Source organism: Mauremys reevesii, linkage group 2 (assembly GCF_016161935.1).
Source record: "Mauremys reevesii isolate NIE-2019 linkage group 2, ASM1616193v1, whole genome shotgun sequence".
Lineage (NCBI taxonomy): Eukaryota > Metazoa > Chordata > Testudines > Geoemydidae > Mauremys > Mauremys reevesii.
In genome coordinates this window covers 191,948,081-192,020,169 of record NC_052624.1, presented here as the reverse complement: position 1 = coordinate 192,020,169, position 72,089 = coordinate 191,948,081, and the positions used below count along the sequence as shown (strand labels likewise).

The window sequence follows — 72,089 nt, the reverse complement described above, 5'->3', positions numbered from 1 at the left end:
TTACTATTTCTAGCATTTGAAATAACCTTAACTTAGGTGCCTCCAATAAGCATTTAATTTAGATTTAGGAAGACAGTTACTCTGCTAATTAGATACCAATGGATTGTTAAAAGTGCAGCTATTGAACATTAGGATAGTACTTATAAGCGAAAAGCCCAACTGTAATGTAATTAGCTCAAAGTTACATAAGCAGTAAAGGTAAATGATCATACCCTTAGGGCTTTAGTCTAGTTTTTGTGTTTATGTACTTCTCTCTTCCCCAGAAGGGCTTTCGTGAGGCTTGAAGGATACACACTCCACTAGGTATTCCGATTGCTAAAAGTTGGAAGCACCTGGAAAGTATCAGTTTACCTCACCACCTTCACACCTGCCGCAGCTTGACCTGAGCCAGCACGATATGTGATAGATGACAGAAATGTAGAACACCTGTTTGCATACCCCTGTGACTAATCTCTCCTTGTTTTCCACCCAATTTCATGCCCCATTGTCTCCCACCCACTGCTGTTTGTTTGTTCCCTTCATTGGGTTCCACCATTGTTTTCTCCCTGTTCCCGCCCTTTCTCTCTCACTTGCAGACTTGCTGTGGGACGTGGCACAGGAGCACCAGGCTTCATCAGGCTGAAGGTGGCAGCATAGCAAGGGGGTGGTAACAGCTCAACTTGGACATTGGCAAGTGCCTGCTGGCTTTTGTTCAACGCAGCCCAGATGTGTAAGATCATCTCAGAAGGCAGAAATGCATGACAGAGAGCTTCAAAGCATGTGAAGTGCTGTACAGTTGAGGGGTCTGAGTATAGAAACATCTAGGCAGAATTTACACCCAGATGAATGGAGGATTTTCTGCAGCATGGGTAAGGAATGGAAAGAGCAATGTGCATATAGAATATAATAATACTATCTGCAAGTGTCTTTCATGCAAGGATTTCAAAGTGCTTTACAAAGAAGAATTGATTAAGCTTCACAACACCCTGTTCACATGGCTGTAGTCAGATGTACCTCCCACTCTCAGAGCTCTAACGGGCATATCCATACTGAACTGTTCACTGTTCAGCAAAGCTTGGGCAGAGCCTTTTATGAGGAAAAACATGTTTTAGCTCCTGCCCCCATAGAAGAACAGCCATTAGGTGTCCAGAAGCCTTTGTTCTCCACACAGGACATGGGGAGTAGGACAAACATCAATATCTATGGACAGGCTACATTTGATTCTGTGGTTTGTATATCAAGGTATCATTGGCTCCTCTCAGTGTTCTCAGGAAGAGTCTACCGGGTCACGATTACTCTGGGCCACCTACAGACAGTTGTGCATGTGCGTGTGCTGCTGCCCCATCTCACAGCTTTCTGACACACTATGACCCTGTTTTCTCCACCTGAAACGTGCTGCTGACCACCCTGACTTTTCTCATCACATACCTTGCTTTGACAGTGCTTTGTGTGGTTTAGCATTGTTGAGGTACCCACTTATTGGAGATTGGAGGAACACTTCATCTGCCAACATATCAAACAAGTTTCCTGGGTTTGATCACTGCAGGCATCAAGGAAAGGAATCATATGTCCTTGATTTTGTCCTTTGCTGCTTTTTACCTGGTGCTGTAACTTTCCCCCACCCCCGGGTGCTATTGCTGGTTGCCTGTATGGACCAGTGTAGACAGCCCATAGGAGTCTGTAACATCCCTATTAGTATCTGCAGCTTCACTAGAATTAGTAAAGGATGATCTGCATTCAGAAAAATTACCCTGCATACTAAATTGTTTTCTATTTAATATTTTTCAATGGTAAAAGCACTACTAACATTACATCAGCTAGTTTGCTGTGGCTGGCATTCAGGGACAAGCGTGATGCGCTGTCTCTCCTAGGAGGCATGAACTTGACATTTACAAGAATCATCTTCTTCAAGGCCAAAGCTTTGCCTTAAATAACAGTTTCATTTCTCTGCACACAACCGCATGTCACCATGGCTAGTTGCTCACTCTAGGTGCTGATCTTCCTGCAGAACTCTGTCAGTGTTGCTCCAGGTTAGGTGGCAAAAGTGCTGTTGTGGTGAGGCTAGCGAGGCAGGTTGTTCCTAGCAGGATAGATCTCTATTGTTTTTGGAGGGTTGCTGAAGGTAAGTGTGGAGTATGGCAGGGGCTGCCAGGCAGATTGCGGGAGATCTGTGGGTTTACAGTGCCAGTTTTACAGGCTTTCTGATGACTTCCCAGCCCAATGGAATCCCTAGTGGTATAGAGCTGCATGGTCAGGGAAAGGGGGAAATGAGAGGGAAACCTTTGTGACCTGGTGATCCCCTCTTAGTGTCACAAACTTCCAGGAACAACAGACAGTAACAATGAGACTGCTCTGAGTTATGTGATATCAAGTCTGCTTTCTGACTACTGTCGGTGCACCCATTGGGTTGGGTTTCTGTTCTGAGGGGGAACTTTATTTTGACAAGGCTATACCCATGGGCTGTTCGATATCTTGTGCAACTTCTGAGAAATTCAGTACAGTGCTGCACTGGGCAGTGGTGCAGTCAGCGTGACTAAACCAAGTAGTGCATTATTTGGATGATTTTTTGTTCGCAGGGTGAGTCGGGACAGATGAGTGTGTTCACCTGTTGGACACATTTCAGGCCCTGACTAAAAAGCTGAGGGTACCCCTAGCAGAGGAGAAAACAGAAGGGCCTTCCACTACATTGAGCTGGACACCAGGGAGGGCATTTGTCGGCTCCCTCAGGATAAGCTTCAGGAGCTATTGGAGTTGCTCCAGAGAGCAGTAGGGGCTAAAAAAACTCATGCTGCAGGAACTGCAATCTATTCTGGGGAAGCAGAACTTTGATTGCAGGGGTGGGCATTTTGTGCCTGGCTGGCAGCAGCAATGGCCAGCATAGCCAGGCCACACCATTACATACAAGTCACTAGAGAGATGAAGGAAGACTTGAGGGTGTGGGAAAGTTTTCTGAGTCGATTTAATGGGGTATCATTGTGGAGGGAGGAATGGTTATTACGGGGGAGGGCATTAAAATCCACTCAGGTATGGCAAGGAGCACAGGTTTTGGGGTGTTTTATCAAGGCAAATGGTATGTACAAAAATGGCCCGCCATCTGGACACAAAATGGGGTTTTGCGTGACATGACCTTCTTGGAATTTCCCCCCATTTTAGTTGCAGTGGTGATTTGGGGATTGGAGCTGACTAATAAAAGGGTGTGCTTCTGGTACGACAAGATGGCAGGGGTACAGGTTATCAGTTGCCAAACTTCCAGATTGCACAGGATTATGAAGTTGGTAAGCGCATTTGTTCTACAATGTTTAACCTTCAACATCTGTTTTTCTTCCAAGCACGTGCCGGGCATGGATGATGGCATAGCAAATGCCTTGTCTCATTTCCAGTTTCACAGATTTCGTGAGCTTTCACCAGGGGCTAGCAGTGAACCCAAGCAGATGCCGCTGGCTCTCTGATACCTTGGAATATGATATGGTCAGCGGAATGGAGATTTTTGGCTCCAGCTTACAAATTGTTTATTTTGTTTTGTCTTATGGAGTCTTGTCAATTCCAGGATCCAGAGAGCGGGTTGCCTATGCGGCCCTCCGTGAAGGGCAGTTGTTGTAGTACTGGGTCAGGGACAATGCAACTGCTGTTGCCCCTTGACGATCACATATGGGACAATGGGTTCTTTCTCCCCAGTAGGGCTGCTAGGCAACAGGCCATTTGGAGATGTCTGAGAACCTGGTTGGGTTGCAGGGGAGTCAGCTAAGCAAATTGCCTCCTTGTGGCAGATTTTCAGCGCAGGTGCTCCATAGGAAGGGCAGCCAGTGACCAGATAAATGGCCTGGTAAAGGACTTAAAAGGAGGTACTGGATAATGGAACAGAACGGGGAGGGGATTGCGGACTCCTGTGATTGGTACAGCTGGGAGCCAATCACCACCACCACCACCCTCCCATTCTCATAGCCTCCTTAACCCTCTTATGGAGGTGGTGGATAGTAAGGTCCAAGCCATGGGTTGGCTGGGGGACCTGGATGGAAACAAAGGGGGGGCTGGTGGAAGCCCCGGAGAATTGATTTGAATAAGCATGGATTTGCCTGACTGTACACTTTAGCTGCTGGGTAGTCCCAGACATCTATATAATAAAGTTGCGGCCTGATTAAAATCCATAACAAGTGTCTTCTGTCCTTCTTGTGGTGTACCCAGACAATAAGCTGTTCGAGGACAAGGTCTGGCACAGCTTACTTCCCCCAAGGAGCAAGGGGGGAAAGCAGGAACAAGCTCCCTGCAGTTCGTTACAGTGCCCTGGGAGCAGTGTAACTATGTGCTCTCCTGTACTCAGGACAGATTATAAGATTGTTTTATCTCTTTGGAATTTATTGTTAGAGTTAGTTGAAATTTTTTGTTAAAAAAATTGTTTTTGGATAAAAAATGACCTTTTTTTCCCCAAACAAAATTTTTCTGATACTATTATCTGACCAGCTGTACTTGTTATCACCTTTCACCCAAAATAGTCCAAACCAGGGCATGAGGCAAGACCAATGTATTTACCCAAGTTTTGGGGGGAGGCGACCATTTGGGTGAGGTGGAGTATAGGTTAGCCCTATGCTTTTTATAGATTGCCATCTCCTCCCTCCAAACCAGAAAATAACCAAAGTGGCTGCAGCTTGGAATACATGATTATCAGAAAGCTATGTTATATAAATGGAAATAAATAAGTACAAATAAGTAAATTGTGCCTAATTCTGTGTGTGTGTAGAATGCAAGGCAGAGTTAGGCTTCTTACCTGTTTTACACCTTAGCACACTCCCATCGGCCAGCCAGTCTAGCCTTAAGGTATTAGAACTAATCACTGCATTTTTCTTATAACAATTTGTGAATACTAAAGCAACTGAGCAGCGTTCTGATATCTCCCCAAGGAACACCAAATGGTGGCTTATGAATGTCATTAATATAATATGCAAATAATCTGTTTGACTTCTGTGCCTCTACTTGGGGTAACCTTGTCAATCAGTCAGATGTAACTAATGAGAGAGTTGATGAAAGCTTACCCAGCTGCTGATAAGGTCAGTGAAATGATAGCCCTCTCTCTCTCTCTACACTTGGCCTACATCTACATTATTGGATGTAGGAAAAAGCTTTGATTAATCTTTAACTGAAGTCACCTGTGTGTTAATTAGGGAATATGATGTGGTCCTGTTGGAACATTTCCTAAAACACAATATAGTACACTCAAGTATTGCAAATAAGTTAAAGCTATTGTGTATGTGGCTTTTGGGTATTCTCAGTATAAAAACAAGATCTGTCAGACTATGCAGGATTTTTGCTAATTGAAAATATATTTAACCCTAAATGAGGAATTTCATTCCAGACAGAAATTGACATGATAGTAGTCAGTATATGGCAGCTGTGTTGTTGTTTTTTTTCTAATCCTCTTTTTCAGTTGTTCAAAACTTTCTCCAACTATTCCTTTTTCCAGCAATTTTTTTCATGCTAAGCCCAATGGAACTGAAGGGAATTTTTAATTTTGGAAAACTTGTGCCTTTTTTCAAATAATAAATGTTTTTTTAAAAGAATACATATGTTTACTTATTCCATACATTCTAATTATAAATTTCATATATGGTTAGTGGGGAAAAAAAAGAGCTAGCAAGATCAAACCGGAATTGCTTTTAGGTCTTTTAGTTATCTAACATGACTTTGAAGAGAATTGGTTTAATAGTTTTAAAACTAGAAGACCTTAACATGGGAAATGTGCATGCACAATGCATTTTTACATTTGTTTTTTGATTGGTCTAAAATGCTAGTCCATAAATAAAATACTTCACAGTGCCTCTTGTATCAGGAGCTGCACTAAGGTATATTTTCAGGAAGATGTTATTTAAACTGGACTCAGACAATTGAACTATACAGGGGTCTCATTGTAAATAAGATGGCTAGATTTGGGAGGCTTTGGTCAATGTCAGCTTGATTGAAGAAATGTATGAGTTGAGGATAGCTCAACCAAGGGTAGCAGAATTCAGGAGATAGCAAGCCAAATATTTTTCTCCCTTTCATAAGTGCTCCCACTGGCCGCAGTTCGCTGCTCCAGGCTGCGGCCAGTACGTTCCTCAGCCTGCGCTACTTCCAGCAGCTCCCATTGGCCTGGAACAGTGAGCTGCGGCCAGTGGGAGCTGCGATCGGCCGGATCTGCAGACAGGGCAGGTAAACAAACCGGCCCAGCCTGCCAGGGGCTTTCCCTACACAAGTGGCAACCCCAGCTTGAGAAACACTCTTCTTACCAATTTCTGTTGTAGATTTCTATGACTCGGCTCCATGAAAGAAGACAGTTGCCAATCATGCAACTTTTCTAAATCTTTTCAAGTTTATGAAAGTTGTTTGCTGCTTTTGATATTCATTGGCTGACATCTAACATGGTGTCACTATCATTGCACATCTCACTCCCTATATAAGTAAAATGTCTTACTTTTTAGTGTTTCTTTATCCATTCCAATGGTCAGTTGTAGGTCATTGATTGCCATATATTTTCTCTTCCTTTTGTTGACCAAACAAAATAACTTGTTTTGCTTTATCTGCAAAAAGCTGCCTCTTCTTTTCCATGTGTGGAGCTAAGCAGGACAATGTCATCAGCAAAAACAAGGTCATCCAATTGTGCTTTATCATTTTTCCCTAAAGTTCCTTTGTTGCTTTCTGATAGTTACTTTCCTTGTGACATACTCAATGATCAGTGCAAACAATAGTGGCGACATAATACACCCTTGCCTAACTCCAGTTGTCACTGCAAACCATTGGCTGAAGTTATCACCATCTCTGACTGCACATTTGGTATTATTATATAGAGCCTTAGTTATTCTAATTATTTTTGTTGGTATTCCATAATATCCCATAATTCTGCAGAGACTGTCTCTGAATCTGCTGTCAAAAGCCTGTTGAAATCTATAAAATTTATCACAAGAGATACTTGCCATGCCACGTTTTTTTCTTTAATATGCCTGAGAACAAACAAGATGGTCTGCACATGGTCTCAATGGTCTAAATCCTGCTTGTTCCTCTCTAAGTTTGTTTCTTGATGATCTTTCTTCAGCATCATGTTACACATGATTTTCCCAGGTACTGGAAGTAATGTGATTCCTCTCCAGTTATTGAAGTTGATAAGCAATCTCTACAGGCTCAAACAAAGAGGGTCAAAAAACCTGGACCAAATGCAGACTTGATCCTGCTTCAATTTTGTTAACCACAAGGTGGGAAAAATAATGATTTATATGTTTACTGCTGTCCTGTATACAGCTCTGTCTCTAATAAGCATTTGTTTTATCATTCTTATGCATGTATTTGACAATTAGGGAAAATAAAATAAATATATTATGCCAGGTCTTTCCTTATTGTACCCCATGAAATAATTTGAAGGCTGTTCATATTTTTAAGCAATACTTATTTCAATAATGAAGCAATTGTTTTTTTTAAATTGCTTTGATGCATAAATTGAATTTCACAGAATCCAGACATTGGAATATGAAAAAATCTTTTCAATCTTCCCCAACCTCATTTATCTTTTTGAAAATTATAATATAATATTAATATTTTAAGGTGGTTTTGATGTATTGAGATTTGAGTATGAATGTTATCCATCATGTTGAAATCCAGATTAACACACTATTAGAAAAAAAATCTTGAGCTTACAAACTAAAATAAGGAACAAAATAAACTTCAAGATAAAACAGGAGCACTGGTTGGAAAATAGAAAAAAAATCTTAGTCTGAATTTTCCACCAACATTTTCCAGTTTTGATGAAAAATTTCCAGGCACCTCTGTAACAACCTGATTCATAGTCCACTGAAGTTAATGGAAAAACTCACTGACTTATATTGCCCTTGGATCATGCCACAAAGGAGATCAATTTTGGTTTATTTTACATAGTAAAAGTATGTGTTAACATTTTTTGATTAACTGGACTATCATATTACTTTGTCACAAGGGCTTTCATTTTAGTTGTTATAGGGATGACCTCAGCTAACATGCAGCCTAATTTATGTTTTATATCTTTAAAGCTTTTTTTATAAACCTAATCTTAATAGAAATATTTTATTAAATTTTACAAAATTTCAATTGATGCCATTTTTATTTGGTACTCATCACCCTAAAGTGTTTGCTACTAAAAAAGATGCAGGAATTTGCTAATGCATCAGAACCAGAAATTAAAATGACTAGGAAAAATTGTACCAAACTAACCTACTTTTGTTGTCAAAGATGAAATGAAAATGTTTAAACACACAGAAAAAAAGATGATAGATTAAAAAAAAATCAGTTAAAAATCTATAGCATTACTAATAACACAATGAAGGAAATCTGATTTTGTTTTTAAAATATATATTTTTTACCTGTCATTGTCCCTTTGGCCTTGTTTTACTCTGTTGTGCAGTTCCTATTGCTCTTAGAAAAGTAGGAACGGTGTTGTCTACTGTGGGAGAATACAGTTATAAATTCAGCGTGACTTCTGATTCTGGGAGCTGTCCCCAGTGCTATGGTGCTGATGCTCAGCATTTTGGTTTCTGCAGTGTTGCACTTATCTTTGTTCCTGCATGAGGCAAAAAAGAGATACTGATTCACCTTAAAATCTGTCAAAAATATCGTGTGGAACAATGATCAGCTTCTTGCCTGACACAGTCTGCCAACAGATGATGAGCTTTGCCCTGACAAGTGGATACCATTGCTGAGAGTTTCAGAGAACATGGAAATAGTTCTCAGCCATTCAGGAAAAGTAGAACATAATTGTCACTTGTTCCCTCTTCTCTCTCACACACACACACCCCCTTCAGAGGTAAAGGGAAAATGGTCATAAATAGGTAATACAATTTTGTACCATAATGATGTTTTAGCCTAAAGTGATCATATCTCCCATTAATCGCGGTTCATCCCATGGCAAATGAGTTTTGTATGAATGTAATTTTGCTTTAAAAGTTGTCTAATAAGTAAGGATATACCCCTCCCACAGCAGTAAGCTGGATCATTCTGAGTTTCCTCTTGGTCTTGACATGTCATATCTCCTGGGTTCATTAGTGCCTCATGTTATGCAACACTGACAGTGGCAGTGTAAAAGAGATGTGATTTTATAAGCAACATAGTTAAAGGGGACCAGATGGCTCATAGAATTGGTAATGAGGTCAACTCTGGGTGACTGGTTCAAATCCAGCTCAGATTGTACATTCATTCCCGTGGACAGAGATCCCTGGAGATATATTACCAACATGCATGAAATTTATTTGGGAAGACTTTTATTTCTTTTCCTTCACTTGGCACTACTTTTATAGTTTAGAAAAATAGAAGGAAGGTTTAACTAAAATACTGTTGATTCTAGAACGTGTTTTATAAAATCTTGGAAGCCTCATTGCAGGAAACATCACTTTTAACTTACTTTTCAAGGACATTAGCAAGCTCAGTTATCCGAATGACCAACAATTATACTGAGAAAAGTTGGTCAACTATTTTAAAAAATAATTAAGTCTTTAATTACACATAGAAACCCCTAGATTTTATGATGTTGCACACTTTGTAAATAATGATAAACATAATAGTAAAACTTAGTAAAGTCTGAACAGTAAAACTGCATGGAATTTCCATATAGCTTTATCTTTTTCTCTGGGACATGTTGCTGTGATGCTTATAATTTTGGGGTGGAATTTTTTAAAAAGCCCATGATATTTTTACTGAAATGTACATCAATATTTTTATCCCAATAATTTTTTCAAAAAAATAACAGAAGAATATATGAAAATATATCCATCTACAATTCTGCACAGTGGGAACTACTTCTAAAGCTTGAATCTTTCTTCTTGACCTGCTCCACTTTTAAACATTTTCCCCTCTGAAGGACTTTACTTAAAGTAAAAGAAATAAACTTTCTCAAAATGAACACTCATTTTACTTTTGAATTCCAAGTATTTTGTTGGCTTTTGTTTTGGTTTTTGCTGTTGTCTGTTTAATAAATATTCAGGTTTGTTAATAAAAAGGATTTTGACGGTGTCATTGCTAGGATAAAGGCAGGCCTGAGTGTCTTTGCAGAAAACTCAGGAATTACAAGTAACAGTATAATGCGGTAACAGTACAAAGTAAGGTGAAATACCCTGAAACTCAATACCTCATTATCCCAGCATTTATTACTAATTTTGGGTGAAACAGGGAGGACATTTTCAATGATGCTGTCTTGCACCTTCACAGAGTGGATGGGTGTAATCACAATACTTGTGCTCCTTGAACGTAGGGATCGCTCTTGCACTGGGGCACAAGGTATTGCCAAAGGGGGTAAGGAAGAGTAGGGAACCATGCTGGCAAATTCTTATAAAATGCTAATAGAGAGTCATAACATTTCTATACAATTTAGAAAATAAGAGATACATTTTAAACAGTGGGGATGATTTACCATTGAAAAAACCATCAGGGGATGTGATGGATTCTCTGTGTCTTCATGTCTTTTAATTAAGACTGGCTGCCTTTCTGCAAGACATGCTTTAACCAAACATAAGCTACTGGGCTGAGTACTGGAGTAACTGGATGAAATTCTAGGGCCAGGAGGTTAGACTAGATGATCTAATGTATGCTTCTGGTTTTAAAATCTATTTGTCTGTTTTGTTTGTAAATGTATTGTATAGAATTCTACAACAGAAACTTCAGTCTCTATTAAATTCTATAGGTTTAGGTATTTTTAATTTCCAAAGCAACCTATTGGTTTTGTCCCTATTATGATTCTTTAGAGCTTTTCTATAGGAGGAGGGAGAGTCATAGCTAGGTTTCCTCTACACCAGTCACAATATCAGACTGGGTTCCCAGTGGAGCATACACTATACTACCTTAAAATATGTAGCTGCAGGTGTCTCCCCCCCTGCATACTTGGGATTATATCTCCTTGAGGCATTTCCTTCTGTTACACCTCCCAAGACAGGCACAAGGTAACTCTACACATGAAGTTTCTATACTAAATTAATAACAAAATGGGAAAAATAGGGAATGTAATGATGGAATACATTTTATTTAGCCAGTTTCAATTGCTAATGACTTCATAGCAAAGAGATCTACATCTAGAGCTGTGAGAACGTTTTACAAACATTCCACCGAATTATAATCGATTTAGGTTTTACTGAGTTTGCAGCCATTTTTTAAAACTTTCTATGTAGATTCATGGAAACGTTTTTGTTTACATGTGAGTTAGGTGAAGTTTATGTTCATCCTAGCAATGCCTATTGAGTCCATCTTAGATTTATTTCTCTCCATGCTACCATGCCTTCTCCTTTCACAAATTCATTCCTGATCCAAAAAAGACAAAGTGTCTTAAAATAAATACATCATGAGCATCATTAAGAAGGAGATGGGGCTAGTGCCATTTTCAGCACCAGAAGCAGAAAAGTCCCTTGCTTGGGGAAACGTGCACGTTCCATCTCCAGATCATGGAGCAAAGGGTCTGCAGTGTATAAGAGATAATAGAATATATGTGTATGTAGCACAGAGACACTTATTTGGCCCTCCAGCCAGAGAGTCACCCACGACAATAATAGCCAAGGGATGCTGACAGGGAATTTCTGGTCAGCAAGACAGAGGGGATGAGGCAAGCAACAAATACCAGCAATACCAGCAGTAGCATGGGCTAGAGAAAACTGGAAAGAACCTTGCAGTTGCTACAGTGGAGTGAGCAAAAGAGGCTGCTCACGGCTGCGCAGTGCACATTGGGTAGTTTGAGCAGCTCCTAAGGAGGGATTGAGAGATGCTGCCTACAGGAAACAAGGAGGGAATCCAGTGGCTTGAACAGGAGCAGCAGGTGACTGCTTCACTGTTTTTTGGCGTATTTGGACAATACTCTTACAGAATCTGAGTTGTTGTATGAGATCGTCCTACTTCTGCTCTTGTTAACCTAATTAGGTGGCTATATTCTGTCCAGAACCATCCCTTGGGTACAGCAAATCAGGGTGACTGCTCAGGACCCTGCGCTTTGCGGGCCCCTGCAGACCAGTGCAATTGGCTGGTATGGTCGGTTCCAGAAGTGACAGATTCCTCACTTCCACCCTGGGCCCTGTACTCCCCTAAGGACGGCCCTGATTCTGTCAATGGAAGGACTTGACAGCCTCTTTATGGTTTCAGAGGTACCTCATTCAGTCAACAAAGATATTATTAAGATGCTTTTAAGGTGTAGCCTGATTTTTTCCAATGTTTAACATTTTGATAGACAGTACACAGGATTCATCTGGAGACTGAAATAAAAACCAAAGTAACCATGCATGTTATAATAACTGCAATATTTCATTTACTGTTTCACATTAGGATATTTGTACTTACTCTGGTCTTGTAAGTGGAAATGAATCATCGGAGCTAGAGATGGAAGAGACTTGTTTGGTCATATACTCTATTTCCTTGCCATAAATTGCATTTCTACCTCCTTTCTCTAGTCTACTTTTAAACGTCCCAAAAGATATAATTTGGGAAGATTATTTAACAGGATGTCAGATGCTTTCCTGCTAGCAGATTAAATGTTCCCTTTCTCAATTTCATCCATCACTAGAACTGGTTGAAAGATGGGGACATTTTTTATCCCCTTTTTCATTTGAAAAATTAAAAAATGTTGACTAGTTGAAAAATGGGATGAATTTTTAACAATTTTTTCCCAACCAACAAAAATCTACTTTACTGTTTATGCCTATTTAGTCTTCCAGCAGCATCCTAAATAATTCCATTCTCTCCTTGGTACATACTTCATATATTGATAGATTTATTATTTCCCTCAGGATTGGCTTCTCATGCAAGATCTCTCTTACTCTTTCTCTGTCTCTCTCTAGCTACACTTTAAACCTTTTCTCCTAAACAAATCCTACCAGCCCCATAATAATTTATTTCTCTTCTCTGAACTCCCTTCAATTTGACAATGTCTTTCTAATAAAGGAATGCTCATGTCATAAACAGATAGTTAAGGGTTAATGCCTCTTTTACCTGTAAAAGAAGTTCACCTAGCCTAGCTGACACCTGACCAGAGGAACCAATGGGGGAACAAGATTTTCAAAAGGAAGGAGGGAAGTTTTCCTTTGTTTAGAGTTTCAGTTTCAGCTGGAGTGGAAAAGATCAAGGAACCAGCCTCTTATCAGAGTAGTAAGTTTTAGAAAGGAATAAATAGGTTTATGTTTATTTTCTTTGTAACTTGTCTTGGTATCATTAAGGGAATTATCAAAATTGGGTATTTGGGGTATTTTTTTGTGTAACTAAATATGTGCCCAGGGGAACATCCTCTGTGTTTTGAATCTGTCTGTGAGAGTAACTGGTATGCTAATCTCTCCCAGAGGGTTTTCTCTTACCTTTCTTTTCTTTAATTAAAAGCCTTTTTCTTAATACCTGATTGATTTTTCCTTGTTTTTAGATCCAACGGGGTTGGATCTGGATCCACCAGGAGTTGGTGGGAGAAAGGAGCGGGGATGGTTAATATCTCCTTGTTTTAAGATCCAAGGGGTTTGGATCTGTGTTCACCAGGAAATTGATGAAGTCTCTCAAGACTACCCAAGGAAAAAAAAGGTAGTAGTTGGGAGATGGTGGCAGCGATACCAGATCTAAGCCGGTAATTAAGCTTAGAAGTGTCCATGCAGGTCTCCATATCTGTACCCTAAAGTTCAGAGTGGGGAAGGAACTTTGACAGCTCATAACGGAATAGGGTGTGATCAGACCCGAACCAAACCCATGTAGTGCTAACATCTCCCTGCTATATTAAACCTCTACTTACAAACATCTACATTTCAATGGCCTTTTAATTTATTTCTTTATTGAAATGAGCATATAAGAAGCTTTATTTCTGTAGTATCTAGCAGGACTTATTTACACTATGAAACTTCTGTGTGCTGTTGGGACCTTTTCTGATTTCCATTTCTTTAAGAAAGCCAATTGTTAGAGGAGTGCTCTGTCTGTAGTTATATACAAAGTTGACCTCCAAGATATAACCTGTGATAGTTCTCAGTATGGATGGAGACTGATGGTGACTATGAGAGGAGTTCCTCTACTGGTGACTCTCAGAAGCTGGCAAAGGCATTGACAGTAAATCTAGTATCACAGAAATCTCTTGAGGGCAAAGAGCATGAAAGGATTCTTATTTGAACCACTTAAAGTGGAAGAGCTATAAAGTTACCAAGTCATTTAAAGATTATGTAGTTAATTGATCTGACTCACCTTCCATTATGTAGAAGGATGTTACAGGAGTGCTCTATTTGTATATATGTAAATAGTTTGATAACAGCTAAGATGCCAGCAGATAGTTCTCAATAATATTTAGCATAGTTCCCGCTAAATATTATTGCAGGTCCAATAAAACTTTTTGCTGTGCACTGCAAATGTAACAGGACTTTACATCAGCATTTAAGAGCAAGGGGCAAGAATATGAGCAGAACAAATGATGAAATTTCAGATTGTAAGACACACAAAGAGTAGGAGAAAAGCCCAAAGGAGTCAGCCTTACATCCAGTGGAGTGTTCCCCTTTTCTAGCATTTCAATCAGTATTTGCTGTATATTTTCCCAATAGTTTTACACAGTCCCAAAACACATGTATTACATCAGCATTATCTGTATTTACTGCTTCAACATTTATCTCGGATACATATGTTTCCATTTTTCTGGTGTGAATCAAAACAATGTATCTAACATTTTGCATTTGTTATATGTTCTGTTAGTTCACAAGACTTCTCCTGGTATTATAATGGTAGCAGGAGTCCCCAGATAGGTTTCCCATGAATTTCTTTTCTGGCTCTAATTTTTTCCTCCACTATGTCAGCAATTGCATTATAAACAGGAACAAATGTAGGGCCCAGTCTGGCAAGCAATACTACACATATGGGTGTGATCCAAAGTCCTTCAAGTCAATTAAAAGTCTCCCACTACCTTCAATGTGCTCTGTATCTGGCACATAGATCCCTGTTTAGCAAGCCGGCATTGTTTATCAAAACACAAACGTGCTTAACGTTAATCACATGTACAAGTCCTATTGACTTAAATGTGACTTCAGATCATGCTTAATATAAACTTGTGCTTACATGCTTTGCTGATTTGGGGCTAGAGGATTTACTACTATGAAAATGCATTGTTTCTGAAATGAATGTATTTTTGTTATTTTTTGCTACATACAGAGATTCTAATCTCTGTATGTAGCAACCCTCAGCAGCAACCAAGGCAGCCAAAAGAAAACCTTGCATAGTACTGATATCCTCTAAAAGTTAGAGCTGTGAGAGGGGAAAGAACAGTAGATAAGTCGGTTTAAACGAGTACATTTACACCAGATCAAGATTTATCCATCTCTACTTTTAGTTACAGATCTTCAGACTGAAACAAACAATCTAATGGACAGAGCTAGAGAAATGAAAAAACTCAGATCACACAGCCGAACACGTGTGCAAGGACTTAGGAAAATGATTTTTCTATTACTTTTGAAAGAAGAATTTGGCTCCAATACCCTGTGTATTAAAAACCAAGGGTCACATTCTGTTCTGTTTCACCTGCATAACCCCATTAACGTCAGCAGGTTACACAGATGTAACTGAAGACAGAATTTGGCTCAAATTCTTGGAAGCCAGAAAAAAAGAAAAGAAAAAAAATACCATTCATTGTGTTTCACTCTGGCTGTCTCAGCTAATGAGCAGCAGTTGGAAACCTTGATAGAGAACAATAATCTCTTTTTCAATGAAAGTGGTTTGTACTGTACTTGTTCCTGACTGACCTCAGAGGCTTGCAGCATCTGTGTGAACAAAATGTTCATAGCAAAGTTGTGTCCGAGAGAATATTTCTCCATAATCTCCAATGCATTTCAAGAGTAATTGGTATTGTCCAGTTTGAGAAGAGCCTCTGCAATAGTTTAAGCCTACATTTTCAAGTGTGTCTGTTAATATTGGGTGCCTATATTTTGGGGGTTAGGTTTTCAAAAAGATGTTCACTCTCAAGAATGTCTTCACAGAGAATTATTTAGTCTGTTCACCTGACTGATTTTTTCCTTTATTTTATCTTATGTTAGTCATACAACATAAGCAAAAGGTTGATTTCAATTATTAGATCACTTTCACCCATGCAAATCCTTCATTGATTATGCAGCTCTGATAAAAAGTTAAGATTCTGAACTTGGGCACCCCAAAACCGAGGCATCCATACTGCCTCTTATACATCGGAGGAGCTCCCTGTAAAAATCCACAATATCATTCTTCAAATCTCCTAAACACACCTCTGCCATGATGCCTATGAAACTCTTAGCAATGAGAACAGCTGGCAGACTATGACTACTGCTTTCAACACTAATCATCTCACTGTTACCCTTGTGCTCCCCTCCCACCTATTTGCTATAACTATCTGTTGTTTCTCATGAAATACTTTATGACAGTCAGCTCATTTGACACTTGAAAATGTTGCCCTTAACTTTTAACTAGAGCTGTCAACTACAGGGGAATCTGCACAGTTAAAATAAGTTAATAATCAACAATAAATAGAAGTTTGAGATCATTTTATGCTGATAAAAGGGCTAAACATAAACACAAACCATCTTCAAGTGAACAAACAAAATACTTCTCTGGGAAGTTATTCCATTAGAACACATATAGTAAGACATTGTCCAGGTTGCAAATATGACTTTCATTGACATTTGGGTATCTAGTGTGTCTTCATGCTTTTGAAGATATCCCCCGACGTGATTAATTTCCTCATCAAAGAGGAGGGGAAAAAAGCAAAGAAAGTATCTTTGAGAGGTACAGCTGGTAAGAAGTAGCAAAGAAAACAGAACAGCTAATTCAAAATGTACTGACAATAAATATTAACATTTCTTTCTGTATTTTCTTCAATGCGCTGTTTCCTTTGTCTTTTGCTATCTCCTCCTTGATATTATCTAATCATGACAGTATGTGTGTTCTCCTTTTGCCTTACAAATAATCATTCATGAGATGTGTTGTTTCCTTTATTATTCAATGGGGGTAGAGTGTGTATGGAATAATTCTAAATAAATTGATTATACTTCTATGTTCTCTACATAACTAAATTGACTATAACTAATTTTGTTTCACATAGTTGGCAATAAGGTAAGTGTTTTGCACCAGTAACTTAAATGTTCTACTTTATAAATTGGAAACATGCCTGGTGCAGTAGATAGTGCCAGCTGGCTCCTCTTCTGTGCAGGGCATTTGCTTATCCTTTGCCTTGAGGTTTGGGACATGTCAACTGTCTCTTGTCCATTCTATAAAGCAAAACAAATAGGAGGGGTGAGTAAAAGAGTTGCATTTGCTTCACTGATCTTCTCCCCAAAAAGCTGATACTCATGTAATGCACAAGACAAATGCAATCTCACCTTCCACAGTTACTCTTTGTAGGATATCACTGCAATAAAAATGCAACATTCAAAGAATATCCAAAGTCTAGGTAATCCAGTGCATGCCCCTTTCACATCTGGAGAGCAGAGTTCAAATCACAGCATATATCACAAATGAAAATGACTTTAAGGGCCTCATCCTATTCTTCATTTGTTCACTGCATGACTAGCAGCTCTGTTCTGGAATCAACAAGATTACTACAGCCGATCAGGAAGTAGATGTATCAGTAGTACTGTAGGAGGAAGCTTGCATACTACCTGGCACTTATCAGTGCTGTTATTTCCGGACTTTTCTTGAATGCTCAGTTTACTACCAAGTTAACAAGTTAGGGAGGAACAACAAAAACCAGCCAACCAACCAAATAACCACAACTCTTACCTTGTGTTTTTTTCTATATTACTGTGTTTGCTGGCAATGAAACCCCCAAATCACAGTTCTGCCTATGAGACTAGGTATGTCTGATGAGGTCTGATGAGGTCTGATGAGGTCACTTTATCCGGCCAATACATATTTGAAATGAGAAAAAGTTGGAGAAACAACTGTGCCCTTTTAAAAACTGTAAGTCTATTACTAATCATTGTTTGGGTACACCACAAAAAGGACAGGAGACTTATTATGGGTTTTAATCAGGCCGCAACTTTATTATATGGATGTCTGGGACTATCCAGCAGCTAAAGTGTACAGGGCAGGCAAATCCATGCTTATTCAAATCAATTCTCCGGGACTTCCACCAGCCCCCCTTTATTTCCATCCAGGTCCTCCAGCCAACCCAGGGCTTGGACCTTACCATCCACCACCTTCGTAAGAGGGCTAAGGAGGGCTATGAGAATGGGAGGGTGGTGGTGGTGGTGATTGGCTCCCAGCTGTACCAATCATAGGAGTCCCTAACTCCCTCCCCCGTTCTGTTCCATTATCCAGTACCTCCTTTTAAGTCCTTTACCAGGCCATTTATCTGGTCACTGGCTGCCCTCCCTATGGAGCACCTGCACTGAACATCCGCCACAAGGAGGCGCCAGCAATTTGCTTGGCTGCCTCCCTGCTGGGTTCCCAGACATCTCCAAATGGCCTGTTGCCTAGCAGCCCTACTGGGGAGAAAGAACCCATTGTCCCATATGTGATCGTCAAGGGGCACCAACAGTTGCATTGTCCTTGACCCAGTCACGCAACAACCGCCCTCCACGGAGGGCCACATAGGCAACCCATTCTCTAGATCCTGGAATTGACAAGACTCCTTAAAAGAAAACAAAATAAACAACTTGTAAGCTGGAGCCAAAAATCTCCATTCCACCGACCACATCTCATTCTGAGGTTCCAGAGAGCCAGTGGCATCTGCTCAGGTTCACTACTAGCCCCTGGTGCAAGCTTACAAAATCTGTCAAACTGGAAATGAGAAAAGGCGTCTGCTGTGCCATTATCCATGCCTGGCATGTGCTTTGAAGAAAAACAGATGTTGAAGGTTAAGCATTGTAGAACAAACACCCTTACCAACTTCATAATCCTGTGCGATCTGGAAGTTTGGTGATTGATAACTTGTACCACTGTCATGTTGTTGCACCAGAAGCATATCCTTTTATTAATCCCCAAATTGCTCCAATCCCCAAATTGCCACCACAACTAAAATGGGGAAAAATTCCAAGTTCATGTCACGCACAACCCCATTTTGTGTCCAGGCGGTGGGCCATTTTTGCACACACCATTCACCTTGATAAAACACCCCAAAACCTGCACCTCCTGCCGCATTTGAGTGGATTTTTAAACCCCTTTGTAATAACCATCCCTCCCTCCACAATGATACCCCATTAAATCAACTCAGAAAACTTTCCCACACCCTCAAGTCTTCCTTCATCTCTCTAGTGACTCGTATGTAATGGTGTGGCCTGGCTATGTCGGCCATTGCCGCTGCCAGCTGGGCACAAAAGCCTTTCCCAGGGCAACAACCCTGCAAGCAAAATTCAGGTGCCCCAGAATAGATTGCGGTTCCTGCAGCATGAATTTTTTAGCCCCTACTGCTCTCTGGAGCAACTCCAATAGCTCCTGATGCTTATCCTGAGAGAGCCGAGATACGCCTTCCCTGGTGTCCAGCTCAATCCCCAGGTAGGTCAATGTAGTGGAAGGGCCTTCTGTGTTCTCCTCCACTAGGGGTGCCCCCAACTTTTTAGCCAGGGCCTGAAATGTGTCCAACAGGTGAATACACTCATCTGACCCGGCTCGCCCTGTGAACAAAAAATCATCCAAATAATTCACTACTTGGTTTAGTCTCGCTGACTGCACCACTGCCCAGTGCAACATCGGACTGAATTTCTCAAAAGCTGCATGGGCAGAGCCTTGTTGAAATAAAAAAATAAATAAGATTGTCCCTCAAAACAGAAACCCGACAGGTCAAAGTTCAATGGGTGCACCGGCAGTAGTCAGAAAGCAGACTTGATATCCCATTTAGCCATTAGCGCCCCAGGCCCACACGCCCTAACAATACGAACGGCTTCATCAATGGAGGAATAGCATATGGAACATAGTACCGGGCCTATTTCATCATTAACAGAGCCACCCTGCGGGTATGACAGGTGCCGAATTAATCGGTATGTCCCTGTGGTCTTCTTGGGGACCAACCCAGGGTGGAAACTCTCAAATGTCCTATTGGCAATGATTAAATGGCCCAGCTATCCTGCCCTCCTTTAATTCTTGTGCAAACTTTTTTTGAACAACATGTCCCATCCCAGCTACAGTCTTTACATTTTCTGACATCAAATGAATTCTATTTCCCACAAAAGGGATCCGAAATCCTGCTGTAAACCCCTCCCAAAAATATGCCCCATCTGCCCTGTTAGGATAATCCCTTAGGAGAACCCTTAACACATCCGACCTAACTGGTGTTGGAGCCTGTGCCCATTGCACCACCCCTAGCTCGTCCCCCTCCCCAGCTTGTGCTCTATGTCCCAGACCCTGTTCCATCCGTGCCATACCTGTGGTTGACTCTTGCACCACCCCCATTCCTGTTTCCTCCCAGTGATCTTCCCTTTCCACTCTGGCAAGAACAGGCTCAATGGGTCTGAAAACATGTCTCGAAAACATGCCTCTATCTACAGGGGTTGCGAAAACAACCCCCATCATTAAATGCCCAGCAAATACTATTACGTGCCTGGGGCCCCTCCAGAGCTTGTTGCGATATGAACAAACCACTGTCTGCGTGAGCTCCTGGTGTCCTTGGTGTCATCCACTCCAACCACAATGTGTGATGAGGTATGTCCCACCTTATAACAGTTTGTGTTGCTGCCCTTAATCGCAACTGCTCATCATAATTAAACCGGGACATGCCCCCAAATATATTGTGTGCCTACCTAATTATATCCATATACTTAACCAAGGCAGGGCTCCTCTCATAGTACAGGCCTACCCAAACACCTGCATAGATGAGGAAGGCTGCCTCCCAATTTTCCCATGTTCTAGGCACCCTTGGTCTCTTAGGCAGATTGCTGGTTTTTTTGCCTTGCCCATGTTTATTGTCTGTCAACACCTCTCTGTGCAATAGGGATAATATAGCCACGTATTTCCCTCTCGGGATTTTATCTTTAGTTGTACTGAGTAGGTGAACTTCCATTGGGTCACCCACCCCGGCATAACCATACTCAGGACTGCACAGAGGGAACTCCGCAGAGCCCTGGTCCCCCATAGACCTCCCAGGAGGCTCTACTCTGTCCCATGAGGTTACGTGCCCTGATGGCCAATGAAATCCCACATGCTCAGGGGGTTCGTTCCCAGCATGGGCTTTGCTACCTTTGCCGGGAGCCTGCCCCCGTCCTGCTGCCCAAACTTGAGTCTATGCTGGGCCTACCCTGTCACCCTGTGCAGACCGCTCACACCTAGTTGCCTGAAGCTGCTGTAGTAAATGAAAATTAGCTTGCAGCAGCTGTGGAATACCATCAGTGCCCCCACTGAAGGTGCCACTCCTAGGTGGGTCTGCCCAGGCTTCTGGATCTCCCACTCCTGGGCTCAGAGTATTTACTACCCCAACAGGCTCACTCCTGTCCCCCTCAGGTGAACTCACTGAGGGACTGATTGAGTATGGTCCCGGCACCTCGCTGTGGCCCCTGCAACTGCCACCTCTGCCACCCATCCCCCCAACCTCTGTCTGGTTCAGATAACACGCACCCCTGGGATCAACATTACTGCCATCCTTTGTGTTCAGTGGAAGAGAACTTCCTGGTTCTAGGTTACCTCGTGCCCTTTGGAAGCGCTGTAATGCTGTGGAGAAAACCTCGGACACAACTTCACTGACCATTTGCTGCACAGCTCCAGTGACTACCCCATTAATCCACACAGCCTGCCCACCTGCATGCGTGGGGGCTTCCCCTGAGTCATTTCCCTCCCTCAGTGCATGAGGCTGCCCCGGGTTATGCCTTGGGTTATTAAACACACCACTCAGGGAATTAGTAGCCCCCCTCTACTTGTAAGCACCCCCTGTCCCTGCTGCACTACTGTCTCCCTTGGGTCTCCTTCCAGCCCTTGGGCTGCATTGGGTCTGCCCTGTGCTGCAGCCTCTACTTGTCCCCTTTCCAGCAAACTGCTCTCTGGTACATGAAACAGTTAAATTCCTTCCCCTTCCCACTCTCAATGCATGTTGATTGCCTGAGAGCCTGAAGCCACGCTGTCTCCTGACTGCAGAAGACACCGCTGAGCTTTACTTGCTAAATCACCCCCTTTGTGTCCTACTTGTAATTTTCCTCTGCTTGCCTTTCCCTGCCTCCGAGGCCAGGGGGAAACAACCCCCTGTTTTACCAAGCTCACCCTTCTCCGTGCCCCTGGAGCCATACTGCTTAATCCTGATTGCTGCTTCCCTGGAGCCATACTGGCTTCCTCACCACCTAGAGCAAAGAGACTTGCCCCACCCAGGTTTCATACCTTTATGCACATTCCTGAGGGGGTGCGTGCGAGTCACTGCTGCAAAGCTGACCACAGAGCACTTTTAACAGCAGTTTCTGACCTCCTTCCCCCCCCACACCCCGAAAGCAGAGCTGCCCTTCCTTGGGTAAGACCCAGACAAAATGTGCCCCACTTGAGTTATGGTGCATTGTGAAGGTTTTATAGGACAGTTTACAAACTTTAATGGGGATTTCACAATTGTTTTTTCTTCAGAGAATAGTAACTTTTTTCAAGCAATTGAGTTATGAGTTGACTGAAATTATTGCACAGTAGGGGAATGATCTCTAATGCAAGAGACTGTGGATTTTAGAGGTGGTTTTTATTTAACTTCATGTGTACCACTGTATATTCAGTATATACAAGAGTTTTCATACTGGTTTACATGACATTTAGATGGAAAAACAAGGATATTTTAGATTTTGTTTCTACAAACGTAGGTGGCATTTTTTCTAGACTTTTAATAAATGTTCATAAACTATTGAATTAATAAGGAAATGCTCATGTAATTTTATATATATTTCCTACATAGCACTGTGTTCAAAGCTTCTTTGGAACAGATTTTTAAAGGTATCTAGTCATTGCTGCTCTCAGTGTTTCAATGCCTAACTGATTTAGAAGCTTAAATCTCCTTTTCAAAAGTGATTTAGGCACTTTGGAGCCTAAATCCCATCAGCTCTCAATGGCATTTTGGCTCCTAAATGTTGTGAAAATTGTATTCTTAAACGTCACTAGTGATTTCTATAGGGTTTTATTTTTAATGTGTGTCCTGTAGCTCTACATATTGATGGAATGACAGTTCACATCTGTAACCATTAACTAACAAAGGTTACATGGTGCAAAGTAACCTTCAACTGGATGGAGAATCCCAGCACAGAATTACCCCTGAGTAAGCATAAATCTGGTGGAGGTGGCCTAGTCAGTTGCTGTGACAGCTGCCCCCCCATAAGTGGGGGGAAGGGGCATATCAGAGGCAAGGTGGGGCTGGGTTCAGGAGGAGGCTCAGTGAAGCTGGGTTCCATGATAGCTCATGCTATGGAATTTACACAAGTGGTAGAAGTTAAAATGAGCCCCTTGTTGGTCTAATTCCCACTGGGTATGGATGGCTAAGCATCAGGGAGCTCCAGCTGGCTCCATCAGGCTGAAAATATACACTATATCTTAGACAGCTTGGACATAATGGAGAAAGGGGGCAAGGAGAGAACTTTTCATCTCTCGCTGGTAGTGAATGAAAATTATCCCCTTTTGATTAAAAACAACAACAACAATGAGGAGTCCAGTGGCACCTTAAAGACTAACAGATTTTTGATGGCTGTTTTGGGGGCCTATATGCATTGATGGTCTGAGTCCAGTTCCTAGTGGGCAGTTGTCCACAGCATACAGTATTTAATGGAATAGTACCTGAATCGTCATCTTACCCCTATATCTGGTCTCTTTATGGCTAAGCTTCATGCGCAATGGTGGGGAAGTGTGTAATGGCTGCTGCTCGCTCTGTACCTGTTCTGTGAATAGAAAGAAGACTTGAGTCTCCAAGATGAATCCAGCCCCTTTCAGAAGCATCACACACACACACACAAAAAGAGGAAGCATGTTTAGTAGTAAAGGAATAATTTAATGGTTGGAGCAAGAGACTAGCAGCCAGAAACTCCTGAGTTCTAATCCATTCTCCTGTGAAGGCACCCTCTTTGGCCTAGGATATGGCTCCCAGGATCTGGAGCAGTACAGAGAAATTCTACCCTTGGGTAACAAAGTAAGTACAAAGTAGCTGGTTATAACAGCTTTAAACAGGTGCTTACTAAAATCCCAAAGGCTGAGCACTCACATGGAGTACTGAAAAGCTTGGGTACCACGCAAGGCAGCTGAACTTTTATTCTGTTCATATCCATCATCAGACTGGAAGACTCCAAAGATTCCAAGAACACAATAATACACTCACCCTGCCCCTCAGACATGCAATACTGCATGCCTTACCGAACCCCTATGAAAATCTCACTGTAAATTTCTTTGAGCATTCACATCTGTAGAATGGGGATAATATTTATGCAGCTCTTAAAGGAGCGGTCAGAATGAATTTTTGTGAAGTGCTTTGAAGATGAAGAGTTACAGCTGAGCAACACATTACTAATAATGTTTCCTCCTGCTTTCAAATGTCAGCCACAGAAAGTTATGTGCTGCATTTTGAAAGCCCTGCTTTTGGAATTTCCTCTTCTGTATGCTCATACTGTAAGAAATTCAAAACATTGCACTTTGAACAAAAGCAACTTAATGTCTTGGAGGAAGTGAGCCCTCAAAAAATAGTGTTTCTGGAATTTAAAATTGGGGTATTCTTAGACAGCTGCACCACATGTTTCTAACCAATGTTAATGGAAGAAGGACAATAGTTAACAGCCAGCAGATAGATAAGTTGATGAAATATTCCAGTGTCGATGCCAACACCCCAGAGTTTCTGAGTTCACAAGATCTTCATTTGACTGGAGATCTACATGTTGCTTATTTTGCTTGCAGCAGGTTAACTGAGTGAGAGCAACTCTGAAAAATTAGTACCCTAGTTTTAAGGAGGCACAATAAACAGTTTAAACCAGTAATGCCTTCTAGCAATTTAGTTGCTTCCCTGCTGCAGCATCTCCCAGTACTTTTTAAATATTGTATGAGATAGTTAAAGGTGAAGGCACAGCTGTTGTGAATATCCATAGCCATAAATCATTATTAATGACAAGGCTTAGTGACAGAGTTCTCTGGGTGATGGTTGAGCCTGCCTCAAATGGGACTGACAATCCCTTTAAAAATGCATCAGTTCTTTTCAGTCTTTATATTGCACAGGCTTATCAAACATTATTAACCCTGTTATATCTAGGGCAGAATGTAGTAAATGCTCCAGCACTTTTCCTCTCTCTCTTGTGGCTGCTGCGAAATCTGCTTTGGTAAAGAGTAACTAAAACAAATCTTCAAAATTAGAAAGCTAGGAAAGTAAGAAATATAGCTGCAAATATAGCTTGTCCTGATCTTCAAAGTAATCACCTTTATAGCACCCTTTACAGTTGATAATGCTCTATAATACCTTTACATTTACCGCCTGATATTCTCACAAGCCATACAGTGCCGTCAGAGACTAGTTTTTTCAGGGAAAGATGTCATAAGATTGACATTAAGAACATAATACATCTAACTAAGCTTGTGGAGGCTAACAAAATCTGGATATTTTCCAGGAAATACTTCAGTGTCTGTGTTATATTTAGAGCTGGCCAAGAAATGAAAAGAAAAAATCATGAAAAATAATTTCCCTTTTTTTCATTGAACTTTCATTCCTCTGGACATTTTCAGAGCTGTTCTAATTATATTCTGTTAGAATAAAATGTCTAGTTGTTTTATTAACTGACATCTACACAAATTTTATGGCTATTATAGATCACAAAGCATTTTTGTAGCTCACAACATGACCTAAAGCATGTTGGCTAGTGTGAGTTTTATTTTATTTTATTTAAGGAATAACCTGACAGTTTCTCACTGAAACAATGTGTTTTTCTTTCTGCCTATCTTTCACGCATTAATCTGTTTTTAAAAGCTGGCTCTCTTCACATTTCTCTGCCACTCAGAGAAGAGAATTCTGTAGGACTGATTTTTTCTTTTGTGTATGTGTAGCTTTTAGTGGTATAAAGGACTGATGTAGGCAGATTTGATGCCGGAGGAATTTTCAAGGTGAGGAAAAGGTAGGTGGCGCTTTTGGTAAAGAGGGTGAGATGGGAAGATCCATCTTCTGAAGATATTCAGTTATTGCCTTTTGAAGTGTTCCTTCTTTTCTAGCTAAGGTTCTTCAGCCCCGTGGCCCCCAGTCATAGAAATCTTCATTTATCCCTTTAATTCCTGTCAATGCAGTCTGAATGTGGCACATTTACACCTAGTCATGCAAAATGAAGTCCTCAGAGGATGTTGCTACATTATGGTATTGTCTTAATGTTTCAAAATGTGGACACAGGTCTGCACATCAAAAAGGCTCAAACACCTATTTTTATGGTTAATTGGTTTAGCATCTGCATGCACCATTCTTGTATGTGGACTGCAGCTTCTACCATTTTTAAAATGTGACCTTCTAAGACCAGGGATTGGCCCTGGGATTAGCCTTCACATTTTGTGATGACACGGGAGAGCTGGCATCCTTTTTTAGTCTTTTCTCTTCAGTTGACAGTTGGGCTTGTTTACACTGGCAAATTTTGTCACTAAAAACTGGCTTTTGGCGACAAAACAGCGATAGTGTACACACTGCAATGTGACTTTTTTCGAGAAAAAAAAGCCTAGTTTTGATGACAAAAAACTTCCACCCCTGCAGGAGACTTTTGTCTTTTCCCCTCCCTTTATCATCGACAAACATTCAGTGTAGACACCATTTCCCCCCTCCCCTTATTTTATTGGCCTCCAGAAAGTATCCCACAATTCCTATGATGCCACTCTGGTCAGCAGTTTGAACTCTGCTGCCCTGCAGCCAACCCGCCTCCCTCTTGCAGGATCTGGGAATTTTAAATCTTATTTCCTAGTTGCTGGCTTCCCAGAAGAGCTTCCCAGGTGAGCATGGCTGGCTATCGCACAAAACCCGCTCCTGCTTGGACCACTGCTGAGTTGTTGGATCTGATCAGTATATGGGGAGAGGTGTCTGTTCAGTTGCAGCTGCGAGTGACCTCTAGGAATCGGGACACATATGGGCAAATTTCTTGAGGCTTGTGTAAAAAGGGCTATGATAGGGACACACAGCAGTGCAGAGTGAAGATAAAGGAGCTGAGGCAGGCGAACCATTGCTCCAGACTTACCTCTTCTATAAGGAGCTGAATGGTATCCTTGGTGGTGACCCCACCTCCATCGCCGATAGCCCCATGGATACTTTCCAGGCAGCAGAAAGAGGGGGTAACCCACAGGGTGAAATTCTGTATGATGAAGTCAAGCTAGAAGAGGATGTGGTGCTCCCAGTGGGGTCGCTCAGTGGGGCAGGCAGCCAGGAACTTTTCTCCACTCCAGAAGTGCTCAACGGGGAGCAGGAAGCAGATGAGACTCCAGGTAAGTTGCTGTGGCTTGTGTAGGGAATCAAAAAGTGGGAGACAGATAGTGTTTTCTGTGAGCTGGACATTGCCCTGTGTAGCTAATCTTCATGGCCAAGCAGGGTGTCGATGGACATCGAGACCTGCAGGGAATCCTCCAGAGAGAGGCTCTGGAAAGTTTCCAGGAGGTACTTGTTAATCCTCTGCTGCAGATTCCAAGGGATTGCAGCCTTGTTAGCTCCCCCATTGTAGGAAACTGTACCATGCCATTTAGCAATCACTGGAGCTGGGAGCAAAGTGGCACATAGCTGAGCTGCATATAGACAGGGGCAAAAGCCACAAGCATTCAGCAGCTGTGCCCTCGTTTCTCTGGTCACCCGCAGCAGCAAGATGTCAGCCAGCAGGTTGGGCGCCTGTGAAAAAGTGTGGGATAGTTTTAGAATGAGTTTCCTGCAAAGCTGCACTGCAAGCTATGACCTTTTGGTCCGTACACACAACCACCTTCCCCCCACTCCCGACACTCACCATGATTGGGGTGCTCGCGGAGCTGTGTGCCTACTAGAGTCTCAGAGAGAAAGTGATTTCTACTAGCAAAATGCCCTTTGTAATAAAATGTTTCAATCATTTGCTGGAATGTAACAATCCTTTTTCTGTTCAGCACAGACCTTGAAGAACACATCATGCACCCCCGTGGACTGGCTTTGGCAGATAAGAAAAAACCCTAGGTGCAGCAAAGAAGACATGTTCCGCGAGGTGCTGCAGTGCGATGAGAGACAGACCAGGGAATGGAAATAGTGCTGGGAAGCCAAAAGGCAGGACAGAAAAGAGAATGCTGCTGCTAAGCAAGCGACAGAGCAGGTGATAAAAGTTATGGAGGATGAGACAGAATTGCTTAAGTCTTTGATACAGCTGCAGACTGAGCAGATCCGTGGCCGACCTCCACTGCAGCATATGCAGATACACAATTCTTTGCCAACCCCACCCCTCTCTATGCCCAAACATTCCTTTTTCCTTCACAGCACTCCTGAGTTTCCCCATTGCTCCACCCCCTCTCACAGCTTGCACAATGATAGCTGGGGCTACACACAGTTGTGAGGTTTTACCCTTTTTAACACTAAATAAAGGTTAAGGTATTTAATGGTACAGTGTTTTTATTCTGTGTTCTGCAAAAGCATATAGCAACCAATTCACTCTTGGGAACAGGCTTCTAAAGCATTGTGTTGCACATATCTTGGGCACCAAAATTGTACATGGATGCAACAGGGAAGCCACTCCAAAGCAGACATGTGTTACTGCCCTTCATTGTCAAAGTGGTTCCTCAAAGCTTCTCTGATGTTAATAGCAGCCCTCTGAGCTCCTCTGACAGCCCTAGCATCTGGCTATTCAAACTGTGCAGCCAAGCACTCTGCCTCAGTGCTCCACACCTGAGCAAACATTTCACCCTTAGATTCACACAGATTATGCAAAGTGCAGCATGCAGCTATGACCATGGGAATATTATCCTCAGTAAGGTCTAGCCTGCCATCTAAACACCTCCAGCGAGCTTTCAAACAGCCAAAGGCAATATTGACTACTCTGCAGCACCTGCTCAGCCTGTTGTTAAAATGCTCCTTGCTGCTGTCCAGGTGCCCTGTGTAAGGTTTCATGAGCCAGGGCTGTAAGAGGTAAGCTGGGTCTCCCAGGATTATTATGGGCATTTCCACATCCCTCACTGTGAATTTGTGGTCTGGAAAGGAAGTGTCCACTTGCAGCTTGCTGAACAGGCCATTGTTCCTGAAGATGTGTGTGTCACGCACCTTTCCAGACAAGCCTGCATTGATGTCCATTAAACACCCCCTGGTGATCCACAAGTGCCTGCAACACCATGAAGAAGTATTCCTTCCTATTGATGTATTCAGAGGCAAGGTGGTCTGGCACTAAAATTGGAATGTGTGACATCAATCGCCCCGCCAGTTAGAGAAACCCATCTGTGCACAGCCATCCACTATTTCATGCACATTTCCCAAAGTCATGGTCCTATGCAGCAGGACGAGATTTATCGCGCTGCACACTTGGAGTAATACAGCCCCAAGAGTGGACTTTCCTACTCCAAATTGATTTGCAACTGACTGGTAGCAGTCTGGATTCGCCAGCTTCCACACAGTGGTTGCAACACGTTTCTCTACCAAAGGGGCAGCTCTCAATCTGGTGTCCTTGCACCACAGGTTGGGGGACAGCTCAGCATATTGCTCCATGAAGGTTGCTTTAGGCATCAAAAGTTCTGCACCCACTGGTCATCATCCCACACCTGCATGACAATGCGATCCCACCAATCAGTGCTTGTTTCCCTAGCCCAAAAGTGATGGTCTACCATATGTAGCTGTCTGTGAATGCACAAAGCACTGATAAGTTGCTGCCATCTATATCACACTCAGGTCCCTGCGATTCATCCTCTGCTAACTTTGCAAGTAACTCTGTGAGTAACTGTGCTGCCATGTGTGATGTCCTCATGACAGTTAACAGCATATAGGAGAGAAGTGCGAGATCTATCCTCTCTCACTGCAGATGCTGGCGCGCACTACAAAAGAATGACAGTTGGAAAAACGGTGTGAAAGGAAGCCAGAAACCTTTGTAGGGGTGGGACACAAAGCAGTGCATGACGGTACTTTCTGCACATCCCAGAATGCACTGCACTCTCTTTTTGCATTCCCACAACACCTAGCGACAGATGGTGTCACCACAGTCCATCGTTCTGGCTGTTGACAAAGGTGTTCCGAATGTGGACACAGTCTGTTGACAGAGGGAGCAAATGTAGACACGCTTTGGTGACTTTGCTTTTGTCAATTTTTCCTTGGTGACATTAGTTTCATCGAAAAACAAATTGCCAGTGTAGACAAGCCCAAAGATGACAAACTCTGCAGGAGGGAATGAGAGCTCTTCACACAATTATCTAATTGCTCGAATAATTACAAAATACATTCTCAAAGGTTATTCACTGAACTAAAACAATCACTCCCTCTCTCCCATGCTCTGTCCTGTACATTTTAAGCTGTATTAGCTCAGAAGAGCAATTTTCTTGTCTGGAGAGATTTGACAGACCACATACAGATGACTTTATTGTCACAGTCTCCATGAAAGTATGGTTTGATCTAATTAATAACTAAGAACACAAGAATAGATCTGATGAATAATTCAGGAAACTTTCCATATTTTTGAGCAAACATGACTAATCACAAAGACAAAAGTGATTGACTGAGCCCAAAACAGGAAGGGTATACCTAAACATAGATGGCGGAATGCAATCCTGAGTTTCTTCCTTTTTTTCTAGCATAGAAAATAGAAGACGCAGTTCTCTACCTCCAAAATCTACTGTATATTTGTGAAGGAGGTTTTGTCACAGGTCCTTGCATCAAAATGATGGAAAATTAGAGAAGACAGACAGCTGAATTCAAATGACAATATTTCAAAGACTTGCACTCCTTTCCAGACAAAACAGTATCAAATGAGCATGTTTTTTAGCACATTTGGTTCGTTTATTTGAAATGTCTTAGTAGGGCAAATTCCGAAAAAGCTAATGAGTTGGTAAAGGTGTATCACAGGCAAGGGCAGATACAGAAAAGTGCTAGGCCTAAGTAGTTACTTGACAGGAGACTTGTTTAGTGTTTGTGTGTCTTATCTATAGAATTCTGATCTGTTCATTTTGAGAAATACATGGGCATTTTTATGTTTGAGGAATGTATATACTTATAAAATAAAAACAGAATATGTAGGTTGTGTTTCCTTCCATAAAAACGTCAAGGTTTTTCAATGGATATTTTTCCTTAGAAAAATAAAGAGATTTTTGGGTTGAAGAAAAACTTCTGTTTCCTGGCAAATTGGAGGTAGAATAAGATATTTTTGACACTGATGCTACCTTATGATCTCAGCTATTTTGATCTAGTAAGTATATATGTTAAAGTACCTCCAGAGTTTCATGTTGAGTTAAAATAAAATATGTGACAGCATATTTTCAGATCTTGATGAGAAAGGAAAAGAAAATTTGTCCATATTGTCAACCCACATTTATCTTTTTTCTAAATCAACGTAAAATGTTATTTGTTTGGCACCAGAATAAACTATCTAATTTATTAATGATGCAATACACAAACAAGCATGGTTGTAACTGGAGACTGAACAATACTTCTTGCTCAACACTACTTTTTTATGAAGAATATAATGCACATGCCTTATGTAAGGCTTTTGTGCTTTCATAAATGTTTCGGATGGTGATGTGAATGTTGTTGCTACTTTTATGCTTTTGTCATTTATAAGCCAGATCCAAAGCCATTGAAGTCTTTCCATTGAAGACAGGCCCTAGTGTATTGTTATTAAATTGTAATTCCAGTTCCTCAGATTTGTACCTTTCTCCAAAGCCCTTAAAAAAAGTCCAATGAGAGCATCTATATTTGCTTTTTTCCTAGAGAATGAAGGAGATGAACTCTATATTGCTTGATGTTTTGAGATTTTACTTGGATGCTAGATCCTAAGTTGTCCAAAGAATGGGGGGCATTCAACTGAAAATTATGGGCCTAGTCCTTCAGATATCTATGCATGTAACTCTACACATAGAGTAGAGTTCACTGGGTGGGATTTCCAACAAAATCCAACAAAATTTGGGACTTTGGAAAATCCTGCCCTCTGAGTTAAATGGGGGTATCCACATGCATAATAGTAATGCATTGAATTTACAGGAGCAGAACCTGAGGTTATAAACCTTTCTCCCCATTCTCCTACACCTCCACCCCCAATAAAGTTAATAATAAAAGCATTTTTTACCAGTGTGTTATACAATAGGACTGGCATCTGCCCTTATTCTAAAGGATTAGGGAATATGTCATGCTTGCACAGCTGCTGGTTCATACCAAGATCAAAACTGGATGTATCCTTGGGGCATCCTTGAAGATTTTCTGCCCTTTTCAGGTAAAAGGGATACAAATCATAGTTATACTACTAAGTTCTTTTGAGAGACATAATATACAATTATACTCTGTACAATAAGGTTTTCCCAAGTAGCTAATATGTGGAAGTCTGCTTAATAGCTGGAAGAATTTTAGATTTGATACATAACTTTTACATACAACAGAATGTAAAGCGTACCCTGAACACCTGTGTAAGAGTGCACCAATTATTTTAGAAACAATTTCTTTGCTGTATACTTGCTCCATTTAATCTGTACTGATAGCTTGGTCCTGCATTTATATTCACTGTGAAGTCTGAAAAAAATAGCATTCTACATATTAGGGGAGTCTAGGACACAGTTTCCACAGAGCCAGGAGAAAGAAGGTTGCATCAGCATTTGAGGTAGATTGCAAGAGGTTCTTAGTGAGAATCAAGCTTGGCTAGTACTTGCTGACAGAGTGGCATTTAACTGGTGACTCCCCCCACCCTCCTATGGTCACTCACATGCACATTTTCAAATGCCTGTTATTTTAGATGCCTCCTTGCATTTTTCTTACTTTTGCCAACACAGGGATTGTGGGATTGTGCTGAAGTAACTGAGAGCAGTATTGGGCCCAAAATACTTAAAGTTCTTATTACTTTATGAGTTTGTGGCATATTTCAGATCATGCTTATTAACACAATGCTGTGAAAGTGACAAAGTTCTTTTTTGTTACCCTCTCTCTGTCTCTCAAATTCTTCTTAAAGAGAAAGCATCTTGATTGTATTTAGATTCTATCTGATTAGCAGCATTTTCTGGATGAGTATAAGTGTCCTGTCAGTTGTATTTCATCACATTCTCATTCTCTGCTTCAACTTCTGTTGTTGCAGAGAAAAGAACCCTCGAAGTCCTGTTAAAATGGATACAATATGACACACACATTTCATTAAAAAATAAGGGTAAATTTGGTGCTTTTGAAAGTGGGGGACTGGCTAAAGTAAGGCTCAGTATAGAAAGATTATGTGAAAATTTTATTTTCGCTTCCACAGCACTATTTAGACAGTCTTATCCTAGTATTCTAGTCCCGTGCTTTTCTTGAGTAGACTGCCAAACTCTAATAATAATGTGTATATATATATATTTTAAAATGGTTTATTTAATTTTCCTTAGAAAGAATCACTAGTGACAAATCCTGCCATTCATTCTCTCTCTCTCTCTCTCTCTCTCTCTCCAGTTATATTTCTAAAAAAATGTAAACATCTGAACTACAGGGCCGGGAGAAGGGGAAGCTAATATTTCCCCAGATTCCTACATCTTTGTCAGAACTGGTTCCTAGTCTTACCACTTATAAGGCTCAACAATATTCCATTACTTAGTAAATAGTTTATACATAACGTGTTTTGATCACATTTCTTCTGACTACTGGGACTGAGATAACTGGCTGGCCAATTTATTTCTTTTTCCACCAGGGTATACCACAGTTTGCGTATTGGTTGCATACAATAGAATACTGATGATGTCAATAACAATGTCTGAATAACATAACCTTTTAGTTTTTGTCATCTCCTCCAAGTCCTTTTGTGGGTGAACAGGCTGAGGAGTGCATCTCTTAACCTTCCATGCTGGACCTACATTTAGAGGAAGAGGGCAAGACGGGAAAGAAAGGGAGAGGCTACGGGTGATGAGGGAGAGGTGGAGATGGGGAGACAGAAATATAGATAGGGAGTTTAATGGAAATAGCTGGGTTGCCAACCCTTGCGACTTTATCACAAGCGCTGTGATATTTGATTTACTTAAAGCTCCAGTTCCTGGAGTTGTGTCATTATGAGAGAATCATGTTATTAAATTAAACAAAACACAACAAAAAACCCCTCATGTTTATGGAAAAAGTTGATACACTTGAAAGCATTAACCCTAAAGGGGGGCTAACAATTTTTGAATACTTTGGACTGGCAGCACTGAAAAAGGGAGAAGTCATTAGGCTGCTTCTATTATTTATTCTGGCGCCAAAATATCCTAGCTGCATCTCTAGCTGTAAGGGCCTTATATAATTCTTAATCTTTTAATGGCTCTTTGAAAGACAAAGAACCATTAAAAATATTGGAGGATAATTTGATCAAGCAGTTTCATTTTCACTTTTCATCTAAAGCAGTGCATGCCAACCGGGTGTGAGAGAGCAGCAGCAGGGAGGCTGCAAAGATAACAGACTGTGCAGCAACTTCACAATGACTCCTAGAAAACAACAGGAGGGGAAATGATAAAAAAAAATTAAGATAAAATGTGTTTCAGAGACAGAAGTAAGGGAAACAAAATCAAAATATAGCTGAGTTGCAACAAAACAAAGTAATCATAAAAACAAGGGCTGCTGAAAGAAACAGTGATAATAAACCAGAACAAAACCCATAAAGCTGAATTACCGTCAAAACAGAGAAAATGAAAATAAAATAAGAGACAGATGTGACATGATGAGATCGCCAAAACTAAATAATGGAGAACCAGCAGAGCTAAATAATGGAGAATCAGCAGAGAAGTGTCTTTAACAACACTCACAAATAAATACTTGTAAAAATATATAGGAAATAGAGAACAGGGTAACATAGAGGAATTCCTGAGGGGCTCTTTTTTCTGAGTTATTATAGATAATGTTCATTGAGAAGAGTTTCTAAGCCTAGATTTTCTATCATTTGTAAAACTGGCATCTAGGCATGTTCCATTCCATTCATTAATAAGTTTTAAACTATGGCATCCAGCCCCTAGTAATTTAAATTCCTCATGTGTAAAACTCAATATACTTTTTTTCCCCACTTCCCCACAAAGCAGAGTTCCTAACAAAAGGATCCTTCATGTGAAACAGGAGTGGCAGGAAGTGGGGAAATTACACACAAATGGAATTCCCCTGGTGAAAATAAGTGTCTGACTCTTTCAAAAAAGAAAAATCAAGAATCAGAATGTGATAATTCAGAACTATAGACATATACATAGGTCTACTTATATACACACATGACTGTGTGGATGGCTGTTTATATCTAATACACCCCCCATATATACACACATATTTCCACACACATCTACAAGACCAGCATGAAAAGAAACCACTTTCTGTATCACATACTTTTTAAAAAAACATTGATTTAATTAGTGAACTTCAAATTTACTGGAGAGGAAATTGCAACAGAGGTATTTTTCTGTTGGCCAGAGGCATTTCCCCAGTTTGAAAAAAACATTCATCATCATTAATAGTTATGCTAGGTCATCTGCTCCTAGTTGCTCCCGGATATCTTGCAACACGTGCAAGTTTTATTGTAGTTTTTGGTTTTCCATCAACAGACATCCTTCTGTCCCATGTTCATGAACTGTACATGGAAAGTGTGTACAAAACTTAGTTGCCCTTCTGTTTTGGAACACTCACTGTACGTCTCCTGTGAGATATATGCTTTGGCTCAGTGGAGCTTTTTCACCTCTGTGATGACTGAGCTCAGTTCAAAGAAGGAAGCAATTTCCTAAGGACATTAGAAGATATAAATTCCTCATCCTAAACTATAGTCTTATTGCACTTCGCTATCTAAAAATCACATTAACAAGGCACCAATAGACAGGTGTCAAAGAAAATCAGTAGCAGGCAGAAAAAAGGACCCTTTTCATAATTCGGCTTCCAACTACATTCTAGGGAAAAAATCATTTAAAATGATACACTTTAAGAACAATATGCAGGCAACCAGATTTTTTCTTTGTTACATCAGTGTAAATCTACAGTAATTTATACTGGAGTCATTTGCATCAGAATTTGATCCAGGTGTGTCAGTGAAAAGATGACCAAAAAGTAATATTTAGACACAAAAGGCTTTCCTCAGAGTAAAGCCATATACTAAGCTCAATACTAGGCTAAATTCTTCCATCAATTACTCTGGGTTTAAATAAGTGTACTGAAAATCCATTAACTCATTGATGTGTTACAGAGCAGAATTTAGCCCAAAGTGTATAAATGGTCTCACTGCAAACAGAATATTTGACCCTAATCTGTTTACTGAAGAAACTTTAAGGTGATTTTTACATTAGAAGGCGAGACCTAATTTTAATGCTTCCATAAGAATCTCAGTCACTAGTCTGTATGTTCATCCACATAATGAAATAGCTGCAGCTTTTCACACCTATTAAAATTGGAAAAATGCAAAAAATATCTTAGACTATATTTAATACGTCTTTATGGGAGAGAAGAATGGAACTTTACTTCTGTGTAATTTATTATTGATTATTTGTATTACAATAGCACCTAGGAGCATGGACCAGGATACCATTTTGTTAGGTGCTGTACAAACAAACAAAACAAAAAGATGGTCCCCGCTCTTATATTGAAGCTTTTCTATGGCGCTCATCACCGTATGTCTGGGCATTGCACAAAAAAATGAATTTATCCTCACACTGGGGAAGTATTATCCCTGTTTTATTGGTGTCTCAATGTTTGGGTACCCAATTTGAGACACCTACAGGGGCCTTATTTTCAAGCTGGATATTCAGGACTTTGAGAATGGAAGGTATTGCAGCCTTGCTCATGTCTTAGTTTTTCAAAATTAGTGTAAGATCCTTAACATTCTGATTGCACAATTCCTCAGGTGGGATACATCTTTTACAGCATATCTTGCACCTGTGATCAGGATGGACATTAGGTGTGCCCTTAAGTTGATGAGTTATGAACCTGTTTGGAAAGCTGGTCCGAATCTTGGTGCATGCTGCAGGAAGATTCTTTATTCTTTCCCATTCTTTTGTCTTTTTACAGTTTAAAAGTTATCTGCTGTCATATTTCTATATTGAACTAGTATTTAAGACAATGAGAAACAGAATTCCTCATTTGTTTCAGCAAATAATTTTGTCTGCCTGAAACCTAATCTTTGCATAGTTTTCTATTTTTACTCCATAACTCTTCACAACCATAGAAGTATGAAGTGGAAAGTTTCCTTAGTCTAGCCAATATGCCTTGTTTAGTGTAAATCAGTGTGTGGAACTCAAGATAATTTATTATCTTATGGGCAAGCTAGCTCTACTCCGATTAATTTAAATATAACTCTTAGACTACATCTTCTGACATTAAAAAAGATTAAATTTTTATCCTTTTTGGCATACGGTGGATAATTTAAAATTGTTCCAGCTAATATGTTTGAATGGTGTTCACTGACTTAACGAGCAATGAGCTGAATTTGCACTTGTGGAAACCATTTTTCCACCTCAGTGGAAAAATTTTCAGTAAGACTAGGTGGAATGGGTCCTGTCTGCATGGAGTTTTAGAGATGTGCAACTAAATGTATTTCTGGTCATTAAAATAAAACTCATCAGCATAATGCCAAGGCAGACTTAAAATTATTAGACTCACAAAAGGTTGAATCCATTTTCCCCTCTCAGTAGCATGCAGTTAGTAGAAGGACATTCTTAGGAGAAAGCATAAAAGCTCAGAAAGTGATTGGGACTGAGCTGACAAAATGTTACACTTTGATATTTTTGAGGTCTGGTAATTTACAGCAACTTTAAGGCCTCTTTATACTAGCAGAATGGTGCAAAAAAGCCTTAGTGAAAATAAGAATTTCACTCTCTTTCAAAAGATAAACAACAGATAATCCTGTGTTCTTTACAAAGGACAGATTATAGATCCTTTACATATCACTATACCAATACATCAATGACACTCTATTCTCTCACCATCTGCCTACACCATTCTGTCTATGCTACTAGCCCAGGACTGTGCAACAATGATCCTCAACCAAGCCAGATGCAGTAACTAGAAGATTTCGTACTAGTTGTTTATTGGTTCCTGTTCAGTTTTACCTTATGTAAGGTGCATTTAAGTGTCATTGTGCTACTCAATACCAGTTCGACACAGCAGCATTCCTAGACTATGTTGTACTAGTCTGGTTAATTAGTAAAAGTGATCAGATGTGATCCACTGCGTGTGTGTTAATGTTACATCGTGAGGAACATTTATGCAGGATTATACATCTTCCTGGACAATTATTGGTTTTGTTTTATGAATATTTATTATAATTTGAAAAAAATCTACAAACCATAAGAAAGAAATACAATTGGTTTATGTAAGACTGAGGTTTACCTTCAAGAATCCATAATAATCCAACTATACAAAGCCCAAATGTTCAAAGCCACCTTTGAAGGCCTTTCCTTATCTTCCATGCCAAAGAAGTTACATGGAATATTGGTTTGGGTCATTTGCACAAAGGAGCCATGCTTTGGTTCACTGAAAAAGTGATACTATGTATACTAATTTCAAGAACGGCATAAAGATGAGCTCTCTATTTAGAGTGACCAGACGTCCCAATAAAATCAGGACTGTCCCAATATTTAACCCTTTGACTCGCGTCCCGATCAAAGTACAACCGGGACGCCATTTGTCCCGATATTCAGGTAAGGAGGCTAGTGGTAGGGAGGTGCTCACCCCATGGGTGCTCCAGGGCTGGAGCACCCACGGGGAAAAATTGCAGCCACGCTCCCCCCTCCTCACCTCCTTCTTCCCACCTCCCACCAGCATGCTACGTCCCCACTCCTCCCCCCTCCAGCGCTTCCTGCTGCCTAGCAGCTGTTTAGTGGTGCTTAGCACTTTCCAGGAGGGAGGGGGAGGAGCGGGTACGCAGCATGCTCAGTGGAGGAGGCAGAGAAGAGGCAGGGCAGGGGCGGGGACTTGGGGGAAAGTGGTGGAATGGGGGCAGGGTGAGGGTGGTGCAGGGGCGGGAAGAGGCGGGGGGGTGGGCAAGCCGTAGGGGTGAGTGGTGAGTCGGGGAGTGAAAAGGTGAGCGGCAAGTGGGCAGGGAGGTGAGTGGTGGGTGGGGGACTGAGGAGGGATGCAGCAAGCCAGCAGCAGGGTATGGGATGAGGAAGGGCGTGGTGGGGGGGAGAAGTGGGGAGGAGGCAGGGCCTGGGTCAAAGTGGGGGTGGAGCCTGGGAGGAGCAGGGGTGGACTGTGGGTGGGGCTGATGGCACCCCAATGTGTCCCGATATTTTAGTGTGGTGACCAGGTCACCCTCTCTCTATTACACAGAATAGCTGAAATTGCTAAAGAAAACTGTAGAACTCTAACTTTCCATGTTCACTATATTTAACTAAACGTACATTACAGTACACAATTTGCCACTGCAGCTAGGAACTTAGAGGTGCAAGCACTTGGATATGAATTTGCAATGGAGGTATGGGTGAAAATTTGGATAAGAATCCAAAAAGAAATCAAATATTTAGTTCATTTTCTGAAGCTTTAGGATTGAGAGGGGCTGAGAACCACATATGGGCTTGGTTTCCTACAAGATTTCATAGAGAAAGGCCAGAAGAGACCATTATGATAATCTAGTCTGATCTGCATAACATACCCCATAGAATTTTGCCAGGTAACCCCTATTTCAAATCCAATAACTTGTGGTTGAAAAGGAACATAGTTTTAGTTAGACATCCAGTCATGATCTACATTTCCAATACATACAGATGTGGTTGGGCTGGTCATTTTGCAAGAACAAACCACTTCTTGATTCTTCTGTGCATTGGACCTTGGCAAAGCCAGAATGCATAGAGTAACACAATCAAAGAGAACATAAACTGAATTTAATTGAGTTTCGGTTCAGGTTTGGATTGATTCTGACTGAAAGGGTGAAGGTTCAGGAGTCAGTTCTTATTTTATTCTAAAAAAAAGTGTACTCTTCCATAATTTAAAATATACTGAATGTAGGTAAATATCAAAACGTTTACTAAGTTATGTTAACCAAGTTAATGGTTGAGTAGATAATCCTAATTTGTTTTCTATATCAAACAGCATAATTACATTTCTTCCAGACAGAAAATTTCTGTCTTTAATGGCAAAGGTTATATATCAGACTGCTCATATCTATTCAGCTCAAACAGGAAACAGAAGAAATGTATAATACACTAAAGGCCTGGTCCAAACAAAATGAAGTCAGTGGGAGTCTTTCCATTGACTTATGTGGGCTTTGGATCAGGTTTTAAGTTGTTAATGATAGCAAGGGTGGTAGTGACATGTAAGCCTTTTTCTGCTGATGACTATACTATTACACAGAAAATAATTTTTTTAAGAGTCCCTTGTGGGTTATCTTATATAGCTTATACTTGTCTGCTCTGATAAAGTATTATTGGTACATGCTTTACTGTAACTGAGATTTTCTTGAGGCAACAGGAGTACTTTAATATTTATAAGACTGAATGGATCCTTTTTGTTTCATCTCCATTTCTAGCAATACTCTTCCTTGTTACTATCCTCTTATTACACCTTGCTTTGGAAGAAAGCATTCGAACACTGGCATTTAAAGGGAGTTATAGGTTATTATGCACAAAATATCTTCATATATTATAAAGGTTGCAAAATCAAGCACTCAATAGTCAGGAAATACTGGAATTAAAGTTACCTTCGCAACTTTAATTCAGCCCTCTGGTGTGAATGCATGATGACAGTCTTTAATTATATGATTACACTTTTTTCATAGGACCCTACCTCATTCAGTACACAAGATGAACAGTGTTCAGGGAGTGAAACAGCTGTTCAATATTTATTTTTATCTTTATTCAGTATGTGACCCCAGGGTTTGTTTGGTTTTTTTAATCAGCACACACCAACCTCATACTGAATACAGAATTATTAATACCCTCATTGACTTTTATATGGTGTTTATCACTATATTTTTCTGAGTTACACAAATATTAATTCATCTTCACAGCTCCTATATGAGACACAAAATATTATCCCCATTTTACCAATGGGAAACTGAGGCACAGGGAAATTAAAGGCCAAAGTTTGGAAATCTCCATTATTTTTTGATGTTTTGATGATCAGGTGTCCAGCTTAAAGCACTTTAGGCTTTGCTTTTTGAAGTATTTAGCATTTTATAGCACTTTCTATGTTCAAAGCACAGTACAGATGTGAACTAACCTCAGAACACCTTTGTGATCAAGGTAGGTACTATTATACCCATTTCACAGATAGGAAAACAGAGAAGTAAAATGATTTGTCCAAGGACACACATAAAAGGCCAGATTCAGTCCTGAAAGAGACCTTCAAACTATAGTACACCAACGGGATACAAAAAAAGTTGATTGATAGTATTGTTCACAAAGTAATTCAATGGCATTTTTACACTTATCAATTAAAGCAGGAAACTCATCATATTTGCTTAACAGAAGTTTGTTAATATTGTCTTAACTTTTGTCTGTTCACTCTTGCAATATTTCCCCCCACACATTTTGAATTTTGGATTCCCAGTCCTTCTGTGTAATTTTGTCCTGGAATTAGTGGGCTTTGTGAAATTTGATCAAAATTGTTGTTTTCCTAGGTTTTCAACAAAACAAACCACGTGAAACTGCAAATTTAGCATGATTTTCATACAAATCCAATAGTCATGCAAACCAAGGTCAAGAAACTCTTGAAAGGCCAGGTGACTTTTGAGTGAAACTTTTCTGAGATTGGAGGTTACAGTCAAAGTCAAGGGAGCTTCATGTGGCCAACATTTTATACAGTTTAGGGCTTTCTCAGCTAGGTCAGTAAGTTCATCATCATGTGCTCAGTGCAAAATATATGTTTATTTACTTTTTCTAATTTAAAGTATTGCTCTTGAAAGGATCCATGGTTTTATAAATATGTGTATGAATCATAGTCCTTATGCTTCCTCTGGTATATTAAAAAAAGGTTCAACAGACTTGGCTGCGTGCACTATTCTAACATGGTGTTCCATTTGCTGTCTCCATTTTGGTCTTCCTCAGTAATACAGTATCTTAACATGCAATGGGAGGAGGAGTATTTTACTTTTTACATTGATAGTTGACTCCTATTCCAAGTGAGATGCCAAGAGTGCCAGAGCATAAAAGATACCTCTTAGCAAGACAACTTTTCTCAGTTCAGTATGCCTGCTATGGTGTTACTTTTCTGAAAAGAGGTATTTGAAAAACATAAAAGGCATAGGGTTTTTAACAAGTTATAAGGACTGAATTAATTATAACTATAGGTCTAATCATTTTCAGTTAAAAATAATCTTTCACTTCTCAATCAGTTCCAAGAAAAAATATATATCTAGCAAAACAAAAGAAGAACACAGCTAATTCAGAATTACAGCTAGATTTTAAAATCTGACTTCTTGCACACAAACATCTTTGTCTACAAGCCTTCTATAAAAGGCATTTTCAAATCTAAGGCAATTTTGGCTTTACTTCATCCTAAGCCAATACATTTTTAGCTAGTAAAATCCATTAACAACAATAACCCTCTAAATACCATGGTTGGCATTCAACATCAGCCTGCTGTCATACAAATGAGACTCTGCTATACATCATCTGCTACAGCAAAGAGGTGCAGTGAGTAAAAAACATGCACCTTCACTTCACATGAACATTAATAATATATGAAGGAGAGTGCTTAGCCAGACATTCAACAGGAATGGCAGTCATGGTCTCGCAGTGCTCTTATAGACTAATGTATCAGAGTGACAGCTGCTACCTTTTCCTCAGAGCATATTCTTTATTCACAATGTAACTATGTGACAAGGGTAGGAGTCCACATTTCTCTAGGCTACCTCAGAGAGAGTGCATGGGTGCATACTCACGGCCACATGCGTGCGTACGCATACACACATACACAGTCATTCTTGGAAACCATTTTTGTCTTTTATTTTAATGGGAAAATTTATTGTTTGATGCAAAGCAGAAGTTTATTTAGAATTTTCATCTTAAGAAATGTCTGTGTAATCTTTCTCTATTCATGTAGAATAAATGGATACAGGCTACAATGAATATAGTAAGTTTCAGTCAAAGCGATTTTTTTTTGCATTAAATCAGTAAATTTTAAAAGCCCAAGTTGTCAGAAAATCAATGACTAGGACAAAGCTTTGCTGTCTTGGCTTCTGATAACTACAACAATTATTTGGAATAAAATTTTCTAGCTATGACCTTATAGCATGCGTTTTGTTTTTCCATTATTACTAGGGTGTGTGTGTGTGTGTGTGTGTGTGTGTGTGTGAGAAACTGTTTCACTCTGATGGGCCATTAAAGGCTTGTAGGATTGCAATCACATAAACAATTTAGATAATGTCATTGTTTGCCTCAGGACCCAGACATTAATACAGGACTGACAACAATCCTTACATTTTCCTAGTGGTGGAGCTTTAATCAGAAGAATCCCATTCTCTTAATGAGAGTTGCAGGTTAAAACACTATATAGTGCTTTGAAAATTAAGGGGGTAATGGTTTGCTAACTTTTGCTGATCATTTTCTCTTTTTTGTGCTGGATGTATATTTTTAAATAGGGTGAAAGAGCCATCTTAAGACTCTTGATCTCCTTTGGTCCTCTCCAGATTCTGGATGATCGCCTTTCCTTCTGAAGGCGTTTGCCTATTGCCAGCAACAGTATCCCACATCTGATTCCTCAGATGGTTGCTTGCCTATCCTTCTACCATGCTCTGTTTTATTCTGTGTTCTCATGTCAGGTCAGATCTCCTATGTTCTTGGAATTCTTTTTTTTTCCCGTCCTTCTGCCTTTAGATAAATTTGCTTTTGTCTGGTCTTTCTTCAGTCTCTTTCCTGCATGACAAATTTTGCTCCATTTTTTTTTGCTCTCTTTGCTTGGTGCACCTCACAGTGAGGGCCAAGAAAAAAATCTCATTTTAATACTTATATAACAGATCACACCACTTACAATTTGGAACCATAAATTACCAGTTGCCTTATCCTCTGCCACATTAGTGTCTTCAACAGCAACCAAAGTGCTTCTAAAAAGCTGATTTTTCAGATTCTGCTCTATTAATACCGTGGGAGCCATTCCTTCTACATTACTTGACAGTACCAGTTGTGTTGTGTGTCTTACTGATCTGGGCCATGAGATACAAATTAAGGTATCATAATTCCTTGGCAACATGAGCTTTAACAAAATGTACAGAAATCTGTTCCTAGAATAATCCTCTATTCCAACTAGTCCCTAAGCAAGAAGGAACATATTCCTGTGATAATAGCACAAAGTAGCTATTACATGGAACCTTTGCTATGGCTTTATCCTTGTGATGTTCCCTTACAAACACTGTTCCAAAAAAAAAAAAAAAAGGTACCTCATTGTGCCCAGTTTTCTAACGTGAAGGTATATTTATTTATTCATTTATCCATTTTATCAAACAAAGGTAATGTAAGTTTGAAATTTATTAGAGAAGCCGTTGGTGTACTAAAAGCATTATGAGAAACTTCAGGCACTGGAAATAAAGTAGTTACTGTAGGCAGAAAGTGAAGAAAGACAGAAATTGTTTAATGTATACAAGCCACCCAGAATAGCATTGAAAAGGTGGGATGTCAAAATTAGTTTTGCATAGTAAATGTATTTTATGGTGCAAAAACACTCATTTGAAATTAAAGTACAGAGTATATAAGTTCTAACAGCTCTATTCGTCACAAACAAGGCTTCTGTGATTAGCTTGTGCTTAATTCTGTGGTGTTGTAGTTGCAAGGTAGGTCATAGGACACATTTTATGAAGAAATATCAGATATTGTTGAAGGAGCTTGCAAGTAAGTATTGCAGATAGAATAATGATGCATGGACCATTTATTGTGCATGCACAATTTCAACAAGGGCAAAGAGAAGAGTCCTGTTTCCCTTAAAGGGCGGGTGCTTAGAGTGTTTGTCCACTGGTTCAGTTCATTAACATACCTCATGTGGAAGATATGCACAAACAATTAATTTTGACTTTGAGGAACAAAAGCATAACACTAATAGCCCATACAGGAGAAGCGTGTGGTATACATCTACTCTCACCATGGCAACCAGAAATGAACTAGTTCTACAGAGCAGTCAGAGTTCCCACAGCAGCTGCTATTACTCCAGAGAAACCTGCCATCTCAACTTTCTGTACTGTTGGACTTGTATCTGAAGGTCAGACCACAGTTTTGAGGGTCACAGTCAAGGTTCTCTTCTCTCAAGAAAAAGTCAAATTAATTGCCACCCATGGGAGGGTGTAAAAACAAATCTCTAGATATTACTGGCTCCTAATGGGATATGGAGTTCTGTGGTCCAGCTATACTGGAAGGAGGACAGGAAACACTGGGTATGGTTTAATTGGGCTGCAACTTTATTATCAACTGTCTGGAGATTCCCAGCAGATAAACATGTACAGGGGAAGTCTATGATCATTTCAATATCTACCCACGGGCTTCCATCAGCTCACTCTCCTTTCCCATCCTGGTCCCCAGCCAACCCACTGCTGGGACCTTACCATCCCCCTGTCTAATGAAAGAGCCATGCCAGTCACAGGTGTCCTGACCCCCCTCCCATTCTGCTCCTTTAACAAACACCTCCTTTAAATCCTTTACCAAACCATTTATTTGATCACTGTATCTCTTTCCTGTGGAATACCTGCAGTGGACATCTGCCCCATGCTTACAGAATGTGTCACAACATCATAGCCTAACTCCCATTCCCTGCTCACCCTAACTTAGCCCCCCCCCACCTGAATGCACTTTGGGGAAGATGTTAAAAACCTCATTCCGCCTGAGCCAATGTGCTGGTGAGGGACAAATTCCTTCCCAGCCCCCAGAGAAAGTAACTCACAGAGTTCACAGAGGATCCTGACCAAACCTAGTATTTCACCACTTCTGAGAGTGGGAGGATGGGTGCTGCTCTGCCTGGTCTGGGGAAAAGGGTTCTCCCATTTGGCTTGGCCCTTATCGACTTCCTTCTTTTCCAGTCCCTGGGGGATGAGTCAACAGTGACGGATTAACCACGTAGCCAATGGGGCCTGTGCCCAGGGCCCCTGGCTAATTGGGGGCCCCTGGAAAAATGGGTGCCCCCATGACCTGACCTGCTCCACCTGCCTGGTGCTTCTTCTGGGGAGTGGGGTCGGGGTGTAGGGGCTTGCCCTGCTCCACTTGTCCACCCGGGAGCAGGGGAAGCCCCTGTGCCCCAACACCACTCCCCTATTGGAGGAACTCTGGGTGGGTGGAGCAGGGCAAGCCCCCGAGCCCTGACCCCAATTCCCCAGCAAGAGCACAGAGTAGTAGGGGGGAATTTGCTCTGGCTCAGGGCCACACAAAAGCTTAATCCACTTCTGTGAGTAAGCATCTCCACACTGACCCATTCTACTTCAGCAGCAATGTCTGTGCCTCTCTGCCCCCTCCTTAAAGCAGTAAACCCCTTCCCCTGGCAAACCAGACAACGCTGCCCCCTACACTTAAAATCAATAGGAGAAATACTGAAAGAGTACAGTCTAAGACACAACAGCCTAGAAGATGTCAAATATCTGAGGAATCTCAGTGAGTATTTTGAAATTTTAAAGCACTCTTGGTCATACCATGCCTTCAGTCCTCAGAATCAATAAAATTGGTACCTAGGATAGACTATAAAGCTTAATGGGAGAAGGAGGAGAAATTTAAAAGGCATAACAAAATAAAAGTTAGGTATACATTAATAAACTGTACAAGTACGTGACTACATCCCCCTCACATACAAAATGTGTATACAACGCAAAATGGAACCGATGTTGCTTAACAAGGAGACCACAGACTTTAAACTCATTGTATATGAATAGTCAGTAACGAGTCTCTCAAAGAAAATTTTCTACAGGGATATTTTCATAAATCCCCACACAACAAAAGATGTGCTATAAAATGGAGTCATTGTCAAAGAGGTATATAAACATCATTTTTCTCCAAAAGCTGCATTACATATTTTGCATGAGGGGCATCATCAGTAAGGATCTGACATAGTATCAAAGTTCCCAATTAGCTTGTTGTATATCTTAGTCATATTAACTGAGTAACCAGAGGCCAACTTAAAGAAAAAAAATATGACTTTGGAAAAGAAGAGTGTAAAAACATCCAGTGACAATATTATTTTATTATATATATCTATATCTATATCTATCTAAAATCTCCAACTTAGATCAGGGCCGCATTGTGCTAGGCACTGTACATACACACGGCAACAGTCTCTTTCCCCCAAAGCTAACAATTTAAATAGGCAAGAAGGACAAAGGGTGAGAGAAAGGAAGCATTATCCTCATTTTACATATGGGGAGCTAAGGTACAGAAAGATTAAGTAACTTGCCCACGGTCACATAGGAAGTCTGTGGTAAGCTCTGGTCCCATCTCCAACTACATATGTATCGCAGTTCTCTGGCAGAGACATTTCTTACCTATTCCCACTGAGATGTAGCAACAAGAGACAGGTAAACTATGACAATTTGGGGCTTCACAAAACTTCTAGAATATTTGGAAAACGCTAGGGATTTCATAAGACATTTTAGAACCTTTTGTAAAGAATGTCTACTTCCCTGTAGATACATCTTTATTTCCCATGCCTCTCCATTTGGGCACAAAACCTTGAAGTCCTACAATTTGTGGAGTTCTAGAACCCAAAAAGTTCTGTTCTAGAATAGTCTAAAATATTCTGAATTCCTGGTTCTCACATTTTTAGTAATGATTAAGCTAAGCAGTATTAAAGAGACAACAGAATGGCCAAAGTATTGACATGGTTGCCTTGAGAAATCAATTGACATTATTACTTAAAACCAGCAAACTGCCTTAGCAGTGGTTTAGAATATGAAAAATCACAGATATTGCATGGAAGATCATGGAGACTGTGGCCGTTTGTGTCCATGGCCATTCAACATTTTCACAGTTTTTTTAAACTTCTCCATCTCCTGTTTAGTACTGAAGTAACTGACAAAGGAAAAATGAAGAAAATTGAAGTTCTCACTCTCATCTGAATTTGTAGTTGCAAAGGAATCTAGTGACTGTAATGATTTGACATTCTACAGTGATTACACCGGCATCAGTAGAGGATGAGACTTAAAAGGAAAACTGCTGTTTCCTTTACTGCTTTAGATAATATGACAAGAATAGTTTACATAGTCAGAAGCAAGGATATATGCAAGGGCTGTAAAGTTGTTTATTGTTAATGTAATTATGCTACACTGCTATTAGATATGCTTGACAATCGCTGAAAATTGAACTTGTTTATCAAAATTCAAAAAGAAGTTATTTAAATAAAGATGACTATGCCTCTGTTCCACTTTTATTCACATTGCCTAAAATGTAAACATACACAACTCACTGGTGACTACAACATCTACAAACCATGGTGACTCCCACCATTTACAAACTGTAATGCCTTGCAGATCGCTGTATTCAAAGCAATCTGCCCCAACAGCAGCTCAAACAGAAATCCCACCTTTTACATCTTTGGGTTTGCTGTCTACCAGGTAGATGTGAATTGAGGCAGCATGCAACATCCTAGTACCTCACTAATTAGACTGGGAAATGGGCAAGGCATTAGAGCCAGTTTTGACATAAGATGCCTTATCTCCAATCTCACACAAACTTTATTTTTGTTTTTACTTATTTACATTGTGTATTGTGTAGATTCTTTGGTAATTGTGCCAATGGAGGATGTGGCAGGTGCAAAATGTCATATTTCTAGATTATGTGAGTAATGCATAAGGACCACTAGAGCAAACTTTATGAACAAGTGGAAAGAACAATCCACAAGCACATCCTACAGCTTGATGTATCTATGGAAACACTATAAGGCAGAGGTTTACTACTTATCCCTATACCTTACTGTTTCCACTTTCACCACCATAAAATTAAGATAACTTTCTCTTTTGTAATTTTTTCTTGAATTCCATTAAAATGTTTCAATTAAATATTAGCTGGGCAATAAATCTGGTTACACAAGGTTTACACATCTACAGAAGCAAAATATTCCTTTCATAGATAGCTGAAAATCCTGCTGCTGTGTATTCATCTGCTTTGTTGTTTTGTAACACCTTTTCATGACTCCAACGTAAATGGACTATAGTGGACAAAGTTAGTGGACTATTCTCCTAAAGCATCTGGAAAAGGTGTAGAATATCTATATAAATATGATTGGTATGATTGAGATCACACATATTCTGTTATTCTCAAATGATCCATTAACAAACACAGTTAACTTCTCTTTAATCAAAAAGGTGAACCATGACTATTGCCACTGGTTCTCACAAGTTAGCTGATTGCACAGATCTAAGATAGCTGTCCTGTTCAAAATGTCACTGGCTTCATTATTCATGCTAAATGTACTGTGTAAGGACATACATGTCTAGTCTGCCTCTTGCTAATCTCGTTGTCAGAATGACTGAATCAAATAAAACAATCTTAGCTTCCATGGTGTTACTCTAGCTGTGAATGTATTTCTGCAAGCCTTTGTGACCATTCCTACATCTTTTATTTCCCTGCCTGGCTATTCCTGTCTCTGTGTTGCTTCCTTCTTCTAAGTCTTGGAGAGAGATGTTAGTTGTGAACATTAGAGATGGGCTAAGCCAATCCCTTCCCAACTCAGAAAGTCACCAGTCACGGTGTTTGGACATAGATTGGTCTAAACTTTATGGCTTGGGAACATTTCTAGTTAGTACAGTATTTCTCTTTCACCTTTTTGAAAGTCATGTCTCTTGAGAATTATTATTCAGATTAGTTATGTCACCTTAAGCATGCCTTTTACATGAATGCCTAAAAGGAATATCTTATTTCTTAGTGTGCTATGAGGTTTCTACCTGCTCTGCTGGCAAACTTCTGTGAAACATGGACTGTAAGTGTCCCATAAAAGTAAATATTGTGATAATTTCAAGGCTTCTATTATATGACCATAGGATTTTGTTTATTTAGTCAGAACAGATAAACAAGCTTGTGGGGTTTCCAGCACTGAGGTGCTTATTAATTAGTTCTATCAAATCTACATATGTTAGCACAAAAGTTTGAGGACAATGCAACACAGAGAAACCCCAGAACAGCACCAATTTAATTTAATTGACAGAAAGTCTTCAACATGTTTCATAGTTGTGTAGTCTCTTCCCTACACTGTCCATTTTACTCTTCATATTTTGTACAATTGTGTACACAAGAGGACAATTGAGACACAAAAGGATTTTACTAACTCCTGCAAACTGTCACATGCTGTATTCAGGGAAAGAGCAACCTTGCTTTTTCATATAACCCTCACGCTCCCACAAATACTTTGATGGTAACGCATGAGATTATTTTCATGACCGGCAATCTGTAGTTGTGCAACAGGCAGGCAAGCTACACCTAGGTACTATAGCACAGGACCTTTTCACTTAGCTCACAGAGGTGGCCAGACATTTTGAAGCCCAGCAAACTCCCCATCAGACATTCCTAACTAAGAACTCAGAATAGCTTTCTTCAGTCTTTCTAAATGACTTTTACCAGAAGAGGACAGCTTTGTTCAGCCAAAGCCTGTGTTCAGGAAAAATCAGACCCTCCCTAGGTAACAGTCTAGCTACAGTCTCAGGAAGAAACTGTCTTTTAAAACCAGCTAAATGCACTGTGTCACAGCACCTCACTCTTATAGTAGCTGAGGGCAGTTAGTGAATTAATCTCAGCTGGTCCAGCTCAGACAATCCCTGCATTTAGGGTATGCAGCTGTGAGCTTTTTTCACTACTCAGGAAGAGAATGTTCATTCTTTTCCTGCTAACTGCTAGAGGGGAATAAAACACACCCTCACAGCTTGATCCTACATGGTCATATCAGTCATTTTTAAAAATGTACTTTTAGCTGATGTGACCACTGAAAGCTACAAAGACATGAGCAGAGCCTATTGATAGGGTAGACAATACCTTCCTGATGCACATCTCCAGCCTTCCCTTCTCTTTACCACCACTCATCACCTGAAAGAAGGAGGCAATCTCATTTTACCTACTCCAGATAAAATAATGCCACACCAACAATTGGCTAATATGGGCTCAGTCACAGACCCAATTACATTTTCTAGGTCTCTGTCTGCTCTTACCCTAATGTGAAGCTGGATTAATTCTCTGATATTGGATTTTTGCACTGTAGGGGAATGAGCATGTCACCTATACAATGCTTTGAGGTCAGCAGACCTCATCCAGTTTTAGAAACAGCATTTTCTACATGGCAGGGTGCTGCATATAGAGGCTAATTTGTGTTGTTGCCACTGGCTGACATGAGTTAGGGGGAAATACTATCTAGGGAACATGTGGTAGAGCAAGTTTTGAACCTAAATCTTCTGAATCTAGTCTAGTGCCTTAACCACCATACATTGCAGATACTGAACTATTTAATATGTTCTACAGCATAGTGACTCCAAATCTAAGATGGACCTCCATCTTGGTAACCAACAAGGATCAAGTCTGCACATCTGGTTACTACACCTGTCTTTTCCTCTCCTTTGCACTACCACATCACCGTTCTTCTGCGTATTCCTCTCCTGCAGTCTTTTTTCTCCTCTTCTCCGCCCTCTTCCTCTCCTTATTCTACATTTATTTTAAAAGTTATTTTTATTATGTGATCTTTCTTGATACACACTCTCTTAATCACCTCAGGAGTACCTAGATTTATATTTGCTAGTATGACCCAATCCCAGTTCTGATGAACTAGCAAACTTGTATGAATATGCATAAACCCAGACTTTATGTGTAGGTTCACACAGAGAACTGACCAAGGACAAATCACATTATTTCAAACATGAACCTTTTAATTGACCCTTGACTGTGAAAGCAGGCAAACAAGCCCTGACTTTATAGAATTCTTAAACTTGTGCTGAACTGCTGGTTGGAGTCACACAACCCTAAAGGGGCCTCTACTTCACTAGAATTTAAAATCATTTTAACAAGAAACCTAGCTTCAACAATTAAACAAGTTTCATATCAGCAGTTTTACCAAATTGCTTTAAAACTCTCTGGGGTTCCTGAAACTTTACCTTTTTTTCCCTCCGTTATCTCAGGGTGGAAGAAGCACATTTCACTGAGTCAGAGCTTTAATAAACAGTGATCTTAGTCACAGGTTAAAATTGCATGTTGGAAAAAAAAAGGCACTAGCAAACTCCATTTTAAATGCCTGCTTTCAACTTACTGGTAGCATATGTTCCTTTAATATTTTCAGTGCCTTGCTCTATCTACCTATCTAGGTCTACATTTGCTGCAGTGCCCTTTTATCAAACAGTGATTTGTCAGTAAGACTTGCATATATTCCTATAGAACCATTTAAGAACTCTTTCTGAGGATATGTTCATTCAGGTACCAGGATGGTAAGTGATTCCAGGCCCAAAGACATGGCCCTGGAGTAGTGAAAGGTCAGTTCTTGAGTTAAGGCAATGAGACTAGATTCTATGGCACAGAATCACAAATGTCCTCCAACCTCCATGCAGTAAATGGTGCTGCAGAATTCTCTTACTGATACTGCAGAAATTGGTTCTGCATTAACCAGGTACCTATGGACAGAATAACATAAATCAAGACCCATACTTATTATGAGTAGGACTCTTTCTTTCTGACCCATTAATGTGAGAATCCATTGGGCCTTTCATAAGACAGTCACCAACACTGCAAAAATATCCTGCCGAAGAGCACCTCAGAAGAGCACCATAGAGGTCTTGTATGACTATTTAACATACAGTTGCCCCAAACCACAGAGACCTTTATATTACTTTAATCCTGAGTGTGACAAAGTGCTCCCCCTACCGCTTGACTACATTCAGTAAAAGAAAGGAATGCAGAAGGAAAACAACATCGATTTTGATTTGCTGAGTTGAAAGGCAGACTTTTAGAAAGCGTATCTTTTTTTTCTTTTGCTACAACATTTCAAGGCCTGACTGAAGATTTTAATTTGGAAGGGGAGTACTTTCATGAAGGAAAGCTCCCTGTGTAAAGGGTCTTGTTTTACTTCAGATGGGTTTCAAGCCAAATTGATAAGAAATGGCTACGATAGTCAAACAGACAAGTGATGTGAAAGGCAGCAGCAGAGGCTCTAGTATCTCTTGGTATTGTTCTGTAGTGTGTAATTGTCATCTGGGCCTCACTGTCCCACAGTGTTCTGTATGGCTGCCTCAGGACAGTTCTAGTAAATGAACGAAAGGGTTTGTGGTCAACCATTTTGTAGACCTGAACCAATGGTCATTGTTATTGGGACAGTTTAAAAAGTTTGCTATGTTCTTGCTTTCAGTGAGGTATTAGATAAGAAATGCAGCAGTTTTCTTTCAGCCATCTAAGCCAACTCACAGCAATATACCTTCATCCAGCCATTAGATACCCAGACTCTCTCCACCATGTCTTAATGTGGCTAACTCTTGGATACTTTGCTCCTGTATCATATTCAGAACTTCCATTAATATTGTTGGGAATTTTGCCCATAGGATGAATGCAGAATATTGTTATCCTGAGAGGAGGTACTGGTGACTGCTTGGATCACAAACATCTTTGAGATTGAGTGAGAACACACCCTTCAATCAACATACTTGAAGCCCCCACCTAAGACAAAAGGTGGTTGTGAACCCACCCAGAAGTTTGGACTATGTGGGTGGAGGGGTTTTACTGAGTATTGGGTGTGGGGGAGCAGAACACACGCAAACTGAGAACAGACAAGAACAGAGAGAGAGGCAGAGGCAAAAAAGCAAGAAAACCAAGCAGTAGCCTGTGAGCACAATGTGACCCTGGAAAAAGAGAGAGCTTTTGTGTCTGTTGGCTAAACAGGTTTGGGGCTGTAAGAAACTTCTTCTTTTGTTTTTGATTCCTTCTGCCTTTGGAGAAGCAAGACTTTGTACATTCCTTATAAATAAGCCAGATTGCAACAAAGAAAATATCTGACTCCATGAGCTCCAAACTTTGACTAGATGCCTACGTCAAAAAGGGGCTACAATATGCATGATGCATCAAACAATAGCTTTGTGAGGATGAACATAATCAAAATACTTAAATTCATAGGATAGAGATTTAAACTCTAGATAAGAGAGTCAAACAGTGAATCAGAGAGAAGAACTTTGTTCCATTTTTTTACAGAAGTAATTTGGATTAATAACATTTATTTTAATGACTCTTCTGCACTTTTCTGCATGAAGCTAAAGCTTGTCTTTTGAAAACTCTATCCTAAACATCCAATTTATAATTCTAGAGTCTAATTTCCCCAATGAACAAGGAGACTGAGGAAAAAAGAATACATTTTTGGGGTGATCAGAAAAAAGTAGCAGTGACAGAGAAGAGTATCTTCAGGGAAAATATGGTGTCCCAACCCTAGGTGAATGAAAAGCTGAGACAGTCGCTGTTGTTCATAATACTGGGAGAATAGTGTATGTAACTCCATCTTCTGCACTAAATTTTGACCAGGTATATTTGTGCCACGAATGAGGGACACTGGTATAGAGCCATGACCTGTTCCATGTTGAAAGCCTGTGGGATGGGGAAATGGGTTAAGAGTGATGGTTTGGTGCCATGACTATGTTGGCCCACTATCAAAGGGAGAACTCTTCTGGCATTCTGGGAAAGATGGATGCTGTGAAAGGACTAAGGGGGGAAAAGAGGTCTCAGTCCAGAGATGAGAGGGATAGGGAGGAAGTAGAAGCAGATGGAGAGAGAACCAAGTTTCCTTGCCTACTTTCCCTCATTTTAGAATTCTAAAGATTAATGTCCTTAAGGGCCCAAGAGTTTATACACTTCCTGTCTGGAGAATACTGTTTCGTCACAAATTAAATACCGGTTTTCCTCCCTTCTCCTCACTCCACCCCTCTAAATGGTTTTGGACACCAGGTAAAGCCTCTCCAAGTAAAACAACATGCAATTCAACCAATTTTGCTTTACACTTGCAAACTAGATAATGGGTTCTGCTGAATAATGTTATATTAAGGTATGTTAGCCTCTTTCCAGAGAAACACTGGCTTAAACAAGGCTTTGCCTGCATTTACGCTCCTGTAAACATCACTGTTGTATTAAGAAGATATTGTAACTAAGAATGTTTTGTTCCAATAGCCATGAGTTGTATCACCATGGTAGCACACATTATTGCACAGAGAACAATGTGACAAAACTGAAGGCACTGTATATCAGAATGGAAAATGTCCGTGCCTGATTCCCAATATAACCATTAAAGGGTAATCTATTACAGATCATTTCACTTCGATGGAGGAAGTAGAGAATGTGAGGATGATTCTTTTAATAAAAGGAAAATTAAACTTGTGGGATTCCTGAGTGTTGTTTTTTCTCAGAGTCTAGTAATGGTATTCTGCATTAGAATACCTTAAATAGATGAGCTATTTCAACAACAATTTGTCACTCAGCCAATGAGTTGTTACATTTCTGGAGTTGAAAAGCCAACAAGATCTACCCATGTGGATGTTTAATCAAATTAACCAGTCAGCGCTCATGCTTGGCCAGCAGGTGGTTGGGAGCCAAGAACACAAAACAAATCCCATTAACGTATTGCATAGTTTATCTTATTTGAGGGCAGAGGCTTTCCATTTGTGCACAGAGTTATTACAATCTTCACAGTCAAACAACGTGATTATTATTGGTGACATAATTTGCTTCTTTACAAAAACAAATAACATTTGAGTCTCTGTTGTAATAGTTTATTTTGGGTAATGCTATATCTCGTTAACCCAAAGAAAGGTGTTAAAAGAAGAGCAAAATTATTGTAAATGCTGGCACAGCTGCTAAAAAAAATAATAATTTACAGGGTAAGGTAGTGTAGTAGGGATGGGCAGAATCGTTTTTGTCCAAGTATAAATACACTAGACATTGTAGGTTTGAAAATCAGACTAAAACTCAAACATGATGAAGTCTGTGTTTCACTTCTAGGCTAACTGCAAAAATGTTTTAAAATATTGGGTGAGTGCCCTTCCCCCCCCTTCCCTTTATGAGGCATAGAGAAGGTCTGGCATTTGCTTATTTGTTTTCCTACTTTTTTTTTTAACCTCAGAGATATTGGAGATGTCAACTCTAGTCTTCCATGGCTTTGCTGGAGAAATTCTGGGAGGTCAAAGGGATATTTAATGAGAACTCTTAGCACCTTAATTGAATTGCTGAGGGTGCTAAATATTTTAAAAAAATCTTCCTTTCTCCAAAATGAATTTAAATAAGTAGTGTCACAAACAAACAAAAAAACAAAGACATTTAAATTGTCTGACTAAAAATCTTTCCCCCTCTTAACAGCTCAATTTAATTCTTGTGATGAGGCTATTGTAATTATTTATCATATCCCCTTATGGCTGAAGGGAAGCAGAGATAGCCAGAGCACAGTTGCACTCTCTTTCCTTCTCCTTGCTCTTCCGGTATGCCAAGGATTGGGAGGGGGTTTGGCCTAGATCTACTCCACAGCTTTACACTGTCAGGAAATCCCTTTAATCAATGGGTATTTCCCAGGTGCTGTTTCCCCAACACAGCATAGAGTGTCCTTAGCAAAATAGACAATCAGCTTCATTCTCTAGCATTGTCAATCATTAAATCTCACTTTAAAAAAATAAGAAAAAAAGAAAAGGAAGGGGGAGAAGTGTCAGAGTAAGCATGTAAAGGCTCTCTACCTTTCTTTCATTTTTTCATTCATTTCTGTTTATTTCCTTCTTTGTTGATTTTTTTTAATCTTCAAGATACAGTCATTGCCAACTATTGTTCTTTGATGGTAGACAGATCAATTCAAATGCTCCATTATATTAATGGCCCCTTCCTATTTCTTGTGTAACTGCTGACAGCCTTAGTCCCTCCCACCTCCACATCCTTCCCTTTTTGGTTGTTTAATTGTTATACTTGTGTGGAAAATTTATTTGATGCTTAGAAGGACTGAATATTTTACTACTTGAACATCTGTTAATTAGTCAATGTGTCTGGCAGCCGAGATAAATTAACTGAACACTAGAAATAGCCTGACTATAAAGTGCAATATTATCAAATTTACTGCTGGCAAAAAGATTTCAAGCTTCTGCACCAGTGTCAAAGGCATCCAAGTACTGCTGGAAAGGGGTGTCTTTTTGAGGGGAAAAAGAGCTGGTCTACATTGCCCTGAAGCTTAGACTATGGGGATATAAATAGCAGTGGTCACCAAAGTGCTGCAGTGCATCACCCCTGTGCGGGCTCTGCTGGTGTGAACTGAAAGGTTTCTAGTTCATGTTAGCAAAGTTCTTTTCAAAACAAGACTAGATTAATGTGAATTAGGAACCTTTTAGTTCTTGGCCATTTTGGGAACATCCATTGTGAATGAATCCCTCCACCAATAATTAAGAAAAATTTAAAACATTAACTGTTTGCTTGGATAATATTGAAGTAGCATTCAAACATACCAAATTGACTTAGAATTGTTCCCTTTGAAAAAACCTGCAAACCTACACTCATTGGCTCAGATTCTGCCAATTTACACCAGCAGAGAATCTAGGCCATAGGTTTTCCCTCTAATCTAATCTAATCTGATCTAATCTAATCTAATCTAATCTAAAATGTGTCTGAACACTTGAAAAGTACTAAATAAAATAAAACAAAATAAATTAGTATCTCTCTCTCTCTCTTTCTCCCATCCCAACAATATTAATGGAAGTTCTGAATATGATAAAGGAGCAAAGTATCCCATCCACAATTTTGAGAAATTATTCATTTTGATTCAATTGTACTTCGTTATCTCTTTTTAAATACTAATGACATTTTTGTGAAAAATTTAAGTTACATAAATAGGTTTTGTACTTGGTCTGGAATGCAAAGTGGTTTTCTTTCTTGAGTAGTGAGCTGCACCAACAAGGCCAGCTACTTAGAGAGTTTAGTCTTCTGCTCTCAAGAGATTCATTCTTAATTGCCTCCTTAATGAGCTTGCTTTTCTGCAAATCTGGCATGGAGTTTGCTGCCAAAGATCAGCAGATCCCCTTTAGATATCACATGGAGCTCAGGCTATTCATCAGAGTCCAAGGCCAATTTGTGGAGGCCCTGTATTTCCACAATGCTCCTATTGCCCTCAAGTTTCTTTGGACCTGTCAGAAACATACCCATGAATTCCTCGCTGCTTCAGCTCTCAGAACCTCATGATGAGGCAAGGGGGCAACCCAAGTTGATGATGGCTATGATGTGGGTGCCCAATGTGAGAATGGCTGCCCCCACTTCACAGTGCCAGTAGCTGTCTTCATGGAGTATGCACAAGATGTCTCCATGGCGTCAGAGAAAGGAGGAGATGATGCCATAGATATAGCACTTCTTCAGACCAGCACAAGATGTATGTCCCTTCACTGTGGAGGTGAGGCAATTATTTATACCTTAGCTCTCAAGGAAGATTAATACCTGTGTTAATTGCGATAACTGCAATGAAGCAAATATATATGTACATTGGATAGACACAAAAACATACATGACCACATGCACTCAACCAGGGTTCAGCAATAACAATATTTTCTATTACAAAATAATAATGTAATGAACTATGGCTGCATACAGACACTCAGTATCCAACTCCAATCATACAAACATCAGGAGTCAGACCCTTCGCCCCCCTCAGGAAAATATCATGAGCTTGGCTTAAAAATTATGAGATTTTGAAAAATACATAATCCTTGTTGGGTGCTTTTTATTTGCTGTTTGGTTTCTGAACCCTTAGAATGCACTCAGGTAACATTTTCAAGCATTTTCCTGCAGCCATAAGAGTTAGAAATGTACTTTTATTTAATAAGAGAGAGAGAAAGAGAGAGTGTGTCTCTGCTGACTTTATGGGTTTGAGAAAAGCACCAAACATTACGAGACTTGTGACAGAATTGTGAGAGTTGGCAACACTGGTGACTCAGACTGCAGTCATCAGGGGAACTGAACCCCCAAACTAGACAATCACTACGCTCTCAAATGAACTCTCACAGAAAAAATGATAAAACACCCCTTCACCCATGTGAATACTTTTCACAAAACAGTCAATCTGTATCTGACCTCTCAGTCCTCGTCCTCAAAGGAAATCTGCACAACACCTTCAAAAGATGGACCTGAGAGCTTAAATACATAACTCTAATAGACACCAAAAATCATGGACTCAACAGAGAGATTGTTTTTTGTCTCATTACAACCATCTATAATCCCCTAATTCTCCTTTATCCTATGACTACAGAGGTGCTAATTAGCACTGTATTAGAATGTTTTCTTGCAATATGTCTTAACTCCTTATTCTTGACAATCTGTTCCAGCATATTTAGCTGTGACACTCTGATTACCTTTCCCAGATCTGAAGAAGAGCTCAGTGGTGCTTCGTGTTCCAATAAAAATACTACCAGGCCTACCTTGTCTTTCTTATAGCCTGGGACGAAGAAGGCTACAGCAACACTGCAAACAAGGCTCCTCACATAGATACGTAATTATTTTTTTTTGTATTTAGAAATTAGCTTAAACATAAACTACTGAGATGAACTTCTGAAGAAGGAGGTTAGTATCTTTCTTGATAGTGTACTTTGGATTTGCAAAAGACACTTAAAACTAATGAGTACTCTCTTGTATTACAGTTATTTTTAGAGGGCCATTTTCTCTTTACTGTCAGGAAGTGACATTTCCATGGATGCTTTTTTATTTGTTTTGTTTTGTTAATGTTTATTTATTTTATGCCATATTACACACCCTTCACTCTATGAAATAATGAAATGAAGTTGCGTACCCCATGGGTTGAATTAGTTACACTGACAGGAGAGGCATAAGTCATTATGTCAGCAGGTAATGAGCACCTTTCCTTCTACCTGCAAATTCCACAGCAGTTCTTTATTTGTGTTTTGTATTTTGTACTCTAACAATTCTTTACAGATGACATCTTTCCTCCAGCAGCGTTTTTTCCTCCTCCCCCTTGCAACCAAAGATGGCTATTGAAATTCTAAATTAATAAGAAAATAGAGCTACAACTCATATACAGAGAAGTGCAATAATGGCTGTAAATGACAAATTCTGTTTGATGTATTATTTAGAAATGCAGTGTTGCTGTCAGGCAGCTATTCCCATGAGAGATGACAATGTATGACAGTTTATGATAATAGACTGATGGAAGAGGCTCTCTTGAAACATGCTTTCTAACGGGAAGCTTTTGTGTGTGTGTATCTAAATGCCAAAACAAAAGATCACCAGCATGACTTATAATCATTAGCTCTGCTCTTGCTAATTGTAGCTTGTTGGTAGGAGGCTTTGTCTATTTGTCAGGAAGCTTTTGTCACATATTTGTTGTTCTTTCCCCCCTTCTTTGTTTGACCCTGTGTTTTATTGTTGTTCAATTATCTTGCTCTTCTGCCAGTTCACACAGACTACAAGGACCTAAGTAATCTGTTCTGCCAGCAAGCAGGCTTTGGCTTCAGTTGCAGTAAATGGAATTGCAGACATGGACGCAAACATGTCACTAAAATTAATATATGAAACAGGGGCCCACAGAAGAGGTTAATGATTTTAGTACTTACACCTTAATGGGGGATGGGTAAATAATAAGTTCTTCGGCACATAGGAAGCAGCGGGAAACATACATCACAGAAACTTTGCTCTGCTCCTTATGTGGCAGTGCACAGAAATAAGGTCCTTATGTTGCAGTGCACAGGAAGTTGAAACAAATGGGGCATGAAGGGATGGACACTATGTTGGGGTATCTAGTGATGTGCAGATCTTCCCATCATTCTATCTGCCAATATAGACCATGTTAAGGCTTGAGTAGGTGTCATGGGGTGTATGTACCGTATGCTAGCCCAGCAACGAGGGTTAATACAGGCACTGTGGGGCCACTGTTGTTTGGCAGTCTCACAGCGGCTGGGAGGATAAAAGGGCTAGGAAGCAGAGGGGTGGGGCTGCTTCCGGGGAGTGAACAGGCTGGAGAAAGGAGCTCCTGCCAGCAAGCTACTCAAGAGTCACCCAGAGACAACAGTTCAGAAGGGGACAAACTGACTGACAGGCTGGAGAGTTACAGAGATCCAGGGGCAGGGCCAGATTAACCTTTTGTGGTCCTGGGGGGCCTCATGAGACACTCCAGCAAGAGTGCCGGGACCTCCTCCTGCCCTGCCTCTTCTCCCCGAGGCCCAGCCAGTTGCTGCTCTCCCTCCTCCCCCTTCCCCATTGCTTGATCCTCTCCACCTCCCCACCCCCCGTATGTAGTAAGTGCAGGCCCTGATAAAGGCCCAGTATGAGGCCAGAGGCCTGAACTGAAGTAACGAACAAGACTTTGCTAACATAAAGCAAAGTTAAGCTGTGAGCCAGAGGCCGGCCCGGTTCACAGAAGCTGGCAAGGAAAAGGGCTGATGCTGCAGAAATACATATTCACCTAGCATATCAAAGGATAAACACAGCATTAGAACATATTATACTGAAACATTCCATAGATAACGAAAGGACAGGCTGACCCATTCCAATGACAGGGGCAAATGGGTAAAATGATGGATAGAGTTGTTTTGTTCGAACCAACATGTACAAGGTAGAAGGCGGTGCCTTAATACGTAGAAAGGTTGTAACCTGCTACGTAGAAAGGTGGCACCTCAATACGTCAGGTGTGATGTGTAACTTGTTTGTATCTGTGTATAAGAATGCATCCTTGGGGCGGTGTCTTTGTCCAGCCTAGGGGGCAGTGGAAATCCCGCCACTGACTGAGCTGAGTCCATTGTCAGGGAGTACATATGTACTGGCTAGCTGTATCGCAGCAGCACCTTGGACTACGTTTGCCGGGGAGCCGGAGGCTGTACTTTTTTTGACAATAAACCTGGCCGACGTGCCTTCGTACCTTACTAGACTTTGTGGTTATTGGGGGTTCTCATCGGGTCTGCTGGGTCAGCTATCTTCGAAGAGCTGGGGCAGCACACAGAGGGAACACATGCACGCAGCTGAGTGATATTAACATCGGAGAGAGCAGAGCACCACACCGGTAATGCTTTGACAACACCGTATACTTTTATATGCTCATATACTTCCTTTCTGACAAACAAGAAAACATAAGGACCAACTATACACTTCCTAAAAATGCACACATAAACATGCATGAAACTTTTCCTCATAAAAGAGCCTAATTTGGTCCTTCCTAATCCCATAAAATTTTTGAACACTAAGTGCATGGCACTTTCTAAAGCCAGATCTTAATTACATTTATTACTAAATAATGTCCTAATCTGATCAATAAGAGTAGTGTTTAATTTTTTTGGCATCCAAAAATCAAAGACTTCTGGACATGGTAACAAACATACTAGTAAAATTATAAAACAAAACTATATACTGTGTATATATACCAGAACAGGATTAGAATTAAAATCCTTGAGATATCAATATATGCATGGAGGGTAAAATTCACAACTTCCAGTAACAATAGAAAAGTGATGTCTAATGCTCTTCTCACTGTACTGAAGAAGGTGGGGTTTTTTGATTTTTTTCCCCTTCATCTATCGCTATTCCTTAATTTCTGTGGGGGACCCCAGGACTGGGTTGGCAGAGGACAATGGGTTGGAAGTGAGTGGCACTGGCAGAGCTTGGGGGAGCCCAGGGTTTGGCTAGCAGGAGGCTGCCTGGGTTGGTCCCTGGGGTGAGGCAGGGACTGGGGGCAAGCACAGTGGGATGGACAGGATCCCCCCAGGGCAGTACGGAACTGGTGCCTACCTCTTTTCATTGGAGTTGGGTTCTTGGGAGCCAGTTCTCTTTTTCTCCAGCTGAGCTGCAGCTCCTCTAGGCAGCAGCAGCTGCTCTTCCACCTTCCTGGTGGGGAGGCTGTTGTGGTCACTTCTGTAACTGGACTTTTAGTGTCCAGTCAACAGTGTTTCCGGACACTACCAGGTCCACTTTTAAACCGGATTTTCCGGTTGAAAACTGGACACCTAGCAAGATAATGACAGAAAACTACAAGCTCTTTTACAGTGATGCAGAAATCAGAACATAAAACTCAAGAAAAATGCAACTCAGCATGAGGTGACATACATTAGGACGCCTGCCCACAGTAGAATGACTGAAATCAGATCCCAACATGAGCAAGGCAATCAGGGACATGTCCGCTTCAGTGGACGTGAAAGGGATATAGTACTTCATAGGAATGATACATTTTCTGTCCATACCTTGCTACAGTAGCAGAACCCATACATCACCTTATAAGGCAGATGTTGAGTGGGACTAGACAGGTCCCAAACAACAGGTATTTGACACACTGAAACAAAAGGATAACAAGTACTACTAGCTAGGAGAGCCACTGACACACCAGTGTTATGCATCGGAGAAAGAATTGGGCATAGCTCTTTTGCAAGAGCAGCTGATTACTTATGCCAGCAGAGCCCAGTAAGAGACTGAACAGGAGCACACCTAAATAGAAAAAAGAGCTTCTGGCTGTGGTATTTGGAGTGGAGCAATTCCATCAGTACAATATGACCACCCGGTAACAGTGCAATCAGATCACTAAACCCTAGACACAGTCATGGAAAGTGCTCCAAAGAGATTGCAATACATGTTGATGCACCTCCAGTGCTACTAGTTAAAGATTAAATATTGTCCAGGATGAGTACTGGTGTTAGCAAACACTCGCAGCAGGGCATATCTACTCAGCATCAGTGAGTTGGGAGAAGAGGTTCACTACATTGAATCCATTAACATGCTGCACTAACGCCTAGTGTCAACAGCGAGTCTGATGGAAATCAATGAGGCTAAGGAAAAAGACGTCTGACTACAGGCAGTCAAGAGAGTGCTGCTAGCAGGGTGGCCAGAAGAGAAAAGCCAAGTACTGGCAGAAGCAGAACCTTATTTTCAAATTAAAGATGAGCTGACTGTGCAGAATGAAATCATATTTTGAAGACAGAAAGCTGTTGTCCCCACCTCACTCCATAGGGACGTGATGCAAAAAATACATGCCTCACACCTGGGCATTGACAGCTGTCTGCGATGGGCTTGAGAGTGTGTTTACTGGCCAGGAATAAATAGTAACTCCACTTTTTGACAGAAAGCTACAGTACCTTCTAGTTGTGTCATAACTGGCATCAGAAACTCTGTTATTATGTGAGCATGGGAAAAGGTGAGAGTGATTTTACTTACCTTCAAGGAAAAGCAAGGTACTTCTCATATTTTTGGGAGGTCAATGCCTGCCTGCTATGAGAAGTAAGTCAGTGATTGGCAAATTGATGGCCCATTTTGTGAGATATAACAATCCGGATACTGTATTCACCAACATTGGACCCCAATTTGCCTTGAAAGAAGTCAAGGAATTTGCTTACAAATGCGAGTCTGACCACCACATCTCCTCTCTAGTATATCCACAGAGTAATGGTAAGGTGTAATCAGCTGTGAAAACAGCTAGGAGACTGTTACATAAGGCTGTTTCTTCTAGTTCATATCTGTTGTTAGCATTTTTGGTACATGGCAATTCCCCATCACATCAGTGCCGCAACAGTGGCTGGGTTTGGTGGATCTCATTCTACATGAGAACAGTGAATTTTTATATGATTCGGAAGGAATCAAGACAAAAAGACACAGGGGAATTAGAAGCAGCATCTTGGAAGAGGCAGCAGAGAGAAAGAAACTGCTGCCTGTCTGAGGACCTGATACGAGCCAATTTTATGTAACTTTTGTATGTGTAACTATCAGTTATAAAATACAATTTATTTTTGACATCTAATATCCCTGTTCAAATATGTACATCAATAAATAAGATTACTGTATTTATTAGCACATTCAATTAGGAATAGAGTGTCTTGGGCCAATGTCCGCTGATTCCTTTCCTAGCAAGAAAAGGATCCACTTCTGGAGTCCAATAATTTCCTTGGAATTTCAGGAAACAATGATGGCATAGCTTCTAATACAAAGGATGGTTAGTAACAAACATAATACATTAATTCTTAAATGCATTGTACAAGATGAGATGCCATTAGCTTCCCTGTTCTTCTTGTGATGGAATTTGTGGCTTCACAAATTCCATCCATAGGGATGTAAACCTTTGACTGAATAGTCATATGAAACCGTTCTTCAGTTCTGCATCCCAACGCCTTCAAATGTCAATTTTTTTCCTGGTAGAGTTTTGATTTTTATAAGATTACTGTCCTCTGGGAAACGGGATGCTGTGAACATGCAGCATAGCTTCAAATGGAGGGATAATGTGCAAACTTCTCTTATGAAAGCACTGTGGGATATTTCAATTCTCAGAGCAAGAAAAGGAACACATTTGATTATGGACAAAAAATGCCTTCCAAGTAAAGTGAAGAACAAGTTGAAATGCTGTTGAGCTTATTTATTTTCCAGCATGACTAGAAATTTAAAATAACCTCCTGTCATGGGGTGTATATATACCATGCAGGCTTGGCAAGCAAGGAGTTAATGCAAGTATTTCCAGCCAGCACCCTCACCACAGCTGGGAGAATAAAAGAGCTGAGAAACAGGAGGATGGGGCAGCTCCAGAGGATCAAGCAGGCCAGAGAGGGAAGATCCTGGCAGTGAGCTGGTGAGAAGCTGCCTCAGAGGGACAACAACCCAAAGAATGGATGACCAGAACTTCTAGCTGCAGAAGCCTATGGAACCAAGGAAGATAGGAAGGAGCTCAGGATACAGGAGGAGAATTGTTGAGGACTGATTCTGCCTGCCTGAGTTAAGGACCCTGAACTGGAACCAATGGAGTGAGTGGTCCTGGGTTCCCCTGCCTACCCCTTACAGAGACTTAAGAGCCAAAGGGTGTTCCAGGCCCTTTGAAGGCAAGGGCCAGATAACACCTGCCGAATGTAAGAGGAAGTCCTTATGCTCCAGTGAGACAGAAATTAACATCTTTGCCTCCAGAAAAGGACTATAGAGACTTAGACAAGAAGGGCAGATTGACTGCTCCACTGATCCGAGCAGACACCATGTCTGATACACTGGGCCATCAGCCCATACCACCAAACCTGAAATCCCCATAGTAATGGTTTTCTGGTCTGCATTCACCGTTTCCATTGTGGAAGACTCCTGTATATTTTACAATTTTGCTAATTAGAGAAAAGCTGCTTACATCTTCTAGCCAATGGTAATTTTATAAGTTTGAGTCTAAGGTCTGAGTCTGCACATGTCACAAGGTGCATATTACACACATAGTCTCTCTCACACAACACTGCTTTATTTGTATGTGTGATGGCTTGGATCACAGAAACCCCCTTGGGAACTGCCAGCTGATGTGTCAAGACTACTACTGCCCCTGCTCTCCTGCCCTGAACCACGTCCCCTAACAGCTGTAGGCTTAACTGAAAGCAACTTACAGAAGTGTTCCTGTCTTTAATACTCAGATGTCCAACTTCCAAAGGGGGCAAAACCCCAAATAAATCCATTTTACTCTGTATAAAGCTTATATAGGGTAAACTCATCAATTGTTCGCCCTCTATAACACTGATAGATATGCACAGCATAATATCCCCACTCCCCGCAGGTATTAATACAGTCTCTGGGTTAATTAATAAGTAAAAAGTGATTTTATTAAATAAATACAGTAGGATTTAAGTGGTTCCAAGTAGTGACAGACAGAACAAAGTGAATTATGAAGTAAAATAAAATAGAACACGCAAGTCTATGTGTAAGAAACTGAATACAAATAAAACCTCACCAGTTCCAGTAAGCTTCCTTTTACAGACTAGACTCCTGCTAGTCTGGGTCCAGCAATCACTCATACCCCCTGTAGTTATTGTCCTTTGATCCACTTTCTTTCAGGTATCCTCTGGGGTGGAGAGGCTATCTCTTGAGCCAGCTGAAGACAAAATGGAGGGGGTCTCCCAGGGGTTTAAATAGACTTGCTTTTGTGGGTGGAGACCCCCTCCTAACTCCTATGCAAAGTCCAACTCCAAAATGAAGTTTTAGTCACATGGGCAAGCTTCATGTCCATGCATGACTCAGTTTTTATTAGTCAAACCATGTTCCTGGGAAGGCTCAGATGTGGATTGACATCTTCAAGTTCATTGTTTGCTTAAGTGGTTTTTGATTGGGTACTTACTTTTCACAGAATCTCAGGATTGGAAGAGACCTCAGGAGGTCATCTAGTCCAACCCCTTGCTCAAAGCAGCAACAATCCCAGACAGATTTTTCATAGAATCATAGAATCATAGAATTCAAGATCAGAAGGGACCATTATGATCATCTAGTCTGACCTCCTGCAAGATGCAGGCCACATAAGCCAATCCACCCACTCCTGAACTAATTCTCTCCCTTGACTCTGCTGTTGAATGCTCCAAATCATGATTTAAAGACTTCAAGTAGCAGATAATCCACCAGCAAGCGACCCCTGCCCCATGCTTAGGAGGAAGGCGAAAAACCTCCAGGGCCACTGCCAATCTACCCTGGAGGAAAATTCCTTCCTGACCCCAAATATGGCGATCAGCTGAACCCCAAGCATGTGGGCAAGACTCTCAAGCCAGACCCTCTGGAAAAGGCTAACAATATCCCAACCCCCACTGTTTCCCTCGGTAGGCTGTTCCAGAATTGCACTCCTCTGATGGTTAGAAACCTTCGTCTAATTTCAAGCCTAAATTTCCTGACTGACAATTTATATCCGTTTGTCCTCGTGTCCACATTAGCACTGAGCTGAAATAATTCCTCTCCTTCCCTGGTATTTATCCCTCTGATATATTTAAAGAGTGCAATCATATCTCCTCTTATCCTTCTTTTGGTTAAGGAAAACAAACCGAGCTCCTCAAGTCTCCTTTCATATGACAGGCTTTCCATTCCTTGGATCATTCTAGTGGCCCTTCTTTGTACCCGTTCCAGTTTGAATTCATCCTTCTTAAATGTGGGAGACCAAAACTGCACACAATACTCCAAATGAGGTCTCACCAACGCCTTATATAATGGGACTAGCACCTCCTTATCTCTACTAGAAATACCTCACCTAATGCATCCCAAGACCGCATTAGCTTTTTTAATGGCCACATCACATTGCCTGCTCATAGTCATCCTACGATCAACCAGGACTCCTAGGTCCTTCTCCTCCTCCGTTACTTCCAACTGGTGCGTCCCCAGCTTATAACTAAAATTCCTGTTAGTCATCCCTAAATGCATAACCTTACACTTCTCATTATTGAATTTCATCCTGTTACTAATACTCCAGTTTACAAGGTCATCCAAATCTCCCTGGAGGATATCCCGATCCTTTTCTGAATTGGCAATACCTCCCAACTTGGTGTCATCTGCAAACTTTATCAGCCCACTCCTACTATTGGTTCTGAGGTCAGTGATAAATAGATTAAATAAAATTGGACCCAAAACTGAACCTTGAGGAACTCCACTGGTAACCCCCCTCCTTTATTTGTATGTGTGATGGCTCCAACCTGACAGATCACCCTTCAATATGACCCTCTGCAGTTTCCCCTTTAACCAGCTCCTTATCCACCTCTGGATTTTCATTTTGATCCCCATCTTTTCCAATTTAACCAATAATTCCTCATGTGGTACTGTATCAAATGCCTTACTGTTACCCCAGTTCCCTAAATGGCCCCCTCAAGGATTGAACTCACAACCCTGGGTTTAGTAGGCTAATGCTCAAACCACTGAGCTATCCCTCCCCCCCCATTTTCATGAAGCTGACCAAACACTCTACTAGGCTAGTTAAAATCAAGCCAGTACAATAAAATCAATAAAAATTAAAAAATACTTTAAAAATAAACATTGATGCTATCCATCAAAATTATATAAAAATATCTAATTCTTCCAAGCCTACTCATAAGGCACGAACATGGGGACATTAAATGAAATGTAAAGGCAGAAAGTTCAAAACTGATAACAGGAAATCCTTTTTCATACAACATGTAGTTAGACTGTGCAACTCATTGCCGCAGGAAGTCATTAAGGCCAAGAATTTAGCAAGACTCAAAAATGGGTTGGTGCTGAGTATCGCTGGAGACAGGATACTGCAATAGATGGACCTCAGTCTCATCCAGTGTGGCAATTCCTGTGTTCCTATGAATAAAATAAAACCAGTGAACTCACCACTTCATTTGTAACTGAAGTCAAATTATAAACCAAGTATTAAGACACTAAGACTGTGATTTAGCAAAACACTTAGAGCATGTGCAAAACTTTAAGCATGAAAGCAATCCTGTTCAGCTTCAAGTTAGGCATGTGCTTAAGAGCTTTGCTGGATGAGAGCCTAAAATATTTGAATTAACTTATTATTGATCCGGCAAACATTTAAGCATGTAAGCAATTTATATGGGTACTCAACAAAGATGTCAGGAGTATGTCCTTAAATTAAGTGAGTGCATTTTTATGTTTGCGTTCCACCAATATTCTAATAACAAGTGTATGGGCAAGAATGTATGCAGAGACAAGACATTTTAAATTAATTTTGAAATATATTCACAGAAATCCATATTTGATTTTGTTTGTCAACCCTTTATAAAAATAGCAGCCTTTTGCAAAACATTTCTTTAAGTTCAGGTTTTAAACCCTGTTGAAACTGTTTATATGTAGCATTTTGCCTTTGGTCCATTTCCAGTGCATGTCATGTTTCTCCATACATAATGCCCAGTCCTGAAAACACTACCAGATATAGTCCTCCTTATTGCTGTAAATAGCCCTATTAACTTCAACACAACTATTCACATTAATACATTCTATGATTAGTAATGAATATTTGCAGGATTAAGGCCTGAAAGAGCCAATAGATACTTTTAGTCTCACTGACTTATTTTAGACTGAGAGAATAACACAAGAAAGAACAAAAAATAGTGTCTTCATGAGTCTGTAAAATCTGCACTGAAGAGACCACAAAAAGCTTCCAGTCTCTGAATGCAGGAAATTCCGTCAAGATTTAAAGGTGCACACAGAAAGAGTCTAACAATTATCTAACTATTTCACAACATGTTTTTCGAGCCTGTCACAAAACTGACATTTTTTTTCCTACAAGAAATTTTGGTTTCCCCACAGGGAGTTTCAAACTGATTCAAAACATTTTTGTTTGTTTTGTTTCTAATCAATCTGATGTAAAATATAATTTCATTTTGGATTTTTGACAAGGAAAAACTGAAATGGCAGTTCATGAAATGAAAAAAAAACACAACAGTTGAAACTTCACACTTAACAACTAAATTTTTTTTCCCATGCAGAATTTCAGTGTAGGCAAAACCATGTTTTTTCAGTAGGAAAAAATTCTGGGGGGAAAAAAAAAATCCATACAGCTCTAATCGTCTCAAACCTTTTACATAGGAAAAAAAAGTACATTTTCTCAATAGTATCAGGTTTTTGGTTTGTTTTTTTTAGATGCTAGACATCTGGAAAATCATGTGATTGCTATTTGGGAAATACTATCTAAAATAAGGTATTAGTGCTTGTCATGTGATTGATTTACTCATTTGGCTCTGTGAGCTGTCCTCATAGTTTGTGTTTGTAATTCGGTGAGGATGTGCTTGAGAGAATCCTATACTCATGTTTCTGAAGTGCCTGTAAAATGTAAGTAGTTCCATACTAAGGGCAATTTCTTCCTTCTTTTCCAGCTCTCTGCCAGAACTCAATGTGGAGTCCTTAAGATCAGATTTGGACGCTGCTGTACAATAAGGGAGAGCTCTCTTTGTCTTCCCACGTGAATCTAAATTAATATTTCTGAGCTTCTGTTAAAAGGAAGTAGATATCCTGCTGGTAGGAGAATTAACTCATTTCATTTGGACAGTTAATGTGAACTCAACAAGTTAAGCAGCATGTTAGGAAGGTCAAAGATGCCTAATTAGGCTTCATACTTATTTATTTATTCTTATTCTTTATTTTAAGTGGATTTGAGAGAGAGACTGTGGAACTGTGTGTGCATTTTGCAAATGCTACTGTGCTTTTTTCAGACACTGGGAGAAATGCATAATTTGTAGGGGGAATGTTGTTCCAACAATTTCCATCCTCACCCCTTGTCAGGGTAACACAGAAAGGAAACATAATCATGTTATGCGTGGCATTCATCAGAACATACAAAATACAGTGTTAATCTGAGTAACCCTATCAGGTCAATTGATTTACTCAGTTACACCTCTGTAAACTGAGATCAGAATTTAGCAGCATGTTTTCACAGGATTCCTAATATAATGTACTATAAATTACACATGTGCCATAAAGCAATGGCTTGATTTTGACTGTGTTCCAGTTTTAGAAATGGTGGCTATTGACTTCCTGGGGTGGTCTTCCCACTATAAAAATATCATACCAGTAGTCTGCAGATATTAAAAGAAAAGACCTTTGGGTGAAAGGTCATCTGTTCTAAAGCCATTTGTTTGAAATACATTTATACCTTTGTGTCTTCAAGATAGACAACCAGTGGGCAACATAGTAGTGCAATGGATATTTTGGGCCTGATTCACTACTCTGAAGGGAATGGAATTATGTTGGTGTACCATGGTGTAAGAAAATGGTGAATCAGACTCTCTGTTTTCAGTTTAACTTTCCTGTAGTATTGTGCTTTGTCTCCAGTTATTAAAAACTTCTCCTGAGTATCTTTGAATAAGACTGAATGCTTGTTTTTGTTCCAATGACTGGAAGTTAGCTAATGTAACGCCAATATTTAAAAAGGGCTCTAGGGGTGATCCTGGCAATTACAGACCGGTAAGTCTAACGTCGGTACCGGGCAAATTAGTTGAAACAATAGTAAAGAATAAAATTGTCAGACACATAGAAAAACATAAACTCTTGAGCAATAGTCAACATGGTTTCTGTAAAGGGAAATCGTGTCTTACTAATCTATTAGAGTTCTTTGAAGAGGTCAACAAACATGTGGACAAGGGGGATCCGGTAGACATAGTGTACTTAGATTTCCAGAAAGCCTTTGACAAGGTCCCTCACCAAAGGCTCTTACGTAAATTAAGCTGTCATGGGATAAAAAGCAAGGTCCTTTCATGGATTGAGAACTGGTTAAAGGACAGGGAACAAAGGGTAGGAATTAATGGTAAATTCTCAGAATGGAGAGGGGTAACTAGTGGTGTTCCCCAAGGGTCAGTCCTAGGACCAATCCTATTCAATTTATTCATAAATGATCTGGAGAAAGGGTAAACAGTGAGGTGGCAAAGTTTGCAGATGACACTAAACTACTCAAGATAGTTAAGACCAAAGCAGATTGTGAAGAACTTCAAAAAGATCTCACAAAACTAAGTGATTGGGCAACAAAATGGCAAATGAAATTTAATGTGGATAAATGTAAAGTAATGCACATTGGAAAAAATAACCCCAACTATACATACAACATGATGGGGGCTAATTTAGCTACAACGAGTCAGGAAAAGATCTTGGAGTTATCGTGGATAGTTCTCTGAAGA

General features: G+C 40.3%; 2 long non-coding RNA genes across 3 annotated transcripts in view; both read right to left on the bottom strand.

The window, feature by feature from the left end:
• The window catches only part of LOC120398657, a 14,458-nt gene extending 5,934 nt beyond the window's left edge, over positions 1-8,524 (bottom strand). Inside the window, exon 1 of the long non-coding RNA XR_005594612.1 lies at positions 8,334-8,524. This is a non-coding gene — a long non-coding RNA (uncharacterized LOC120398657). The remainder of the gene's footprint in view (positions 1-8,333) is intronic.
• An 8,562-nt stretch (positions 8,525-17,086) lies between these two features.
• On the bottom strand, positions 17,087-47,422 carry LOC120398656. 2 transcript variants are annotated; one of them, XR_005594611.1, is made up of 5 exons: positions 47,292-47,422; positions 33,689-33,814; positions 32,879-33,052; positions 23,640-23,723; positions 17,087-17,174 (listed from the first exon to the last, which is right to left on the bottom strand). It is a non-coding gene; the product is annotated as an uncharacterized LOC120398656 (long non-coding RNA). The 2 variants fall into 2 exon arrangements; XR_005594610.1 differs by lacking the exons at positions 17,087-17,174; positions 23,640-23,723 and having other exon boundaries at positions 32,683-33,052.
• Between the last annotated feature and the right edge of the window lie 24,667 nt (positions 47,423-72,089).